We start from the raw sequence: 72,089 nt of genomic DNA, 5'->3' as shown, positions 1-72,089 counted from the left end.
GTTTTTTGCCTGCACTAAGTTAAGACACTATCTGCTTAATAATAGAGTCTATGTGGTGTCTCAAACCGACTTGATGAAATATATGCTAAACAAACCTGTTTTATCAGGAAATATTGGAAAGTGGTTATTAAGTTTGGCAGACTTTCATTTGATTTATCATCCCCAGAAGTCGGTCAAAGGTCAGGCTCTAGCAGATTTCCTAGCCGACCATCCATGTATAAACCTAGGAGATGAAAGTAAATTTGACTTACCGGTTTTTATGAATGAACATAGACCTTGGATGCTTAAATTTGATGGGTCTAGTACAGATAGGTCTGCGGGTGCTGGAATCATAATAGTATCACCTTCTGGAGCTAAGACCTCCTTGTCTTTTAATCTTGACTTTGAATGTACAAATAATCAATCTGAGTATGAGGCTTTGATTATTGGATTAGAAATCCTCCTAGATCTAGGTGCTAAAAAGGTCAAAATAATTGGAGATTCTCAATTGGTTATTAGACAAGTGTCTGGCGAATATAAATGTATGAGTTACTCTTTAACTTCTTATTATGCTATTGCTATACAGTTAATAGAGAGTTTTGAAGAGGTTGAATTAGTACATGTTCCTAGAGAGGAAAATTGGGAGGCCGATGAATTATCACAGCTAGCATCTGGCCTACGTCTGTCGGAGGAGTTAACTCACCGACTAGTAATGGTACAAAGAAAAACTCACCCTTCAATTTTTAAAAGAGGAGTACAACTAGATATTTTCAATATTGATGATAACTTAATACAGGATTGGAGGAGAGACATTAAAAAGTACCTGGAGAATCCTAGCAAGAAGATGATGTATAAAGTAAGGGTGAGAGCTGTTAACTACGTGCTCATAGAAGATGTTTTATACAGAAGAGGATTCGACAACCTATTGCTAAGATGCCTTGGAACTACAGAGGCACTAGAGGTCATGAAACAAACTCATGAAGGAGTTTGTGGAGCACATCAATCCGGAGTGAAAATGAGATGGCTGATCCGAAGACATGGTTACTTCTGGCCATCAATCCTAAAAGATTGCATGACTTTTGCAAAGGGTTGTCAATCGTGCCAAAGGTATGGAAACATACAAAGACTTCCGGCTGCTGAGTTGAAGTCTGTCATCAAACCATGGCCATTCAGAGGTTGGGCCATAGATTTGATAGGTAAAATATATCCTCCATCTTCTAAAAATCACAGTTTCATAATTGTAGCTACTGATTACTTTACCAAATGGGTAGTCGCTAAGCCATTGGTAAAGACAGAGCAAAAAGATGTTATTAAATTTATTAAAGAGGAAATTATTCATCAATTTGGAATTCCACAATCAGTAACTACTGACCAGGGCACAATGTTCACTGGTAAGGAGATGCAAGAATTTGCCACTGATTATGGAATAAAATTATTGACCTCTACACCTTATTATGCTCAGGCCAATGGCCAAGCTGAATCTTCTAATAAAATTATCATCAACATAGTTCAAAAAATGTTAGAAGAAAATCCAAAGGATTGGCATCGGATTTTATCAGAAGCACTCTGGGCATATCGCACCTCTAGGCGAAATGCTACAGGAGTAAGTCCATTTATGCTAACCTATGGTCATGATGCAGTGTTACCCATGGAGGTGGTGGTGAGGTCATTGAGAGTAGCTAAGCAGAATCATTTGACTCCAGAAGATTACAATGAAACCATGATGATGGAGTTAGAAAATCTAGAAGAAGGGAGACTTCAGGCTTTAAACAATATGATAATACAGAAGAAAAAAGTCTCCAGAAGCTACAACAAGAAAGTTAGACCTAAGACATTTCAAGAAGATGAGCTAGTATGGAAGTTGATCTTACCCCCTGGTACTAAAGATAGAGAATATGGGAAATGGTCTACTAATTGGGAAGGGCCATTCTTAGTCCACAAGGTGATGAAGGGGAATGCGTACTGGCTATCAAGTTTAGAGGGTGAGCCTCATAGAAAATTTATTAATGGAAAGTACTTGAAGAAATACACTCCCACCATCTGGGAGAAATGCAACTTAGAAATGACTTAATGGCTTTTAGCCATACATGTACTGCAGATTATGTAACTTGTTTTAGCAATATCAGTACATGAGTCGGAACATTGTGGCTTTTTAGCCGAGTGTATTATCAGATTTTTAGTAGTTTGGCTATTTTGGCTAAACCTGTACTTTTTCATTAACTTATGGATTTTGGCACAAGATGTAATGTAATGGCTTTTAGCCATTTTTGATAATTAAAATTCTAAATTTGGCTACTTTAGCTAAATTGGTGAGGCTATAATTAATCGACTATAGAAAATTAATTCTAGAAGTTGGTTCTAGAAGTCGACTCCTAAAAGTTGATTCCTAGAAGTTCTGGAAGCTGACTTCTAAAAGTGGACTCCTAAAAATTAATTCCAGAAGTTTGTTCTAGGAGTTGATGTCTAAAAGTTGATTCCTAGAAGTTCTGGAAGCTGACTTCTAAAAGTGGACTCCTAAAAATTAATTCCAGAAGTTTGTTCTAGGAGTTGATGTCTAAAAGTTGATTCCTAGAAGTTCAAAGTTGACTGGTCAGTCTCTTGATGTTAAGAGTTGACTGTCAAAGGTGGAAAGTTAAACTCCTACTATGTTTATAAGGTCTCTATTCTGCTAAGACTTCTTAAACTTTGGCTAACTAAGCTAAAGGGATAAAAAGAAAATTCAACAACATTCAACAGCAAACAAAAACGGCCCTGTAATGCAATGCATGGCTGTAAGTGACATATGTGATTTGTTCGTGAAACAAGTCCTGGTATGGACATCACATCACTACACAAGTATATGGCAAAAGCCATCTTCATACCAGGAACATAAACACATAGTGAAAATGCAATGCATGGCTGTACCTGTAAGTGAATCTTGGTGTGGAACACAACAAGCAAACAAATGGCTGGAGAGCCATCTTCACACCAAGACATTGGAAGTTTAGAAAGTACCTGAATGGCGTCTCTGTAATGCAATGCATGTACAAGTGTATAGGTGCAGGTGTACGTGTCACCAAGCAAGTACTGGCCAAAAGGCCGTGTAAGCAAAAGTGTCCTGTTATATAAAAAGAAAATTCAAAAGCCAAAAGCAAAGTCTTTTGGTTCAACAAAGTCACCAATTCTGAAGCTAAACTACATAACACAGTTCATATACAAAATAAAAGAAAATCATCAAGGAGCTGTGGTGTTGGTGGAGGTAGAGGAAGCCAACATTGGAGTAGGTGAAGAATCTGAGAAAAGGCCTTGCAACTTGCTCCACTTCGATTGGCAAACAACTTTGTCTTGACGAGCCTTAGCACAATTTTGTACCCATGAGACCATGTCATTTTTCTTCTCTTGAATGGTAGTATGAAGAGGCTGGAGTTGGGAGTTGATTCCTTGATATTCCTCAGCTAGAAGCTTGCCTTCCACCACAAGATCAAGTTGCTTACTCTTTAAAGCTAAAATAGCAGTTTCCAGTTGTTCAATCTCCTTTTCAAAGGCCTCACCACTAGCTTCTAGGTCTCGTAGTTTTTGAGCCACTTCTTGCCTTTTAGATCCCAAAGATAAATACCTGGCGTTATCTGCCTTTGAAGATTTCAACTTGGGGAGGTCATTTGACTCGATCTCAACACAAGACCTCCACAAGTTGAGCGAACCCAGAATATCTTTTTCTACTTCATCGGTGACAACGGAGTCAGGAACAAGGCGTAGAATATGGAGAGAGGAAATGAGATCTTCTTTCTGGGAATCTGTAACAATGATAATGTGCTGGCCGAGAACATGCTTGACTAAAGAAACAGCTCTCTCGACGTCAGCCGGCAAAGGAACAAAAGAAACACTAGCTTCCGGGGTGCTCATCTCGTCCAAGAAGCTTAAATCTACCAGGTCTTGGTCTTCTGCTATTATCGAAGAAAGTTTCTTAATTTGCGATAAAGGTTCCTGAAGAAGAATTTGAAGGAAGGTTAATATCCAACCAAAAGTATAATAAAAACTTATCTTAACAAAGTTAGAGATTTACCTCGGATTCAGCGGAGGTAGCCGAATCTTTTCCAGAGGCTGACTTGGAGCCTTTGGAGACAGACTCAGAAGCTGACTTGGAGCCTTTAGAAGTTGGCTCAGAGGCTGACCTAGAGCCTTTAGAAGTTGGCTCAGAGGCTGACTTGGAGCCTTTAGAAGTTGACTCGGAGGCTGACTTGGAGCATTGCTCCCCTGAATGCTCCATACCTGAGAAGATTTCAATGAAATGAGCTAGGTGATTATGATAGATAATAAAGACCAAGAAAGATGTTACCTTGTGTGTCAAGGACTCCATCATCCTCTCTATCCATGGCCGCCTCGGAATCAACATCTAGCGTTGTTTCTTCTGTATGAGCGGCTTCTGTAAAAAAAAAAAATGCATTTGTTAAATGGATGAAACATATTAAGCAAAAGAAGCAAAGTTAAAGAGATTTACCGTGAAGTAGGTCCGGAAGTTGATCATCCTCTGAATCATCTTCCAAGACCACAGTCTCAGGAGGTCCAGCATGTCGTTTTTTGGCTACTTTGAGGAGTCTCCCTGACTGCCTAGTCTTAGGCAATTCTGTCCTCTCAAAAGACGAATCCGAAGAAGTGTCACGACTCTTCCTTTTAGTTTGTGTCTTAGGCAATTCCGTCTTCTCAAAAGATGACTCTGAAGAGGTGTTGCGATTCTTTTTCTTAGCCTGTTTCTTAGGCTTGCTCACTGGAGTAGGCCTTTGAGGAGCTTGAACTAGCAGCCTTGCTTCTTTCCCTACAAAGGTGTAAAGAATTATAGGCAGAAAACAAATAGAAGACAAGTTTAAAAAGTTGAAGTTGTTACCTGCGTTTTTGGACAGAATGAGTTGAAACCGCTCGTCCCACCAAGAGGCAAAGTCATATGGAATCAAATTCTCTACCACAGGACAACGATAATAACCATATACCTTGACAAGCTGCTCTACAGTAGATCTTGTCCACTCACCATCATGTTGTTCAAGGTAAGGATGAATTTGAGAAAGGTTAAGCCCAAACTGCCTACCCCAAAGGCTACTCATGTACAACTTCGACACACAATGTTGGCTAGAAGCACGAGTAGAGAAGGCTTGAGACCCTCCCAAAAATAACATCCTAGAGGTAGTAAAGGCACAAAAGAGCTTTCTTTTGATAAGGAGGAGTGTACCTGGCTTCCCTGAGAAAATGTCCATCCACTGAGGAATATATGAGTGATGATCAAAAACGGACAAAGCCGAGGTTTCCCTAGCTGTGCGTTCGAAAAGAAAATCAAAGACAGCGGTCTCCTCAAAACAACACTTGACTGCCAAAAGATCCACAATAGGAGTGCACAAGGTACCTACCCCTACACCCATTAGCTCTGGGAAGTAGGTAAAAATCCACAACTGTAACAACCACACATGACCATCTAACCTGGCCAAGAGATGAGTGGTAACAGACTGCTCAAAAGCATAGTAGAGGGCGCCTAACAACACAGGCCCCAAAGCCACAAAAGTCCCGTTGGCTAAATTACTTGCAAGTTTCCAATATTCCTTGGTAGGAGTGCCAGAGGAGGGGCACATGATGAACTTGCATATTAGGACCCATAGAAACTCGGTATGTTCTTCTAAAGAAGGAGGTGTTGTTAAAACACTCCACTTGGAAACACACGCCGGGTAACTCGGACAAATTGGGTAGGAATAGAGGTCTTTCGTCTCTACCTCAAATAGACAAGGGGCGTCAAATCCAATAACCGGAAGGCCGGTGAGCATGAAGACATCTTTTAAAGTAACTGACATCGGGCCGAAAGGAAAAATAAAAGAATTGGCTGAACTACTCCAATAGCGAAGAAAAGATCGGCACATACCCGCATTCAGCTCAATATGTCTGTCGCTTATCTCTATCAGCTGGAGTAACCCCAATCTCCGCCAATCCCTCTGGAAGTAAGGACGTAGACGAGCCACCCAATCCGTCCATCTAGGAGACTTACGAGGCCATGACTTAATGGCGGAAGTAATATCAGAAGCCCCTGTCACTTCACAATCCCATACTAATACGTCGCTCGCATGCATAGGGAAGGGAGGAGCTTCTGGAATAGTTTTATTGCCAATGCCTTGGATGATGAGACCTTTTTTCAAAAAGGGAGTTAAAGAGGTGTCCCTGCAGAGAGAACAATAGTTTTGAATAAACAAGACTAAGATGGAAATTGGTTAAACGATCTCTAGTACAAAACTTACTGGAAGGTGACATAAGGTGGAAAAGGAGCAATGCCTGATGGATCCAGAATTTGTCTATAGAACTCCTGAAAGAAAGAAGCATTTGCTCACAACATGAAACCCAATCTCAAAAAGAAAAGGGAAGTTCATCATGATATACCTTTTCAATAGCATCCTTTCGGCCAGGAATCCCCACTAGGAGAGGAGAAATTGGGACACCCACACTCCTACTGACGGGTGCCGTAGGAGGTATCACAAAACCTGTAAGTGCAAATTTGAATTTTCATATACATTTTCAAAATTGGCTACAACAGAAGAAAAAGGAATTGGTTTTTGCAAATTCTCAAAATAAAGTAAACATAAACCAATCACTTAGCCAATTTGAGTTTTTTAAATGGTTGAAGTAAAGCCAAAAACATGGTTCAAGTAGAATATCAAAATTTAGACATAAAAAGTCGTAGGGCTTTAAATGTTCATTAAACTTGACCACCTAGAAATTTGACTTCTAAAGGCTTAGAATATTCTATCTAATGGCCTGAAGAATTTGCAAGTTCCTAGTAGTATTATTGGTATCCTAAACCATTAAAATAAAACCTGCATTAAAATTCACACTAACCCATCCAATCACAAAAGTTAATATAGTGGTTTACCTTTGCCTGGAGGAGAAGAGGTGGATGATATAGCAAAGGGGTTGGAGGCCGGCTTTTGAGCCGCGAAGTCAGAAAAAGTGGTAGCTACCAACTTAGGAGAACCTGCAAATATCAAGATACAGATGTATTCAACCATTCAAAAGACAAAATGCATCTAAAGTCCTAAAGATCAATCCTTACCAGTTGATAGGGCTACAGTTTGTTGTAAAGTTTTGGTCACTACATTGGGTTGGAAGGTTGGTGTAAATAAAGTACCATCGGCTAGATAAAGGACCAACGGCTCTTTAGAAGCCGAAGCAAGGTCTGAAATTGATGCCAAACACTATTAGGCAATTGATCTAAATGGTTCTCGGCAATAAGCTAAAATTTTGAATAATTGAATTTAGTTGTTTTAGCATTAAATTTAATGTTAAGCAATTAAATTCAAGTTGTTTAAGTTTGAAGTGCACAAGCAAAAATCACAATCTTAGGTAAACCAAAAGGGATCAAGCATCACATCACAGTATCTAAATCCTAAGAGTTTGATTTCAAAAGAAATTTACCTGAGGTATTGGTTGGCGGAAAACCAGAAGTTGTTGCCTTTGAAATGGCCAAGCCAGAAGTTGGTGTCTCAGAGCTAAAAGCAGGCGTAGTAGCTACAATTTCCGCCACCAAATTGGTTGGCAAGCCGCTAGCTGTAAAGGGTGATTTCAATTGATGAATAAAATCAAAGCTAACAACATGCTAAAATTCAAGAATTTGTTCTATGTTAGGTGAGATTTTACCTGACACGGCCAATGATGGAGAAACACGAGACAAAGATGCAGGATCCGCCACCAAGTTGGTTGGCAAACCGCCATCTACAAAAGTAGCCAAGGAAGTCAAAATCACATCATGCTAAAATCATTAGCATTAAAAGTTCAAATGTTGACATTGAATCAAGTTAAAAGTTCAAATGTTGACATTGAATCAAGTTAAAAGTTCAAATGTTGACATTAAATCAAGTCAGGCCATTGAAAGTCAAATGTTGACATTGAATTAAGTTTATACAATTGAAAATTCAAATGTTGACATTGAATCAAATTCTAACAAATTAAGGCCTAAAGGTCGACATCAAACAATTTTGACAAGAAAATTAGTGTTAACACAAACCAAAATTTCAAAGGGAGTTTATAAATTTTACCTAATGAATTCTAATTCCTTTCAAAAACACCCAAAATTACGCAATTCCCTTTTCTTTCCTATTTTTCTTTTAGTGAATTAATTAATCCTAAGCAATTAATTAATCAAATCTGAAATAATCCACTAATTGAAAACAAAAAAAAAATATACCTGCAATGGCCGGAGAGGAGCTTGCTGCCGCTGCCATGGCTGCCGTGGGAGAGCTGTCCTCCACCCTTGCTGCCGCGGAAGTCAGCCGCTGAGCAAAACCTCCAGGCGCCTGCTGCTGAAAGATGCCACCGCTGCTGCTAGGAGCCGAAAAAGGGACTGCCGCCGGTGGTGAGATGACGTGCGTGGGAGAGCAGATGGACGATGGCGGGGAGCTGTTGTCCACTCCGACAGTTGTTGTACACGGCTGAGTTGTAGCGGCAGGCGAAGGTGGTAGAGACGCAGGAGCCGCCGGATCTGAGCTGGGAGTTGCTGCCGACGGCGTCGATGGAGAGCTGCTGGTGCCTTGGAGCTGTGTAGCTGCCGGACCCTTAGCAGCCGATGGGGAGACGTCGGCAGAGGAGCTGCCGACTGCTGGCAGCGTGGTGGTCGGCGGTTCCTCCTCCTCTACTCCAATATTTGACATATTTAAGGGTCTACCAATTTTTGGATTTGGGGAAAAATTGGATTTAATTTTTGAAGTGGAGTTTTGTTCTAAACTTTTTGGAGAAGATGAATTTGAAATCTTTTGATCTTCTAAAACCTTTTCACACACTTTTGAAACATTTGAGACCATGTTTTCTAGATAATTTTCACCTTTCCATAAATTTTTATCAATTTCAGAAAATAAAACCTTAGGCCTAACCATTGTGAAAGCTAAAATTTTAAATTTTGGTTAAAAGAAATACATATAAATGGCTTTATTTCTAAAAAGCCAATTATATAGGGGGCATTGTTTGCACCAAAATTAAAAATATGGCTTAAAGGCCATAAAGCCCCTATTCTTTTCAAAAGATAAAAGAGGTATTATTAATGATTGGCTTAAATTAATTTCTAGAGGTTGACTAATGTTGTCAGAAGTTGATTTCTAAAGGTTGATTTCTAAAGGTTGATTTCTAAAGGTTGGTTTCTAAAGGTTGATTTCTAGAGGTTGACTAATGTTGTCAGATTTCTAAAGGTTGATTTCTAAAGGTTGATTTCTAGAGGTTGACTAATGTTGACAGAAGTTGATTTCTAAAGGTTGGTTTCTAAAGGTTGATTTCTAGAGGTTGACTACTTCAGAAGCTAATTCAAAAAGTCCAAGCCCAGTTGCAGAAGATTAAGCCCAAATTTGAGATGGCCATTAAATATTAATTTAAATGGCCCATAAGCCCAAGAAGTCCATTCCAGAAGAAAAGAAGTTAAAAAGCACGTGCAGCAGAAACAAAACACGATTGACAGTTTTTGAAAGTGGGGAAGAACGTGTGCAGTTGAAACATGAAGCAGTAGTTTTCAAAGGAAAAAGTTATAAATAAGAGAAGAGCAGCCAATTTGCAACCCCCGATCAAATCCAACAAAAACCAGCCCAAAGGCAAAAACACTCAACACTTAGCATTCTCAATTTTCTTCAATCAGTAAAGAACTTTACGATTGAACTTTTGCAATTTTTATTCAAACACTTGTATTTTCATTTCATTCAATTAGTAAACATATTTACAGTTGAATTTCTTTGTTTTAGCATTACTTGATTGGAGTACTTGTTATAAGGTTAACCAAACCCCAATCGCTCGTTTAAGAAGTTAAGTTACATTTTGGAATCCGCTTCCTGGCACGCCCGCATTTCACACGCTTGTTGTTACGAACGCAAAACGCCAGTAACAGCCTGTTTTTGTATTTTCTATTTATCATTTAATTGCTGATCGTTGTTGCTAATCTATTGGGTTGTTCTCATTAAGGGACTTGTAAGTTCTATAAGATTATGATGTTCTGTTGTCGGTTTGTTACCGGGGATTGTTTAGCACTTGCATTGTTGTGTTCAAACCAAACCAAACCAGTCAGGCTGATTAGTTTAATAGTTGGGTTCCTCAATTCAATGTGCGCCAAAAGTTAAACTGATTTGCTTTTAACTTTTAAAACCAAACCAAAGTGAAAATAATCTTATTTCTATAATTTCAAATAAAATGAATTCATTATTCCATTTTTTAGACACCCCTAGCTTCATGGACTGACTAATTTACCAGACTTTGAGTTTGAACACAACAATCATGAATCAGAATTGCACATTTTTTGAGCTTATGTAATAATTTATCATTTATGTCGACAATAATACAGCCCGGGCATTAGTGGAAACACCGTTGGAAAGTCAGGACAGAATATGAAAAGATTTGAGAAATATTTAAAAAATAAGAAAGCTTAGAGATGACAACAGCAATTAGGTGAAAATCAGCCAGGCTCAGCATTGTTTTCATACTTGTAGAAAAGAAAAAAAAAGCATTTATCATGAGCAGCAAAAACATAATCTAAAAGGAAACATCGGCGAAATCAAACTGGGTCTTTAATTGCCCTACATGCATATATGAAGAATTTCTCCTCAATTATATATTCTGGATCTGGACATTATTCAACAACTCACGAAGAACACTCTTTGACATTATTCAACAACTCAAGAACAACACTCTTTCCTTAACATAATCAAATACTACCCTCGGAATCTTTCCATAACATAGCCTCAAATCTAAGACTCGCAATGTTAGCATGAAATCTGATGTTCCTTTTAAGAACTAAACATCATAACACGCTGATAACCATTATTATCTGCTAACATGCCGGTGACATATTTACTTGTAGGAACAATATTTTCATCACATATAGACTCATTAGACAACAGCGCTTAATGTATATTCTTTTGACAGCAATGTGTGTAGAAATCAGATTACAAGTATTCATCACAGAATATAAATCCAAAATTATTAAGTGTATTATATATCAACTCATTTTACGGACAGTTCAGTAGTTATAATGCAATTTAATTTCTACTTAACAAGAGTAACACGCTGAACATATATATCAGCTACTAGCACCCTTCATTTTCATCTTTCACAAAGAATGACCGAACTATAACTGCCAACTAAAAAACGTTTAATAGTAAATGGTGTTGACAAAATCATTTCCACATACTAAACGAAATATCGAGTATTTTAAGAATTTCTATAAGACGACAACTTCAACTCATATAAAATGTAGAATTCGAATTCTGGCACTTACATAATCAAATAAAGCTCATGTAAAATCTCAGACATCTCTAAAGTTATGCTCAACATGTGGAAAAAGCCTAAAGTGCCGATAATAACAGAATGTTACAAGGATTTAAAGATACTGACAGAGAAAGCAATGTTCTTTTTTATGCACAGCTAGAAAATTAAAAACTATAAGACTTAGAAATATAGCAACTTTCTTGCAATACAAAGCTATCACTTGTAAACAAGTGTCACGACTTCTTATGATCTTGCTATAATTCTCAATTTTGCAGCTAATTACACAAAAGAAGAAAACAAAAAGACAACTGGGATTGGATCTTGTTTCTCAATGTATTGCATTTGTATCAGTTAAGTGGATAAAAAACAGTTACAAACAAATGACAAAAATTGAAGTCTAGGTTCGAAAATTGAAAGCCACCAAAAAAAGTGAGTTGATCAAGAAACATACAAAATGCCACGACGGTACAAGAATAGGCAACCTGAAGTAAAAGCCGTCCAGAGAAACATAACCCACCAAGCTATAAATAAAGTCATTTCTTTCATAAAAGAAGTACAAGGAAGTAGACTGCATAAGAATTGAAAATTCTTAAATGAGCTGCCTTCAATCTGAGATAAGCCAAGTAAGATGAGTACCAGGATAGGAGGTGCAAAAAACTGCAAGACTACAAGGCATAAGTAGTGATTGTGCAGGAAAACTTTGGCTCTACTAAAATCCAAATCGGGAACTTTGCTGGCATGCAATCGCTGGTACCAGGACAACAAAGCTTCATTCAAATACATTTGCAAATTTGGCCGTAAAGCAATAATTTGAATAAGACCCGATAGCAACAAGCACCAGAGCCTAAAGTTTGTAAAGTCTGAACGTATAAAACCCTCATTTCCAGGTGACTTTTCAGTATTTCGAACATCATTGGCGCTTGAATTCAAATGTGTTCTGCTACTATTATCAATGCTCTTATTAATAAGAATGTCAAATAATGGAGTAATCCAAAGCAATGTTGAGAAAAATGCCAATAAAAAGGAAACATACAGGATCATTCTAGCAAACCATCCACAGTATACCATACTCAAATTAGACCTTAACTGATCTGTTCCAAGCCAAAAAGCACGAGCATTCGTCGCGGCGGGCATATACAAAATCCCAGCAAAACAGCCCATCAAAACAGAAATAAAAAACTTCCATTTCGCATCAATTGATCCAAAATCAAAATCAAGAAAAGCACGAGCAGCACCAGAACAAATCAAGCAGCCCAAGATAAAGCCTAAGACCCCAAAAAGCACACTCAACTGTTTATCAGACCTCTTAGAAGCAGACTTCTCAAAAGCTAATCTACCTAAACACATAAACAATTTGCATAGACAAATAAATCCTAAAACCACAGGAACCAAAATCCCATCTTGTTGATTGAAACCCGAGAAGTTATTAAGCAATAACGAAGACAGAGCAACGAATGAGAAAACAAAACAATACCAGTAGTCATTGAAAAAGATTCGAGAGCGAAGATGAGGTTGGTCAAGCTTTAACCTAAAGATCTGAGCCTTATTCTCATCGAACTCAAACTTGTCCTTGGATTTGTGATTTCTCCTTTGAGTGAGGGTAGAATTGGAATCGGAGGGTCGTCTAATAGCAGCTTTGACGCCATTTTGTTGGCGGGGAAGATGATCGGGGTGGATGTAAGTGAAAAGGCCATGAAGGAAGAAGATGGGAACTTTGAGGAGTATAAGGAGAAAGGAGAGTGAGAGTGTGAGTAAGGTTTGGAAGATGAGATTTCTGTAAGGTTGGAAGAGTTGTAACGACATTGGTGAAGCTCAACTCAAGAAATTTGAGACAAAATACTTCCAACCAAGGTTTCTTTGTTTGTTTTTAAACTGGACTTCTCTTTTTGGGCTTGCTTTGCTCCCAAGAGTCTGTAACAAACAATAGGGGTTTTTATACCAAATACTGTATTTTGTGTCCTATTTACTTTTACACCGACTGATTCAAAAGTTTACTTTGTCTACGATCTTTTCTTACAATCATAACCAGGGTTTCTAATTAATTACTTTTGTACGATTTTCTTAACTTTTTTCATTTCCTGTTCATCTTCTTCTTTAGATCTATACCATCTTCAATTTTTTTTACGTCTTTCTTAACTCTCTTCATCTTCTTCCTTTTCATCTATCACCATCTTCGATTTTCTACATAATCTCTTATGGAGCAGTCAAAGCTGAAAATTTTGTGTTATTTTCTACGTCTCTACCACACGAAAGTTGCATGTGGCGCCGCCGTTGAAGCTTTCTGTGGCGCCGCCGTTTCGTATTCACCATTGTTTCAATGTTGTCACCGTTCTACTGTCGCCGGTGTTCTGCCACTGTCGCTAGCGTTCTGCCACTGTTTTGACACCATTCCGCCACTGTTCCGCCATGGTTCACTACAAAAGGAATGTGTCGATCTGTCGCCAAAATTTATTGATTTGAGAGTGATTGTTTGCAATTGATCTCGGTAATAAATTCAAATTTGCCTTGTTTATCTATGATTAAGGAGATAAGTTCTATGGCAGGACAATTTTAGAACGTGCAATAACTCCATATTTCTAGGAATGCAAACCAATTGGCTTATGCTTTAGATTTGGATTATATAGCTCAGACTATGTTGCTCTACTTGTGAGTAATACATTCTCAATCTTATTCCTCAGACTATATTTTTGCTGCTAAACAAATATGGAGCCATTGCTTAGATTTGTGCTTATGTGTTTGATTTTTTTAGAGTTTGTTTTGCAAAAAATGCTTCCTTTATGTTATAAACTGTTGGTTTGAAAATTAGCAATAAGTTTAATATAGGTAGGCACACCAAAAAATTATTTCTGTTTCTAAAAGTTGTCATCTTTTGCTACCCAATTTGTGTTGTATTTGGGGTTTTATTTTACATCTGAAATCTTCTACTTTAACACTTAACTTATATGACTTAATAGCACTTGATTATTATTTTTCTAAGCTTTCTTTACTTTAATCTGTCAAGTTTGTTTCTTTAGTTAAATTGGTCCTTATTTTATGTTAAATGTTATTCTTTTTATAGAAAAATGCTTAGATTTGGTTAACTGTTGATATGATTTGTTAGGATTTGAAACTATTATTCCTTCTGTTTATTTTCATTGTTTGATCTTTTGTTTAGCATGTGTGACGAAATTGGCTTGTTCATTGCTGCTAAGTAGAAATTGATTGTGTAGATCTCCAAATTTCAATTATAACTTTCTGGATTTTGACAACTGTGATGTGCAAAATCCGAATAACCAAGCCAAGACGATAAGTTTATGTTGTTAGACAAATTCCAGACAGTGAATCTTCTTATAGAAGCGTTGTGATATCTGATATAGCAATACAAATGAAAGACCACGAGCAAGAGGAAAAAAATCAAGCAGCAAATGAATAAGATAGAAACAAAAAAGTATGTTCATTGTGTAAGATTATACATCTCAAGCACTTGACTACCTTTTTGAAAACAGGACCCAGACTAAAATTATTACTGTTCTTCATCAGGCCTCCTACTTTTAAGCATCAGTGCATCTATTTGATGGACTACTATGTTCCTCTCATCATTATTATTATCGATCTTTTTTGGCTTTTTTATTTTTTGTCCACAACAATAAATGTAATTTATCGTGAAATTAAGTGTGATGATATTGCTTACAATCAGTCAATTTAAATATGAACTATTAATATTTTTTGAATAATAACAATATTATAGTATTGATTTTATGTTGATTTTGTGTTGACATTTTGTCAATTTTGTCGCCAATGTTCAAATCAAATAAATAAACACAAAATCAACATTACACACATGTTGATTTTATGTTAATATTGTGTTGATCTTTTATCGATTTTGTATTTATCTTCAATTGATATTTGGTTAATTTTAACATTGAGGAAGAAAATGTTATTGTTCGTAAAATAAACTAAAATAATGAATACAATTGAGACATAAAAATAATAGAGTCATCATATATTTAGTTTTTAATTTTTTCGATTTTTTTAATTTTTGACCATTGACGTTTTTCGTCAGTTTTAATATCAACATAATATCAACACAATATCAACAACATTTAATAATCTGAGTAATATTAATTTTTAAATCCTTTTACATGCTAATTTTTATTTTTTTTTATTTTTTTATCTTTATTTTTTGCTCATAATTAATCAACATTTATTATTTACCACATATTTAATTTTTTTCATATATCAACATAAAATCAACAAAAAGTCAACAAAATGCAATAGACTAATTAATTTAAATTTTTAATGTTTTTTACACTAGTTTTTATTTTTTCAACATTGCCTCAATTTAATTTTTATTTTTTTATTTTATTTCACGTATAATATGGTCTTTTTTGCTAATGCTAAATTTAACCAAATAGCAACATAATATCAACATGATATCAACACAAGATCAACACTGTAACATTATAATAATCCAACGTTATAATAGTCTTTTTCACCAATGCTAAAATTAATAAAATATCAACCGAAAATCAACACTAAATCAACTCAATAGCAACACTATAAAATCATAATACTTTGACATTATTATTGTCTTTTTCACCAAGATTACAATCAGTAAAATATCAACACAAAATATACATAAAATTAACACAAAATCAACACTATAATGATATAATTATTGAGAAACTTTTATCTTTTTCCTTTGTTTTTGTCATATGCAGTATGCCACCTGATATCTTTTGGATGATGTGGCTTTAATTGCAGTACTACTTTAATAACATGTCATTTGTCACGTTAGATTATCCAATACCCCTTTATATTTTGGTGTTAATTAGGTTAATTTGGTCTTCCTATCCTGCTAAGTGGATTCATCAAATTGAAAAAATTTAGACTAAATTGAACAAGAATTATAAGAACTGAATTTGCATACATTAATGTTCAGTGGATTATGTTATCTCAACAGTCAACATCATCACCTTAAACAACCATTGGTTTTGTCATGTTAAATTGAATTTGCAGATATTAATGTATAAATTTGTCGATGATATATGAATTGACAGAGGAAAAAGGCAGTAGAACTACTCTTAATTGACCGAAGGAAGCACTCGAGAAATGCATATTCAAGAATTCCAACGTTGACAGTGTTTGATTTTAAGATTCTCTAGGCATCCAAATCTGAAATGCCAATGGCTTCCATCTTTAGAATCTCTTTTCCAATTTCTTCAAATGTCTTCTTGCTCTTCTCATCAGGAGAACTCTACTGAAAAAATGGCAGTAAGCTATTTTTTTCAGGTTACCTTAAAAACTCATATGATGATTAAGGATTGAATACATATTATTCTTTGCACCGCCATCATCACCGCCACCACCGCCGCCGGAGGAGGAAGAAGTAGAAGAACCGACAAGACAAGAAAGAAGAAGGAGATACATAAACAGTACTAAAACAAGGAAAATTTGCAAACCCCTTAGAAGTTGCACCACCACCGCAACGTCAGTAGTCTTAATGTCGCAGCACCCCCACTAGACAGAATTCCGTCGCGCCGCCAGCTCAAACGCCACCGACAACTCCGCCAGTCCAAACGCTATTGTTCCATCACCAGATCCAGATCTAGTCATCATACATGGCGGCATGGACAATGGCAGGAGCAGTCGAAAGAGGGGATCAGAAGATGAGAAACATTTGGAAATCGTATAAATCATATAATTGGAAGCGTGTACGGTAGTTTAGGAATGAGAAAATTTTGATCGTATAAAAGTAAGCCAAGATGAAATATTGGTTGTTTCCGAAAAAAGCCCCAAACAATACCCGCATGCTGCTTGCCTGGGTACTGGGCCGCCTATCTGGGTTTTTGACACTTTTGTGTCTAGGAGGCACAAAAATTCCATTTTTGTGCCTCCTACCACCGGCCCGCTATCTCAGATAGCGGGCTGCACTAATTTTGTACCAGCCCGCCATATGAGATGGCGGGCTGGTAGCTAATTACGGGGATTAACTTAATCCCCGTAATTAGCACCAGCCCGCCATCTCATATGGCGGGCTGGTACTGATCCCCAATCATTGGGGATCAGCCCAATGATTGGGGAGAGAGTAATTTACTCTCTCCCCAATCATTTGAAGCTGATTGGGCAATAATTGCCCAATCAGTTATTTTAAAAAAAAAAAAAATTATTTAACTAAAATAGTTTGACTTAATAACGGTTTTATAATTTATGTATAGAGTAATAATCATAAAAAATTATAGTAAGAAAAAATTTCATTTAAAACGGCGCAGAAAATGCGATATGGACTTTTTAAATGAGACATATAAAAATGGAATATGTTCCTTATTAAACGGGACAGAAGGAGTATATATAACTAATTAAATTTTAAAAAAATAATTTTTTTAATTTTCATTTTGATAACATTTAATTTGTTAAGTTTATGTATCTTTCTTGAATGAGATCTAGATAAAAAAATTATAAATTAAATTTAAAATAAATTTGTATTAGATTGATAGGAAGAAAAAAAATTACTAAAATTAATAGATTTGAAATTTGATAATATACTGAATTGGATTTAGGTTTTAACTTTATTAAAATCTTTAATAATATATTATATTTTATTTAAAGTCAAAGTAATCATATCATTAAAATAAATAGTTTCAGTATAATGTTTGAACAATTAAAAAATCAGATATAGAATAAGCCATCTTAACAAGTATTTGAGCAATTAAATTTGTTGATTTGATAGCAAACATCAATCTAATATTCATCAATTAAAAATATAAAACATGCAATTTTTAACTGACAAACTAAAAATAAACGTACCTTTTTTTTATAAAATGCTTAAGAATAAAAAAAGTAATCAATATCTATAGCTCAAATGGTACGTGCGCTGGAGAATATTTTAATAAAATCTTAGGACTATTCTTCTACAAGCGTTAAAATTTATTAGTTAAATAATTTTTTTTTTTAAAAAATAACTGATTGGGCAATTATTGCCCAATCAGCTTCAAATGATTGGGGAGAGAGTAAATTACTCTCTCCCCAATCATTGGGCTGATCCCCAATGATTGGGGATCAGTACCAGCCCGCCATATGAGATGGCGGGCTGGTGCTAATTACGGGGATTAAGTTAATCCCCGTAATTAGCTACCAGCCCGCCATCTCATATGGCGGGCTGGTACAAAATTAGTGCAGCCCGCTATCTGAGATAGCGGGCCGGTGGTAGGAGGCACAAAAATGGAATTTTTGTGCCTCCTAGACACAAAAGTGTCAAAAACCCCGCCTATCTTGCTTCAACTTCAAGCTCAAAGGCGGGGACACGTAAGACAAAATTACGCAATAATTATAATTGCGGCAATATTTTTCTCAAATACCAACATTTCATTAAGTTTTCTCTTCTATCCAAGGTGTTTTACAATAAATGGATGAGCTGGCACAATTATTACTTTTTATACCCACTTTCACTCTCCTCCATTAGCAATCATCCAGAGACTGAAACATCAAACAGAGACAAATCATTTCCTTCGTCTTCTCATCCAAAATTCATGATCATGGCTTCTAATGATTTCTTTAAAACAATAGACTTCAAATTTATGGCTTCTAATCATTTACTTCGTCTTCTCATCTAAGATTCACCCAAACAGCGTCGTTGTCATCACTCCCCATCGTCCTAAAGCTCTCAACGCCATGAACTTAGGTCAATCATATCACATTTTCTTTTTTTTTAATCTATTAATAATTGTTGTAATTTCAATTTTAATGTTTGATTACTATATAGAACATTCGAATTTGGATTGCAGATATGGATGCTAAGTACAAAAGTTTTCTGGGTGTATGGGAATCAGATCCGATTAATTTTGATTGGCAGCTCTCAAAGGTACCCAGATGTTAAGTACAATAAGTGTGTTCTTATTGAAGGCAGCTCTCCTTGTGCATTTTGTGCTGGTAATCGTTTAATTTGAATTTCTGAAAACGAGACTCTTTAATTTAGTTATATTACTATTAATGAGTAATCTGGAAGGAATCTTTTCAATTGGTTCTTTCAGGCTATTGATGATCCTTCATTCTAATCCCCTTTGGCTCAACGGAGGTCGGCTCTTTGATCATTTTACATTTTAATTTTGTTCATAATAATTTGTCTTATACTATTGATTTTTGAATATTTGAGTGTTTTTTGTTGTTGTTTATATGGCCAAATTTGGTAAATTAGGTGTCTTTGAAAGTGTCAACTTCATATTTACCAAATTGCATATAATATTTTTTTGTGGAGCTTTGTCTTCATATTTGAGTGTTTACAATTTGTTTTACTATTTTTATTTTAAAAAATGTAGCAGAGCTGTATTTGAGACGTACTAGTGTAGTTATGAGATGTATCTGAATTTTTTTAAGATGTATATCTACATTTTTAATTTAAGTTCATATGTGTAAGATTAACTTCAATTGGTGATAAATTTAGTGAATGATTATATAGTTATTGGTTCAATTTATTATGTATATATTATGTGTATAAATATTGGATACATTCATAATACATCGTATACACCTCCGATATATTGTACACAAATCGTTGATACATCATAAATACATTCTAGATTCATATTCTTATTTTTTTTATTATCTCAACGAAATGAATTTCGTAAATACACCATTGATTATAATTTCTAGAATCACTCTCCAACTCGGGATGATTAATAAAAAACATTATATAATATTGGTTCATTTTATTATGTATCTACAAATTGGATACATCAACGATACATTGTATCTACGTTATTTATAATATTGTAGATTAATCGTCAATCCATTCTAAATACACTTCTAATACAACATAGATATATGTTCTTATCAACAGAAACCCATTTAACAATAGTGTTCGCAATTCCCCGATGTATTATCGATACATCTCCGATACGTCATAAATATTAGTGGTTCTGAAAAAGGAGATTAAGAAATGATTTTTGAGTGATTTATATTACTATGATGATCATCGACTTGGAATTGATGAGTGAGACTGCTTATCTCTGTATCTAGGTTTTTGAAATTTATCTTTAACTGTTTTAGAGATGTATCAGAAATGTATTTGAGATGTATGTAATATGTTTTTGAGATGTAATTGAACAATTTTTAAAATATGATTTTCAGCAAAATAAAAATTGTAAATTGACTGCTATATTTTGAATTTTTAATATATTTCATGTCGGCTACAGTTGTTTTAAGACGTATCTAAACTGTTTTTGAGACATCTAAACTGAATTTCGTAGATACACCATTAATTACAATTTTTAGAATCCATCTCCAACTCAGAATGATTAATTTTCAACAAAATACATTTCAGAATGATCGATACATGTGTGTATTAGTGATATATAGATGATACAATTCTGATACATAGCAGATACATAGATGATACATGTTTAAATTTTTTGAATTATTTTAACGAAATAAATTTTAAAATGATCGATATAATATCTGTACATCGTAATACATCACTGATACATCATAAATACACCATCGATACATTATAGATATAGAGGAGAAAAATTAATAATAAAATTTTAATATATTATCGATGTATCATCTATATCTTACAATACACTGTAAATACATGGACGATACATCATAAATACACTATAAATATAAACAATAAATTGAGCTAAAAGCAAAAGCTCGTGCAACATGGGAAAAAAAGGACGGAGCAAACTTTCAAATATTTAATAGGAAGACATGCTTTTTAAATACGTATATCGAATACATATTAGAAGCAATAAATATAATATATATACTTTTTTGTAACGTAATTTATGGGTTTTTAAAGGCGAGATTAAATTGAAAAAAAGTATAAAATTATGAATTTTTATGACATCAACTCTAAATTTAATGAAGACATGAATAGTTATTGGTTTAATTTTGTATGAATATATATGTCGGATACATCAATGATACATCGTATATCCACCATTAATATATTGTAGATAAATCGTATATGCTCTACTAATACATATATCACTACTAAAAAACAGCCATTTAGCGACGAATTTTTCCGTCGCTAAATGGCTAAATTTCGTCGCTAAACGAGTTTAGCAACGGATTAGCGACGGACAACGTCCGTCGCTAAATATCTGGTCGCCAATTTTGCAGCGACCGAATATTTTTTTTTTGCGACGGATTTAAAAAAATTTGCGACGGATTTTGCGACGGATTTAAATCCGTCGCAAATTTTTAAAAATAAAAAAAAAATTATTTTTTAATTAAAATCGTAAAATGAAATATTATTTAAACGATCAACCACCGTCACACACCCACTGGCTATACAACACACACCCGCACTGACCCGCAAATATCGCAAATTTTCCAACTTCCCAATAGGTCACCCATCCTTCACATTACTCCCATCCACTCTTCTTTAACTTTGTAGTTCCCCCGCGCGTGACTCCAACTTATCCAGCTCAGATTCTTGTTTTATATCTATGTATATTATATTTAAATATAACAAAAAGATACTCCCGCAATTTACTCCCATATTATATAAAATAATTATTTTTTCATACTAATTATTTTTAAATAAAATAAATTATTTTTTAATAATTATTTTAAATAAAAACAACAAGTTATTACTATTACACTTTACTCCCACATTCTAATATAATAATTTTGTTATAAATAATTATTTTATTAATAAATAATTATAATAAATAATTAATTATTTTTAAATAAATAATTATAATAAATAATTATTTTATTAATAAATAATTACAATGAATAATTTTTTAATAAATTGTTTTATAATTAATATTGTTTTTATTAATAAATATTTGTTTTAATAAATATATTTTTTAATTATAATTTTATTAATAAATATATTTTTTAATAAATATATTTTTTAATTATAATTTTTTTAATAAAAATAATACTTTTAGCGACGGATTTAGTAATCCGTCGCTAAAAGTTAGCATTTAGCGACGGATATGGTATTCCTTCGCTAAATGTATTACTTTTAGCGACGGATTACAAAATCCGTCGCTAAAAGTGAAAAACAAATTGGCGGGATTCATCCCGCCAATTTTCTTTAAGATTTAGCGACGGATTTTGAATCCGTCGCTAAATCCGTCGCACATTTTGATTTTAGCGACGGATTTCAAATCCGTCGCTAAAATCCGTCGCAAATCGACTGTTTTCTAGTAGTGTATATTCAATTTTATATGAATATATATGTCGAATATATATTTTTTTAATTTAAAATATATTATAAATGTACCTCAGATCCACATAAGTAATACATATAAATAATATGTGTGTGTGTATATATATATTTGTTTTTGTTTTTAGAAATATGAGAAAATGTAGCTGTGATACATTCCAGATACATAACAGATACATATATGATACATGTTGATATTAAATTGACATGCTGCCACGTGCTGACATGGGACAGCCGCGCGTGTCAAACGCGTTTCTGACGCGCGTCAGACGCATTTCTGATGTGCGTCAGGCGCGTTTTTGACCAAAAATCACACGTTTTTGACCCTTTCTTTTGGCTTTGAGTGTGACACATGTCTTCTATTTAGTGGTTTGGTTAGAATATGTAAACTTTTACCTTTTTTTGGTATCACTGTAAATTATTAGGTTGGTGTGTATTTTTGTTATTTCCTATTTTAATATGAATATTTTTGTGGTTTTCTCGACACGTAATGCTGTAGAAATTATATTACCATGTTCTTTTCATAAACTTTTGTTTTAAATTATTAATATCACAAATTATATAATTTTAAATAAAAAAAATATTTTATACTCTTTTGCAAGTATTACAAATCTCTTACTCCCTCCATTCCAAATTGATAGGCAATTTAGGACAAACACAAGTATTAAGAAATTTAGTAAATCTATATAAAATGAACAATTCTATAAATACATACCACACTTGTTCTTATTTAATGCAGTGTTGACTTTATTTTTTAATGAATTTTGCTCTATTTTTAATGTAATATATTATAATTAATGAGAATATATATGTAATTCAAGCATTAAAGCAATAAATTACTGTCTATAATTTGGGACAAAGAAATTTAAAATAGTGCCTATCAATTTGAGACGGAGGGAGTATTTTTTAATTTTAAAAAGTTAGATGAATATTATTAATCAAACTCTGTTTTTAGAGTAACAAAATATATATTTATCCCATTTATAAATAATTTAATTTAGTATATAGCTTAGTTATATACTAATTTTCAACGACAAATAAAGTTATAAATAAGTAGATAATTTTAAGAGATAATGTACCGAATAAAGGCAGGCGCCAATCAAACTAGCATACGGCTCTATTCAGTATAAAAATAACAAAAAAAATTATGAGCTATTATAAATGATGCACGGATCTAAGTAGTTACAAATCTGAAATTTTGAATAAAAAGTATATATAAATTTGAATTAGTGATTATTTGGGACAAATAGGAAAATGGGGAACATTAATGTATTATACGATATCAAGAAATTGGGAAGGAGAATGCTTCTAAGAAGATTATGCTATAAAGATATGCGTAGGAGTGGAAATGAATATTTGGCAGGTCCATTTGTTAACTGTTTGGCAATAATTTAACGTAACCATTGACCTTCTAATTTTTATTTTTGTTGTCGGAGATGAAAATCGACTCTTTAAAGTTTCATGTTAGTTATTAGTTACTGAAGCGTGGTTCGAACCCACATTCTCTCGATGCACTTAAAAACGTCTTAACCATTCAGGATAGGCCCACATTGGCACCTTCTAATTAATCTATTAAAGAATATCACTACTGCCCACTTCATGAATAGTAAACATTTGCGGAATGCGTAGTTGAGGTGAGGTGGTCAATCTGAATACTCAACCTGATCAACAGCTATTACCATATATACTTTGTGATTATGATATAAATATGGTTTGCATTATTCTAAGAAAAGATTAACCAACCAACTCTATCATTCATGGGTTTAAATATCCGCCCATAAATAGATATAACGGTAAAACCGATTTGATGACGCACTTGAGTTGTTTTCCAGGTTGCGATTGGGGTACAGAGTGTCTCGGACGCCATGGTGTGTAAAGTTTTTCCTTCGACCTTGAGCGATGCCGCGCAGAAATGGTACTAGAACCTCAAGGAGGGCTCCATCAACAGCTTTCGGGAGCTCGCCGTTGCTTTTAAAACCCACTTCGCACCAAGCATAGAACGGACGAAGAGATCCAGTGACCTAAAGAAATGTTTTTAAAAACAAGGGGAGAGCTTGAAAGCTTACGTAGCTCGGTTTAATGCAGAAGCTATAATGATAGAAGATTGGAACGATGACATTGCCATCGACGCTATGAAAGACAATACCGGTATGCAAGTTTTTCGGGACAGCTTGATTACCGATTCGGTTGATACATACACAGAGTTGATGAACATGGCCTAGAACTATATCAACCTTGATGCGGAAAGGCAGAGGAAGGCATACGAAACGGTCAGTCCGGCGGCTAGCAAACCACAGAGCACTCTAGGTTTAAGTCGTAGTCAAGATCGATACATACCTCTGAACGAAACCTCAGGATACAGAGGAAGTAGGCCGATTAACAACCAAACCAGCTCGCCCAGTACTGGCCTAGGGACAAAGCCGAGTTTCAGCATCGGAGGAGGGACATAAGGCTATGTAGACTGAGCTGGTGTGGCTAGACAGTATGTACCACTTAATACCCCGCGGGAGCAGATTCTGACATGGATTAAGCATAACAACGAGGAAATACGTTATCCTCCCAGACTGGTCAAAGATGGGGATCGCTCTAAATTTTGTGAATTTTATGATGGCTATTGCCACGAGACAGAGGAATGTGGACGTCTGCGGAGCGAGATAAACAAGTTAATTTGTCAGGGGCGATTACAACACTTTGTAGTCGCCAAAGAAAGTCAAGACCGAGGAGGTACACGAGTTGACTCGGTCAGATCTGAGTCAGGCGGTAGCAGAGAAACCGCACCTCCATCAAAGAAGACACAAGTCACAGGGGTGATTAACACTATCTCAGGAGGGCCTCTGGATCTGAATATAGTCGAAAACGACGAAAGAAGAAACAAAAGATGGTCATGACAGTATCGACAGGCTCCTCCTAGCTGAGTATTGTCTTTGGGCCAGAGGACGCAAAAGGTGTTGAGTTCCCTCATGAGGATGCTATTATCATATCGGCAATAGTCGGTCAAAAGTGGGTGAAGCGATTGCTTGTCGATGATGGCAGCTCGGTTAATCTACTGACTTTGCTAGTATTCTTGGGACTCGAGGGATCCAGGACTGACCTCAAACCAATTAGCATCCCTCTCTTGGGATTGGGAGGAGCATCAGTCTGCTCAGAAGGCATGGTAGAGCTGGACTTGGAACTAGGAGTCGAAATACCATAGGAGGACGGAACAGAAGGAGTCTTGGCGGAACCAACGCGGAAGGTACGGTCACTTTTTATGATAGTTGACATGCCTTTAGCTTACAATGGTATCCTTGGTAGACCTTTGCTGTATAGTACAGGTGCTGTCACTAGTATTCGTTATTTGATGATGAAAATCCCAGTAGAAAACGAAGTCATAACTATTAGGGGAAAACAAACTCTGTCTCGACAATGTTACATGGAAACTATAGGTAACACATTGGAAACGATGAACATTGATACACCAGAGCTGCTACTCAGGGAGAAAAAGGCTTAGAAACCCCGGGAAGACCTAGAAACAATCAAGCTAGCCGAGGGCTCTGCGTGTGAAATTAGGAACCAACTGGCCAAACGAGCGCCGAGAAGCTATCATTGCCAGGATAAAACAATATGTGGAAAAGTTTACCAAAAACCCTGAAGATATCGGAGGGGTCGATACGAGGATAGTCTCGCACAAGTTGAATGTTGATCCAAAGTGCAAGCCTGTCAAATAAAAGAAAAGAACTTTCTCGCTAGAGAAACAAATCGCTATCCGAGATTAATTGGAAAAACTTTTGAAAGCCGGGTTCATCAGGAAAGTGGATTACCCAGAGTTGCTAGCCAACATGGTTTTGATCAAGAAGTCCAATGGTAGATGGAGGCTTTGTATATATTTCACCGATCTAAACAACGCCTGCCCAAAAGACAGTTTTTCTCTGCCAAACATCGACCAGTTAGTGGACGCTACATGTGGTTTTGTGGTCTATGCTTTCTTAGACGCTTCTCAGGGATATCACCAGATCCCGATGAACAAGGATGATGAGAAAAAAAAGCATTCACAACAGACTTGGGAATGTATTGCTACAAGAAGATGCCTTTCGATCTGAAAAATGCCGGATCAACATATCTGAGACTCATGAATCATGTTTTCAAAGATCAACTGGGCAAGAATGTCGAGGTCTACGTAGATGACATAGTGGTGAAGTCAAGGGGAATCGAGGATCATACAGGTGAATTGGCAGAAACCTTTGAAAAACTGAAGAAGTTCAATCTAAAGTTGAACCCGGAGAAGTGTGTATTTGCAGTAAGATCTGGAAAGTTTCTCGGGTACCTCATTTCAGAAAAAGGAATTGAGGCAAATCCGGAAAAGATCGAGGCAGTAATGAACATGAAAGACCCCACCTCGGTGAAGGAAGTGCAAAGGCTGAACAGTAGAGTCACAGCACTGGGATGATTTATGAGTTGCTCGGCCAAGCGATGTCTGCCATATTTCAAAATATTGAAAAATACAAAAAATTTCAAGTGGACAGACGAGTGTAATGCTGCTTTCGAGGAGTTGAAGGTTTACCTTAGCACTCCCCCTGTGCTAGATAGACCAGAGCCAGGAGAAATCTTGTATTATACCTCTCGGTGAATGATGAGACAACAGCGGCGGCTCTGGTCAAAGAAGATAAGGGTCTACAAACCCCGGTCTACTATCTCAGCAGAGTTCTGAAGGGCCCGGAGACTAGATATCTGAAGATTGGAAAGTTTGCATTGGCATTAAAAGTGGCGGTGGAGAAGCTAAGAAGGTACTTTGAAGCCCACATCATAATAGTACGGACGAACCAACCTCTGAGGAAGGCTTTGCAGAGGCCAGAAATGTCAGGACGATTGGTTAGCTGGTCGTTCTAGTTGGGAGGTTACGACATTCGGTACGAGCTGAGACCTGCCTTAAAAGCACAAGTGTTGGCTGATTTCATAGCTGAAACCACAACCATCAATCAACCGGAGGAAGCGGACGAGCAACTTCTAAGTTGGGTCCTAGAAGTCGGTGGAGCATCAAACCTAGAAGGATTTGGAGCAGGGGTGGTGCTAAAAGGGCCTCAGGGAGTCACACTTCAAAGCTTGGTCAAATTTGATTTCCCTGCATCTAACAACGCAGCGGAATACGAGGCTTTATTGACTAGCTTGAGAATGGTAAACGTGGTCAAAGCCGATCACGTGACGATAAGAAGTGATTCTCAGTTAGTAGTTTGCCAAATCATGGGTACTTTTGAAGCTCGGGATCCGGAAATGAGAAGATATGTCGACAGAGTCAAGTTCTTCCTAAACAAGATTCAGGAGCTAGGTGGGAAGTGAGTGATAGAGTAAGTTCCTCGGCTAGAAAATCAAGAAGTTGGTATCCTGGCCAAAGCCGCAACAATGGAAGAGAGGATACATGGGGTCCATTTTTCGGTTCAAAAGCAGTCTAACATAACCATGAAACCATTTTTCTCACTCAGCCTCTGGAGAATTAGATGCAGGGCATAGCTCACTAGTTGATGGATGGAACATTTCCAGAAGACAGGGATAAAGCGTACAAAATCTTGCGCCAGGCTCCTTATTATGCTTTCTTTGAGGGGGTTATGTATAGGAAGTCATTCACTCACCCATGGTTGAGATGTTTAACATCAGAGGAAGGGGAATATGTTCTGAAAGAAATTCACGAGGGTATTTGTGGAGCTCACATAACTTCCCGCATGTTAGCCAAGAAAGCAGTTCTGCAAGGGTATTACTGGCCACTGATGGTCAGGCAAGCTGAAGAGATCGTGAAGAAATGGAAAATTGCCAGAGGCATCAGAATATCCGACATGCTCCAACTATAGAGCAGTGTCCCATCACCAGTCCATGACCTTTGGCAACCTAGGAGATTGACATTTTAGGACCGTTCACAGCAACCACCGGGCAGAAGAAGTTTTTGATAGTGGCAGTAGATCACTTTACGAAGTGGATTGAATTAGAGGCAGTAAGCACTATTACTGAAGCTCGAATTCGTGATTTCTTCTGGCGGCAAATCGTTTGTAGATTCGGGATACCCAAAGCTTTGATAACCGACAACGGGAAGTAGTTCAATTGTCAGGCATTTAAAGAATTTTACAGTGATCTGCATATCGACCTGCAGTTCACGTCAGTTGTTCATCCGCGGAGCAACGGGACGACCGAGGTAACTAATCAGACAATACTGAAAGGGCTTAAAGCTCGGCTGGGGCAGTATGATAAGCGATGGCGAGAGAAGCTTCCTAAGGTTATCTGGGCTTATCAAACCATTCCAAGGACAGGAACAGGAGACACCCCCGTTCTCTCTGACCTACGGATGCGAGGCAATGATACCGGTTGAGATTGGGATGCCAACCATGGGAGTCTGGTTTTTTGACGAGGCTAAGAATGAAGAGGAACATAAACTATGCTTAGATCTGTTAGAAGAGCGACGAGAACATGCAGCACTGAGAATCGAAGCATACAAACAAAGAATGGCTAAGTACCACAACAAGAGAGTGAAACCGCTAAATTTCCAAGTCGGTGATCTGGTCCTGAGACGGGCATACATCACCAAAGGGAACGCCGGGGTTGGAAAACTCTAGCTAACTGGGAAGGCCCATACCGAGTTGTCGAGGTCGGCAGGGCATGAGCTTACAAGATAGCACACATATCCGGCAGAGTGCTCCCGAGAACTTGGAACTCCCAGGTTCTTCGGAAATACTATCAGTAGTTTACTTGTTATTTCGAGGTACCTCATGGGTTTTTTCACTTATGTTTAGGTTAGGCTTTTGTAAAAGTTAAACATAAGTTTTTCCCTTCATGAATAAAAAAGATTAAAAAGAATTCCTGTGTTTTTCTCTTTAAAACTCGAGCAATCTATTCGGTAATTTATCCATGGGCTATGTGCCATCCACTGGCTATGTGCCATCCACGGGCTATGTGCCACCAGCGGGCAATGTGCCATTCGGCGGGCTATGTGTCATCCACGGGCTATGTGCCACCTGCGGGCGATGTGCCATCCACGGACTCTGTGCCACTTCCGGGCTATGTGCCATCAACGGGCTGTGTGCCACCATCGGGCTATGTGCCATCCATGGGCTATGGCCATCCCGGACTATAAGAAACTAAGGGCTAGAAACATAGTGCAACTCGTTTTAATCCTATCCCGGGAAAACAAAGAACCAATATCAACAACTCTAGTTCAAAACTAAGTCAAGTAATCTATGAGTAAAAACAGGAAATTGTCATACTTAGTCAGTTTTTTTACAAAATTATGAAGCATGGTGAAGACATTCAAAGAAACACCAAGAATTCACAAATAATCAAGGAAAACTTGTATATAAAACCAAGTGCCAGAATTCAAAGTTTACAAAAATTAAGAAAAGGCAAAATTATCCAAATGTTACAAAGCCAAAAATGGCTATCAAAATTTAACTCTGGTCGTCAGTGAGATAATCTTCAATGTCAGCGGGCACATCATAATCCTCGGGTAACTCTTTAGCTCGCCGGCCTTACTCGTTGATGTCCAAGCTGAAATCGGACACGTCCACATCAGCTCCAAAGCGAGCTTTAACGTACTCGCCGACCTGGACCTCGCTGATATACAGAATCCGGCAGAAGTCCTCATATATGCCCTCTTCCCGACCTGTGACCTCCTTGGCCTTGGCCTCTGCGTCCTCGGCTCATTTAGAAACCTCGGCCAGCTTTTTCTTCTGGTTGGCTACCGCTTCTCGGAGACCTTTAGCTGCCTGATCGTTTCGAGTCGTTAGATCGGCTAACTGCTTCGAAAAATCTTCCTTAGTGTAATACCCCGCATTTTTAGAAAAGCATTTAATTGGATTAATTATATTATTTTAGCCAATTGGTGCTAAAATAAGGTAATTTCCGTAAATGAGGCGGAAAATAGCGTTTTGATGAGGAATAAATTTTAATAAAGTTGGACTATATTATTAGATTAAATTAATTAGAATTAAATTTTATCCCGTATTTGGATATCGAGATAAGCATATGGTGATTTAATGGGAAAATTGGAGAAATTCCAATTAAGTAAAATAAATGATTTTAAAATGAATACTTAAATGATATCCGTAAATTTTATTATTTTGATTTATTTTAAGAGAATCCATAAATATTTGGAATATTATTTTAAAAATGCGGGATTAAGCGCGACATAGAAATTATACGGTTAGATAATAAAATTAAAAGGAAGAAGGTAACAATTAATATTTTGAATTAAGAGGAGGACTCCGTATAATTTATAGTCGTTTGAAAAATTTAAATTTTAGCCCAACATACTAACAACATGGTTAATCAATGAGATTAATTATTATTATGAATTTTAATTAAAGAATAATTGGTAAATGAATTTATTGGAGATTTTGGTTGAGTTTGAAATAAGAATTAGATTTAAATGAGCCCAATGATATTACAAAGCCCGAATTCATTTTCTTTAGCTTAAGAAATAAAATATTCCAGGAAACTCATTTTTCACTTAGGCTATACATAAAGCTTTCTAAATATTTCTTCCACCTTCATCATTCATCCACTCCAAAAGTCTCTATCTTCTCAAGTCATGGAGAAAGCTTGGGTTTTTCAAAGTTTAAGCTCAAATTGATTATCCTCTATCTATTGAAGTCTTCAACTAGCATCAATGTGGAGCTTTAAATTAAGATTATTAATCTTAAATTATAGGTTGATTTTGAATTAGAGAGCTAGGGTTTATAGTTTTTCAATTGGGTTTAGCTTGCATGAGTTTAAATTGATATTAGATGACTATTTACTGAAATTCAAGGATAATTAACATGAAAATTGGGGCTGGAAATTATGGGTTATAAGAAACAAAGTAAATTGAAATTCTGAGATATGAGTTTTGTTAAGTTTATTTGAGATTAAGGTGTTAGATTTTAATGGGTTTCAATTTCTTTTTTTTAAAGAAATAGTTACAAGTTAAAGTTGGAAATTTTTAGAATTTTAGAAAAGTGTAAATGGGGAAAGTTTGAAACCGGGTTTGGCGTGTGAGTGGTGGCCGGCGAGAGACCGGTCAGGCCGTGGTGGCTTGACCCGTTTGCTCTGTTGAGCAGACCCAAGTCTGCTCAACAAGAGCAGACGTGGTCCGCTCTAGAAGAGCAGACCTGTGTCTGCTCAATGGGCAGACCAGCTGGTCGCTCCGGATCCGCGTGCCACCGGAATTTTTCGCTAAATAGAGTCTTTTCGGAATTTGAAGTAATCAATTTAGGTGTGAAAATAAAGCTGAAAATGGATTTAGAAAGTTTAATAGACGAGTTTTGAAATAAAAGTAAAAAATTGAATTATGGCATAGATTAAATTTATGTTTAAAGTACTTGAATAAAAAGTTTAAGTCGGGTTTAAGTGGATTTAAAATGATTAAAAAGCGAGTAAAGGAATTCAATACGAGAAGACTTGTTTGGATTAGAATTATTAAAAAAATTAAAAGAGTCAGTTAGTTAAAATTTAAATGGGTTGAGGTATAATTGGATTCAAGTTTAAGTAGCTAGAACCTACGATTTAAAGAATATGTAAAATTAGATTAAAGTTGTTTGTGGGATACGTTTTAAGAAGGCAAGAATAAATAAAAGGACTTAGTATTAATTCAAGTTCGAATACTTGAAATTGTATTCGAAAAGGATATAAGCAAATTAGTTTGAATAGAATGTTAATTTAGCATTTGTTCATATTATAGATCCTACGCGTGGTCGGATTGGAGAAATAGAAGAATTGGAGTTAATCAACGGGATATTTTATATTTTGCTTTTGGAAAATTTGGATTAAGCGATCGAGGTGAGTTCGCGGTTTACTTTTGTGTATTATTATTTTTATATATAAAAAGTAGATACATGTGCTTGATTGAATATTTTAGTTTAAACTAATATGGTCATTTATAGAACTATTATCTATATTGTTAGAAATTCATTAAAAATATTTCAAATAACAAACTTATGTTTTTATTAAGAAGCCATTTTATCTTATAAATGACTAAAATTTGATATATATGATAAAAGGTCGCACAGGGTGAATTTGAGACATTTTGAAAATGGTTAATATTATATTTTTGTGTTAATGTGATTTATAATTGGCGATGATTGGATTGTGAAATCGCCCATGAAATAGTATGGGTTAATTAAAAGAGCATGTGTTATTATTCAAACAATGCTTTATTTTAAAGTATGTATATTAACATAAATAATTTAAGAAGTTAGTTAAAGTAATTATTATTTTCTAGCTTCGCTATGCGTACATTTATTATACGAATTTATAAATCGTTTGCTTTGCGGAATTATTATTTAAACCCAATAAGTGATCCGGGGGAAACGAGCTATCTATTGAGCGTCAATTGGCTGTGTGATCATCAGTGTCAACTTGAATCTAGGCGTCTGTGTCGCGTGATTACGAATATGATGATGATAAATTGTGAATATCGGTTGATTAATGGGAAAAGGAGGATAAAAGAAATGTGATAGACACGAGGTAACTCGGTGGAACTATCTCGGGACCTGTGTCTAGTGGGTAACTCGGTCGAACTATCTCGGGACCCACAACTTGGGATTAAGCAGTGGCATGAGTAACTCGGTTGAACTATCTCGAGACTATGCCACGTGGTAGCGGGTAAGTCGGTCGAACTATCTCGGGACCCGGCCATTTGGACAATATGATCGAAAAACAGTTATTGTCGATTATGTCCATTAAGTCCATAGCACTTGGGTTTAGGGTTTCGAACGGATCCGATACTGGAAGTTATTAAATTATATTTTATGTTTATTCATGTTTAATTAATAGTTGTTATCGAAGTATGTTTTAATTATAAGTTGTTAATTGAATATTAAGTAAAGTATGTTTTATAGTTAATGCGACCTTTTCAATAATAATACCGTTAGTAAATTGTGAATTCACTAAGCTATGTCTGACCCGTTGACTATTAAAATTTTCAGGTATCTCCTGCGAATTAAAGAAAAGAGGAGGTCAAAAAAATAAGGCGTTAATTAATATTAATTAAAGGTCCAACTGATCACCACGTCTATATTGTAAATATTTCTGCTCCTTGTTTCGGAAGGCTCATCACTTTTTGCATGTACAGCTTCTGACTCTCTAGCGCTGCAGTAGTTCAGACTTACACTTTTGTCGAGTTCCTATTAGCGGTTTAAGTATGTTTTGGGCTAGTAACCGCTTTTGTTTATAACTTTTCATTAGGCCTCGTTTTCTGATTAATAAACAAACATCAGAGATAGTTTTAGTTTAACTACTTAATATGTGTATTTTGTAAATGCTTGGAATGGTACTTGGCAATATATGTGTAGTTGTATAAAGTTTATCGTGCAGGGTGGTTTGAGATTTAACAGGTGTTGGATAGTTAAAATTACAGCCGTTATATTGCAAAATTTTCGAAAATAAAATACTTAAGTTATATAATGATTGTTAAACGCGAAATTTTTGTAGGTAAAATTTAGGCTTGCTACGGATTTCGGAACCAAAATTCCTATTCCCTAGCACCGGTCGCGGATCGAAAAATCGGGTCGTGATAAAGGTGGTATCAAAGCAGTTGGTCCCAGATACCACTGCTTTAGGAGAGTCTACCTAAGAAACTACTGCAGCATAGGATTTGTATCATGTCTTGATTTATAATCGTTATTTTTTTGAACTTTTAATATGTTTTAGGTAGGATTTATAAATGTAGACTAAGTGCTAGGGGTAACGAATTAAATTATGCATAATGCGTTTGAATAACGATTTAGAGTATGTATAATATCTTATCTTGAAAATTGTATATATTGTAGTATGCCTGGATTTAGGAGAGCACGAGTTTATGCAGTATCTGATGAGGAGGACATGCCTCCTGTTCAACAAGTTAGGCTAGGCAATGGTGGGCTACCCGAAGTCCATCAAAATGAGTTCTTAGCTGATGGTGAAGGATCGCCAGAGATCCCACAGAATGGGATAATGAATAATGGTAATGGAAGGGTTGAAGCTCAAGTTAGATCAGTAACACCCGAAGAGTTACTTGAAGAGGAGAAAGAAGAGCCTAGTGAGGAAAGTGAGCAAGAAGAGGATCCATCGGAAGATGCTTCTGAAGATTCTGACATTGAAGTGTTTAGGAGAGGGCAGCTCTGGACTGAGACCCAAAGATACCGCGATCATAGGGAAGTAGTGGCTTTGAGGGAGACTCAGGCAGAGGCAAGCCTAAATAGCCTCAGAGCGATGTTGAACATCTTTTCTAGTGGTGTTCTCTCTATAGAAACCTACACTAATGAGTTTCTTCGTATGATGCAAGCGGTCCCGGAAACTGGTAGGGATAATGAGGAAGTGAACCGCCACTATGTTAGAGGCTTGGGACCGGACTTTGCTGAGTTGTGTGATTTCACACATGAGCATGTGGGATCATTAGCTAGTAGGGCCGCGGGGATAATGAGCGACCGTGAATGGAATGACAACCATGTCCATCCCTTTTATTTCCCTCGTGAGAGGCCAGTGTCTCCGGTTCATAGAAATGAATATTCTGGATCGGTAGCTAGGGGAGTTAATGTTCCAAGGCAAGCTAGAGGACCTAGGCCGAGGGTAGCGTGTCGAGGACGTAAAGCACCTGGTCAAGCCGCACCAGGTATTATTTAAATATGTGCACAATTTATGTTTATAATAAATGTTGATAGATAGGGCAAGTAGGTTGGTGCGTTGATAAAAAGCGTGAATTGAAAGGAGTTTTAATTAAGTAGAACCCTTAAGTATGTTGATGTAAAGAAGGAAATTCAATTATTAGAACGAAACTTAGCATAAAAATTACTAAAGCACATGAAAATCGAAGTATAATTTATTAATTGAAGTATGATTAAGATTATAGTATAAATAATAGATAGTAAAATAAATTGTACAAGAATGACATAGTGGAATTTATTTTAAGATTAAATTGAGAATAATGAGATGAATTTATAACTCTATGTTATGGAATAATAAGTGAACGATAATAAAATTTTAATAAGCCATAATTTGATAAATTGAATAATATAATGCTTAGACAAGGGAGTTAAACATAACTCATTTAGTTGGTTTAAGTTAACAAAAATAGGAACGTCACAGAGTTTTGGTCTGAAGTACTTACAAGCTTGCTATTATAAAAATATTTTACGATTTTTAATAGTGTAATTGTGCGCAGACCCTGCATGAGGCATGTTAGTCAAATCACCATAAGATCATATTGACATCAGTATATATATATATATATAAAACGATCTTTTAAACGATGGATCATGCATCATATATTCGCATATTTCAAAAGAAAATGATTTGAAATTGCAACTCTTTAGTGATGACAGGTGTCATCTCTTTATGGCGCAATTGTACTAAAGATTTTTTTAAATTGATAAAGTGGTTTACGATAGTTTTGAAAGAAAAGTTGAAAATGTCGGCAAAGAAAAGTGTTTAAACTGTTTCAAAACATGTAAGCTAATTCGGACAAAAGACTTTGTGAAGATAATATCTGTGAATAGTTAATTTAAAGGAATAAATAATTTAGAATAAAAGGAACTTTAGTAAACGAGGTAGAAAGAAATATAATAAATGACCAAATCGTCATAGTAACATATTTAAAAATTAGACAAGTATATGTTAGAAGATGATATTTTCTTAAACATAAAGTAAGTAAATATAGAACTATAAAATGATAGTATTGTCAATTAAGCCACTAAGGAATAAGCGAGTAAATAAAATGTGTAGTACGATGATTAATATCATACAGTATTTGAATAAAGTATAAGGAAATATTTAGGAATTGGGGTAAAGCGAATTATAAATTGTTAAACACAATGAAATGGTTATAAAATACAAGCACGGTCAGATGTATGGTTACAAAATTTAATAATTGAATATAAATAAATACCGTACAATTAAATAAATATAGGAAAAACTAATTTTTAAGTCTATTTTATCTATAGACAAAATTATTGAGAGTAGGATGAGAGATAAGACCGATAAAGTTCGAAACTATATGAATCAATCGGTTAAGTCATGAAAGTCATAGTAGACGAAGGAAGATTCAAAAAAAGGTTGAGTACTAAAAAAGGACAATATATAGACAACGTCCGACACTTTGAATGTGTCAAAATTTAACTCAAGTCAAAACGGGAAAATGAAAATGAGGTTATTAAGTGTGTATTTAAAAAAAAAAACGATTTCAATTGATTTATTTAATGGTTTAAATTTACCATTAAATCCTTATTTTTTTTGGAGTATATCAATTTAGATAAGAGTGGTAAAATCAAAATTCCAGTAATTTAAGTACCATGAAATTATTTATAGGAAAGGTAGAAGTTTGTTCGTGTTTAGAACGAAATTTCATCTAGAGAATTAGCTAAATTTAAGGGAGTTATTAAATTTAGAACGTGAATGGAGAATCAAAATAAGTAATTAATACAGCTTCTTTGGAAGCGATTTTGAGCGTGTTTGCGGAAAATTTTTACAAAAAATTTTAACGACACGCCAAGAGGGTATGTCGGAAAGGATAACGACAAACCCAGATCGAGCCTAGAAAATAAAGACCTGCCTTAGGCAAACGGGCAAATATATACACTTAAGTAAACCTATAAATTAAAGGTTAAATATATTTTAAAGCTAATTTAAGGAGGCTACTTCTGGATCAATTTCCGATACCAAAGTGTTATTTCGGACCTAGGAGTAAAATGAAAATTGTAGGCGACGTTGCATAGTATAAGTTTCAAGTGACAAATTAAAAAAAAATTGGACAGAATTATACATTGGTTTTATGGCCTGAAGTGGGCTAAAAACCTAAACTTATAAAATTAAGAAAAAGCGATTTTAGTTAGTTTGGAAAACTAACTACGTTGTACCTGGATAACATAAAATAAAAATAAGTACAAATTTCAGAAAATCATAAAGTAAGATATTCTAAGACATTGTGCCCTAAAAAAGTGACGGAAGTAATCAGCACTACTAAAAAAATGCTATATTAAAATAATTGGACGATAAGCATTATAAAAAAATTCGAGGACGAATTTTTATTAAGAGGGAAAGAATGTAACATGCAGCATTTTTGGAAAAGCATTTAATTGGATTAATTATATTATTTTAGTCAAATGGTGCTAAAATAAGGGAATTTTTGTAATGAGGCGGAAAATAATCATAATTATTACAATATAAATATTTTTAATTTTACGAATTGAACTAAATTTTAAATAAGCCCAATTATATTACAAAGCTAACGGAAAATAATCATAATTATTACAATATAAATATTTTTTTATTATCATATTAAATTTATAATTAAAAATTTTAAAAATATAAATCATTGGGCTGATTGGGGAGAGAGTGTCTCCCCAATCAGCCCTATCTAAAGGGCCTGCAATGGTTAATTACAGGCTGCAGTTGGCCATTGCGGGCCGATGGATCTCCAGACATAAAAATATAAGGGCTTTTTTCATAAACAACCAACATTTGGTAAATTATTACTTTTATACAGACAAGAGTTTTCAATATGAAAACTACTATACACGCTGAAAAATATTACTTTTATACGGATCTATATATATATAAGATATTACAAGTCAAACCCTCATGTAAAATGAATAATTTTCTCTCTCATCACAATTAATTTTTCTCTCCTCTTTCTCAACTCATCTCTCTCAGCTCGTGTTTGCTCCATCGTTTTCAGCCGCTACGTCCTCTGTTCCTCTGCTCCTCTATCATCGTTCTCATCATCGTCTCCGCCAACGCCATCGTCTCCGCCTCCTATAATCGTCGTCGTCATCAATTTTGATTTCAAATCTCCAATTTATTCATTGTTCTTCTTTTTCTTTTTATTTTTTATTTTCAGATCTATAAATTTTATACTGTTTTTTCACCATTAAACATGTATGAAGATTATATTTAGAGAATATAATGTTAATTATATGTTATGTAAAATAAATTTGTGGTTTAATGAAATAATTTTTTGTTATTTCTGCATTTTTTGTGTTTGGTTGTATTTCTGTATTTTTTTATTCTGCAACACAATTTGTTGATGATGGTTAATTGCTGAATAATTATAAGGTTACAGTGTAGGTTACAGTGTTGTTGATTTTATGTTGATTTTGTGTTGATAATCAGTTGGTATTTGTTTGATTTTAATATTAAAAAATTTTATTCTAGAAAAATATTGGTAAATTAGATAATTTTGACCGTGAAATAAATTAAAAAAAATAAAATTTAACTGAAATTAGATAATGATATGTTAGCATTATCATGTGACATGTTGTTGATTTCTTGTCGATTTTTATTAATTGTCACCGTCTTTTAAAAATATATGTTCTATTTTATTTTTTACGTTGATTCGTTGTTGATTTATTATGGACACCATGTTGATAAGTATTTCAACCTTTTTTTTCATACTAATTTTTATGTTGACATGTTGTTGATTTGTTGTTGATTTATTGTTAACATTATGTTGATAAGTATTTCAACTCTTTTTCATATTCAATTTTATATTGACACGTTGTTGACATAATGTTGATAACATGTTGATTTTTCAATCATTGAAAGAAAAATAAAGTTTAGTCTTAATTTGTTGTGTTGATGAGCTGTTGAAATGCTTTTGATAATATGTTGATTGTTTATGACTTAAATCAATCAATGTTCTCATTTTACAAATATCTTGACAAAATTAGCATTAATTGTTGATATCGTGTTGACATTGTTGGGTTTTATGGGTTCATAACGCATCGGAATTTCAAAAATTTATCTAAAAACCCAAACCAAGATCCATGTAATTCGAATTAACAGAATAATTACTTATAACTTGTATGTCGAATTCAACAGCAATGTAGGAAGGAAGGAGGTGGTTCACTTTGGTGATACCTGGCCTCGGATCAGAAACGCCTCCAAAAGAATGCGTCCTCTACGAGTATCCACACGAACAGACCTTAGCCAAAACTAGTGCTTGTGTGCTAGCACTATTGCTTCACAAGCAATTTCGAATTTTAGTGATTTAGTGAATAATGAATTTCGTGATCCTCAAACCAACTGCTTAATGAGTATTTATAGTGATAAATAACACTAGGGTTTGAGACAAATTCGAATTTCAATCTCATTGCAATTCTACAAGTTTATGTTTATTAAAAACTCTTTTTTGATAATTATCCATATATATTAATTACTATATTTATTATTTTCCAAAAATAATAAATTAAGGAAAACACATATCCTTAAATTTTGAATTAATATATATATTTATTAATATATATATATTACGAATTATATATATATATATAATTAATCACTTAATCACATTGGGCTTGTACAACCCATAACTGTTTTGGGCCTGTTCTTAGTGTGCGACCCTGTAGGTTCATATAACGTTGGCAGTAGGCTCGAAATCCCTATTTCAGCCCACAAGTCATAAGTGGCCTCTAACAAGACATTATGACTACCCAAGTTATATGAATATCGATAATCCGATTTAACCATTTACAATAATATTTTAATCCCTTTGTCTCTCGATATCCAGATTGAATATAAGGCATAGTTATGTCATCCTTATAACATTCAATCATTAGTTTCTTGACTCTAAATAGACTGAAAATGATAACTTCTTATCAATTAGCATGGCCATGCATTTTCTTCAGTCTATCTTCTTCAAGGGGCCCATAGATATCTTACTCAAATAAATGAGGGACAAATTCCTTCTCAGTCACTCACATTTCTCACATAGTTACTTTGGTATTATCCTGTTAAAGATAATGTAAGACTGTATCAAAATATGAAATAGCTATGTAGAAATCCATGATGATTTCAAGGTCAAAGGATTATACTAATAGAACTGTAATGAGAATTACTTATGACAGTGATCTATGTAGTATTCTCACAGTGGGTCATCCGGTGCCTTATTTCTCAAATAGCACCTATGATTTGACTTAATATCTCATATACATGATTAGTAAAACATAATCATCAGTCAACATCATACTAGTCTAAATGTTCTATTAAGACTAGGGATAGATGGTATATAATTCTTTTATTAAACCTAAGGGTTCTACTATCAAGTCACATACTCGATGACCTTAGAAAGAATTAACCATTCACGTATTTTAATCATTAATATAAAATGATAAAAAACTGCCAATCAATAAATAATAAAATGATAAAGTCAAAACATGGTCAAACATGATTGACCTAGTGCATATCACTAACAGACATTATGTTAATAACTTGTTAATATTATAGTAGTAATTTTACTAAAGAACAACAAAGATACAAAATGTTTAAAATAAATGAATCAGATAAAGAAATTATCAGAGTAAGCAATCAAAATAATATGAAAAAACAACAACAATAATTCCAATGAAAAAATAAAATTATTCTTACAAATAAAAATAAAAATATATTAAATATACACCAACACAATAGTTCACAAAATATTAAAAGTTTATTTCACAAACAATATTATCTTATTTGTCAATATTGAAATAAAAACAATCAGTTGATATCAACATAATATCAACATAAAATTAACAGCACTTAACATTACAATAATTCAGCAATCAATCATCATCAACAAATCGTTCTGCAGAAAAAAAAACGCAGAAATACAAAAAAATGCAAAAATAATAGAATTTTATTATATAAAATCACAAAATTATTCTATATAACATGAAATAAGTATTAGAATCTTTAAAGATACTCTTTATACATGTTTAATGGTGAATAATTAGTAAAAGATAAACAAATTACAGATCTGAAAATGAAAAAAAAGAATAAAAAATTTCAGAACTAAAATTAAAAAGATTAAAGAAAAATAGCGCGGCGAGAGAAAGGCGGAACGATAGAGGCGAAACGGCGAAGGCGGAGGCGGTGGAAACAAAAGAGCAGAAATCATGAAAATTTTCTTTCACAACTCAAGAAATCGTGGAGAAAAAAAATGATTGAGAGAAATAAGAAAAATCGTATAATAGAAAAAAATTTAAATTAAAAGTTATTAAAGTAAAAAAATAAAATAGGTAAAGTAAAGATTTGGGTTGGGCCGTATAAAAGAAAAGAGTGGCTGATTTTTTGTATTTCATATAAAAAGCCCAAAATATAATTTTTGTAATCTAGGGCACAAAAACATAAATAGTAAATTGAGGGGGACACTTCTTTGTCAAAAATCCCCCATTACACAACAGCGCTTAACGTATAAGCCGTCGACAACAATATGCATAGAAGTGAAATTACATGTGTTCATCACCAAATATAAATCATATCAACACATTTTGAGGACATTTCAGTAGTTATTTTGCAATTTATTTTGTACATTAACTAGAGTAACAGGCTGAACATATATATCAACTACTAGCACCTTTCATTTTCATCTGCCACAAAGAAAGAACAGAACTATAACTACCAGCTAAAAAAACGTTTAATAGTAAATGGTGTTGACAAAATCATTTCCACATATTAAAAGAAATATCGAGCATTGACAATTTCAACTCATTTAAGATGTAGAATTGGAATTCTGGCACTTATATAATCTAATAAAGCCCATGTAAAATCTCAGACATCTCTCTAAAGTAATGCTAAGCATGTGGGAAAAGCTTAAAATGCTGATAATGACAGAATGCTACACAGATTTACATGGAAAATATTGTCCCTACAGAGAAAGCAAAGTTCTTTTATACACACAGCTAGAATGTTTGTATAGTACAGCTTACTTAAGAGAAGGGTGAAACTAAAATTATAAGACTTAAAGAGATATATCATATAGCAACTTTCTTGCAATACAAAGCAATCAATTGAAAACAAATGAGGGCGACTCATTACGATTCTTGCTTTAATTCTCAATTTGCAGCTAACTTCACAAAAGAAGAAGACAAGAAAACAACTGCCAATGTATCTTGTGTCTCTCAATGTATTGCATTTGTATCAATTAAGTGGATAAAGAATCAGTTGCAAACACACGACAACGATTGAAGTCTCGGTTTCAGAATTGAAAGCCACCAAAAAGCGAGTGGATCAAGAAACATACAAAATGCCATGACGGTACAATAATAGGCAACCTGAAGTAAAAACAGTCCAGAGAAACATAATTCACCAAGCCATAAATAAAGTCATTTCTTTCATAAAAGAAGTACAAGGAAGTAAACTGCATAAGAATTGAAAATTCTTAAATGAGCTTCCTTCAATCTGAGATAATCCAAAGAGAGAGAAGTACCAGGATAGGAGGCGCAAAAAACTGCAAGACTACAAGGCATAAGTAGTGACTGTGCAGGAAAACTTTGGCTCTACTAAAATCCAAATCGGGAACTTTGCTGGCATGCAATCGCTGGTACCAGGGCAACAAAGCTTCATTCAAATACATTTGCAAATTTGTCCGTAAAGCAATTATTTGAATAAGACCTGATAGCAACAAGCACCAGAGCCTAAATTTTGTCAAGTCTGATCGTATAAAACCCACATGTCCATCATTGGCGCTTGAATTCAAATGTGTTCCGCCACTATTATCAATGTTCTTATCAATAAGAATGTCAAATAATGGAGTAATCCAAAGCAATGTTGAGAAAAATGGCAATAAAAAGGAAGCATATAGGATCATTCTAGCAAACCATCCACAGTATACCATACTCAAATTAGATCTTAACTGATCTGTTCCAAGCCAAAAAGCACGAGCATTCGTTGCGGCGGGCATATACAATATGCCAGCAAAACAGCCCATCAAAACAGAAATAAAAAACCTCCATTTCGCATAAATTGATCCGAAATCAAAATCAAGAAAAGCGCGAGCAGCACCAGAACAAATCAAGCAGCCCAAGATAAACCCTAAGACCCCAAAAAAGCACATTCAACAGTTTATCAGACCTCTTAGAAGCAGACTTCTCAAAAGCTAATTTTTTTGTAAAACAATCCTCGAGTGGCCATCACTGTTTGCACTTAATTAACCACTTATCTCTCACCTTTTATACATGTAGCCCAACCATATACCACAACATTTACTAAGTAAAACTATTTGCACATAATTAAGCAACAAGCAAAAGTTAGAGATGCAACGAAAGCCCAGCAAAGATATAAAATCAGAATGGGATAAACAATAAATCTATGTATGCAAGCCAATCAAATGAACATGGTGAAAAACTTCAACATTTCACACTAACCAGAAAGAGTGCAACAACAAACAAGGGAAAGTCAAATAAGAAACACAACCACACTTACCCGACCAAGGGGCAATAATTTTTTGAAAAACTGGGAAAGCACAATAACAAACATGCAACCAAATAATAAACATCCTAATATTTTTGGTAAATCCATTCGACCTCAGCTTCGAGATACTCATGTGACATGTTAGGCTTGGAAACTGTTTTCTCGTACATGATCCTAGTCTTGGCCGGTGCCTTTTCTTCTGGAACGAAGAAAGTGTTGGCAGAGAGAGCAACAGAGTTTTCATGGTTATCAACCAGATTCTCAGCTGCAATGACCAGAGAGGCATGTGATGGAACAGCGACAAGTAACCTCTTCAGCACAATGATCCCATCCTTAGCCACTTCCGTATTCTCGCGGGAGTCGATAAGGGGGATTTGATGGGTGAAACAGCAAGGGCGAGCATAGATAGAACCAGAGACGGTGGTGATGTTCCTGCCATTCTTGACTTTAATCTGAATCTTGGCCACTAGTCCAGGGCGCATAACAGCACACCATGCAAAAATTTGCAACTCAGAGTCATTCCGGCGAGGAGCAAAATCGCAGCTACCCGGGTCGACTCGTATCTCGAGAAGACGGTTATTAAGATAGGGCAAAGATGTCCAATCACATTTAACATTGAAATGACCTCTACTAACTCTCTTACCATCACCAAATACTCGAGCATCCTCATAAAAGTAATCATCTTCGTGTAGTGTACCTTGCAATACAGATTGATCATTCAGAGTGAGAGCAAAGGCAATCCTGTAGTATCTATCACAGCTGAAGAGGCGAGTGGTGTTGGGATCATACAGGGTAAGCGTGCTTCTATCTTCATCTTCGCCGGACAATTCAGCGTCTATGTCCCAACGGAGATCAGGTTCCCCCCAGACTTGGATTACACCTTTCAGTCTACCTTTCAAAGACAATCCAGTGGCAGGTACTTTTTTGTTGCGCTTCAGGATTATTGAATACAAATCCATCACTCTTGGCCCATAATCTACCGTCTTCTCATGACCAACTTTACATACCTCTTTTTCCTCGCACTTTCTTTCTTCCCTCGCCTTAAAAACATTCAGATTCTGTAAACCATCAACACACCTCGGGATCCCAAATTTAGGAGAATTTGAATCACAATCTTCTGCTGGGCTCAGCAATAGCCAATCGGGATCATATTCATAAGTGATACCACCAAATTCCATTTCAATCGTCTGTCCGCTTTCCATGTTTGCTTCTGATTTTTTTTCGTTTTCAACCCTAATTTCTGAAAAGGAGGATTCTTATAAATCACCGTTACTAAGAGTTTTTTATGTTAGGTATTTGATTAATAACACAAAACAAACTAGTTGAGTGACCAAATGTAATTCTCTGCCTTTATTTGAATTTGATATGGCTATTTATATGCCTTACAGATATAACAGAAAAATGCTATAACAAATGAGCCACTAAACCTTTTAACTGGAATACAACTAAAAATTAGCCTAATAATTAGCAACTTATTCTTCCACAGAGATACTGCTCTTTGACTGTTTCCAACATTCCCTCCCTTGAACTTATTCCCTTGAAGCAATCAGTTCATGTCCTGAACACTGCACACTCCAAGTTCCTTGCGTAGTTTCTGGAAAGCTTCTAACTTGAGAGGTTTGGTCATCAGATCAGCAAGTTGATCTTGAGTTCCACAAAACAGTAACTGAATAACTCCTTCTTTGGTGAGGTCACGAAGAAAATGATAGCGCACTCTCATATGCTTAGTTCTTCCATGAAACACTGAATTTTTAGACAACTTAATTGCAGAAGTGTTGTCGCACTTAATAATTGTACCATCCGCTTGCTCTTGATTAATTTCTTTGAGTACTTTTCTTAACCATATAGCTTGGCAAGCACACCCTGCAGCTGCAACAAACTCTGCTTCCGTACTAGATAAAGTAACTATGGGTTGCTTCCGCGAGGACCAAGCTATCGCACCACCACTTAGCATAAAAACATAACCTGAGGTGCTCTTACTGTCATCAAAATCTCCTGCGTAATCGCTGTCAGTGAAGCCTATCAAATCACTTGCATTTCCTTTCTTGTAAAAAAACTCCAAAATCTGATGTCCCTTGAAGATACCTTAATATCCTTTTTGCAACTGCAAAGTGCATATGTGTTGGGTTGGACATATAGCGGCTGATGAGACTGACTGCAAACATTAAGTCAGGCCGTGTTGCTGTGAGATACATCAAACTCCCCACCATTTGTTTGAATAAAGTCGCATCTACTCTTTCTCCATCTTCATCTTTGTGCAATTTCTGACCTGGGACAACTGGATTAAGAACAGCGTTGCTTTCCGCCATGCCAAAACGTGATAGTACTTCAGCTGCATATTTTTTTTGACAAATAAAAATTCCTTCTGATCTTTGAAGAATTTCTATTCCCAGAAAAAATTTCAGCTCTCCTAAATCTGTCATTTCAAACTCATTTTTCATTGAGCATTTGAACTCCCTAAGCATCTCATTGTTGTTGCTAGTAAAAAGTAAATCATCTACATAAATACTTACAATGAGGATACTTTCTCCTTTGCTTTTCACGAACAAAGTCTGCTCACTTGGACTGCACTCAAAACCTTCCTTGAAGAAATAAGACTCTATTCGGCTAAACCAAGCTCTCGGTGCTTGTTTTAGACCGTATAAGGCCTTATGCAGCTTACATACCATGTGCTCACTTCCTTGCTTCTCATACCCTTTAGGTTGCTCAATATAGACATCCTCTTCCAACTCTCCATGTAGAAAAGCAGATTTTACATCTAATTGATGAAGTTTCCACCCCTTTTGAGCAGCTAAAGCTATTATCAATCTTACGGTGTCCATTCTTGCCACTGGAGCATATACCTCTGAGTAGTCAATCCCATATCGTTGAGAGTAACCTTTTACCACCAATCTTGCTTTGTGTTTGCTTATATCTCCATGCTCATCTAATTTAGTTTTGTATATCCATTTGACGCCTATTTTCTTAGATCCGGCAGGTAAGTGAACTAGGCTCCAAGTCTGATTTTTGTTGATAGAATCCATTTCGTTATTCATAGCTTCCCTCCATATGGATTTTTGAACGGCTTCCTCAAAGGTTTCAGGATCCTCAGTTACCATTTGCACCATGTTAACTTCCTCGTCTTCAGATAATCCCTCACCGGAAACATAATCAGCTGCCCATATAGGAGGTTGTCGGATTCTACCCTCCCTTGATGCCAAACCTTCCTCTATGTCTGGTGAGTTAACCTCATTTACACCATCCTCTTCAACTTGTACAACCTCTTGCTCATGCACATCTTCTCCTTCATTTTTATCATCCCATTCAAGCTCTGTTGACTCAATATTTTCTCCATTAGTCTCCCAATTCCATCCAATGTCTTCTTCAAATGCCACGTCTCGGCTGATATGAATTTTTTCAGCGACAGGATCATACATTTTGTGAGCTTTAGATTGCTCACTGTAACCAAGTAGGACACATTTTACACTTTTGTCGTCCAACTTAATCCTCCTAGCATCAGGAATATGAACATAACCCACACAACCGAAAACTCGAAAATGATCTACAGATGGTTTTCCACCACTCCATGCCTCTTCTGGAGTCATATCCTTCACGGCTAATGTTGGTGAGCGATTTAAGACATGAATCGTCCACCTTGCTGCTTCTGGCCAAAAAGACTTAGGGACCTTCTTTTCAGAAAGCATTGCCCTAACCATGTTCATCACCGTGCGATTCTTACGCTCAGCCACTCCATTTTGTTGTGGAGTGTATGCGGTGGTAAGCTGTCTCCTTATTCCATGCTCTCTACAAAATTCATTGAACTCAGCTGAATTAAATTCACCCCCCCTATCTGTTCTAAGGCATTTAATAGGTGAACCAATTTCCTTTTCAACTAATATCTTAAAACGCTTGAAGTGATGAAAGACCTCAGATTTTAATGAAAGGAAATAACCCCAAGCTTTTCGTGAAAAATCATCAATAAAACATAACAAGTACCTCTTTTCTCCGCTTGACATTGGTGTTATAGGACCACAAAGATCCGCATGAAGTAGTTGCAGCCTCTCTGAAGCTCTCCATCGGCTTGCTTTGGGAATTGGTGTCCGATGTTGTTTCCCTTTCATACATGCTTCACATAGTTCACTTGGAGCTGCAATTTCAGGTAAGTCCAGCACCATCTTCTTGGAATGCAACGTACACAATCCTTTGTAGCTGAGATGACCGAAACGATGATGCCATAGTCGGGATTGATCAATACTGCTGACTTGAAGACACTCTTCACTTTTCTCTGCTTTTGAAATGTCACCCAATAAAACAAACATTCTGTTCGCACTCATCACAGATTCAGCCATCTTTCCCTTAAGAGGGTGAAATAAGCTGCAAACACCATCTTGAAAGAGCACAGCAACACCTTTCTCCTGAAATTGACCGACACTAAGAAGGTTGTTCTTAAGCTCTGGCACATAATACACATCACCTATGGCATAGTTGATTCCATTTAGCATAACCTTTACTACTCCTTTTCCGCTTACTAACATTCTAGTATTATTTCCAAGTTTAACGGAGTGAGAGAAACTAGTATCCAAACTTGAAAACATACCAGAGTCTCCACACATATGATTTGAGCATCCGGAGTCAACAAACCACACATTGCTTCTCCTAACTTCACACAACTCCACATGTGCCATCAGTAGCATCTCATCTTCTTCATCTAGCTCGGCATAGTTAGCTTTCTTATTCCATGTAGGACACTCATATTGAAAGTGTCCTAGATTGTGGCATCTATAACATTCAATGGTTGCTTTGTTGAAAAATGCTCCATCACGTCTTTGTCCCCTTCCTCTGAAACCTCCAGCTCTTCCTCTTCCTCTTCCTCTAGCGCCAAAACGACCTTCTACTTTTAGGACTTGATCCTCCCCATCAGTGACAATTCTTCGAAACTTTTGCTCATGAACCACAAGTGTACTTTGTAATTCATCAACAGTCATGGTGTCTGTATCTTTTGCCTCCTCTATTGACACAACCACATAGGTGAACCTTTCCGTTAAAGTAGTTGCAGCCTCTCTGAAGCTCTCCATCGGCTTGCTTTGGGAATTGGTGTCCGATGTTGTTTCCCTTTCATACATGCTTCACATAGTTCACTTGGAGCTGCAATTTCAGGTAAGTCCAGCACCATCTTCTTGGAATGCAACGTACACAATCCTTTGTAGCTGAGATGACCGAAACGATGATGCCATAGTCGGGATTGATCAATACTGCTGACTTGAAGACACTCTTCACTTTTCTCTGCTTTTGAAATGTCACCCAATAAAACAAACATTCTGTTCGCACTCATCACAGATTCAGCCATCTTTCCCTTAAGAGGGTGAAATAAGCTGCAAACACCATCTTGAAAGAGCACAGCAACACCTTTCTCCTGAAATTGACCGACACTAAGAAGGTTGTTCTTAAGCTCTGGCACATAATACACATCACCTATGGCATAGTTGATTCCATTTAGCATAACCTTTACTACTCCTTTTCCGCTTACTAACATTCTAGTATTATTTCCAAGTTTAACGGAGTGAGAGAAACTAGTATCCAAACTTGAAAACATACCAGAGTCTCCACACATATGATTTGAGCATCCGGAGTCAACAAACCACACATTGCTTCTCCTAACTTCACACAACTCCACATGTGCCATCAGTAGCATCTCATCTTCTTCATCTAGCTCGGCATAGTTAGCTTCCTTATTCCATGTAGGACACTCATATTGAAAGTGTCCTAGATTGTGGCATCTATAACATTCAATGGTTGCTTTGTTGAAAAATGCTCCATCACGTCTTTGTCCCCTTCCTCTGAAACCTCCAGCTCTTCCTCTTCCTCTTCCTCTAGCGCCAAAACGACCTTCTACTTTTAGGACTTGATCCTCCCCATCAGTGACAATTCTTCGAAACTTTTGCTCATGAACCACAAGTGTACTTTGTAATTCATCAACAGTCATGGTGTCTGTATCTTTTGCCTCCTCTATTGACACAACCACATAGGTGAACCTTTCCGTTAAAGTTCGCAATATCTTCTCCACTATTTTAGAGTCTGTCATGATCTCTCCATTGCTCCTCATCTCGTTAGCAACAGTCATTACTCGTGCGAAGTAAGCTGTGATTGTTTCATCATTCTTCATGACCAGAATTTCAAACTCTCTTCTCAAGGAATTGAGTAGAGATTTCTTCACTTTGACACTCCCTCCAAACTTTAATTTCATTGAATCCCATACCAATTTTGCAGTTCGGCGATCCAAGATCTGTTGGAATACAGATCGATCAATGGCTTGAAACAAGTAATGCTTCACCTGATGATCCTTCGTCTTCGCATCTTCAAGTCGAGTGCGTTGCACCTCCGTCAGCAAGGTCACCTCTGTTGGTGCTTCAATTCCATGCTCCACACAGCTCCATAGACCCTTTGCCCTAAGAAAATTTTCCATCAATTCAGCCCAGTGATCATAGTGGCCATCAAAGTGTGGAATTTTGGTTAGGGTTTTGTCTTCACTCATCTTATCGTATTTAGTCACTCAAGAAAAAAAACTGTTGTTTTTAATTTCTAAGCCCAGGTGTAGGCTCTGATACCAGATGTTAGGTATTTGATTAATAACACAAAACAAACTAGTTGAGTGACCAAATGTAATTCTCTGCCTTTATTTGAATTTGATATGGCTATTTATATGCCTTACAGATATAACAGAAAAATGCTATAACAAATGAGCCACTAAACCTTTTAACTGGAATACAACTAAAAATTAGCCTAATAATTAGCAACTTATTCTTCCACAGAGATACTGCTCTTTGACTGTTTCCAACATTTTAGACAAATACCCTCAAATAGGCAAAATAATCTCACCGGCACCACTTGACAATATTTAGTTAAAATTTACGATTTGACTTTTTAAAAATTGCAAACATACTTTTTAATCAGATCATCAGCCAAAATCTACTCAAATTCAAATCTACAAAACTGATTCTTGCAATCTAATTCTATCAGATGTAATTTTCCATCGTCAAACTCAACTTTCTATTTTGATGAACAGATCTCACAACTTATATAGTGAAAGAGTAGCAACAGCAGCTCCCCGTCTGTTTCTCATCCCGACCTCTTCGTTGTTCCATCTCACCAAATCGCTGGTCATCGATGTCTTCTCCACTTTTGCTTACAATGATTTCAAAAAATTGCAGAAGTTTGTTGAAGAAGGCGGCGCTTTTCTCTATATCAGACGACGACTGTTGGAAAGTCGAATTTGTTGTGTAGATATGTGAGAAACGAGTTCAATTTATACTAAAAAGCAACAATATGTGTAGAGATCTTAACTCAAATTGAAAATTGAGTGAGTGATTGAGAGAGAAGAGGAGAAAAAGACAACCAAAATAAAATGCCAAAGCAGACGCACATACATATACAAAAGCAGACCCAACTCAATAACAAAATGGTCACGTGCCTGGATCGTCATGAGCTTTGCTGGGTTGAGTCTTGAAATTAATTTGTAAAATAATTTAATATTGGCATTCTGTTAAAGTTTGTGTACCTTATGCCCCACTTTGCTAACATGCGCGCCATAAATGTCCCACTATTACTCTTGACTCAAAATTAGTTTTAATTTTTTTTAATAATTTACTAAAAGCTTACTATATATTTACTAATAGTCAATTATCGGTTCATTAGAGATATAAAAAATACATTTTAGTTTAAAATCGATTTATTAATAGTTAGTTATCGGTTTACTAATGATTTACTACTGTCTCTATTTTTTTAATTGTCCATATGTTAAATGAATTTGTCTATAATTAGTTGTCAATTTAGATTTTCAAAATCACTTTAACTATTATTTTTCAAATTTATCCCTTCCTAATAAATGACTTCACAACTCAATTAGCAAAGTATTTATTAACTAGTATGGTTATATAAGTATTTATTTTTATAATTTGATACAAATTGTCCACTTTTTTAATATGTGCATTTTTGACTAAATGGACAACTAAAAAAAAAGGAGAGAGTAATAGTCAACTATATGTTAACTATCGGTTTACTTAAAAAAAACAATTTGCTATTGTTTGTTTTTAAAAATTATAAAATATTAAACTTATAGTTTATATCGGTTTACTAAATATAAATTTATCAACGGTTGACCATCATTTTACTTAAAAACCAATTTAATATTGTTTATTTTTAAAAATTATAAAATATTAAACTTATAGTTTATATCGGTTTACTAAATATAAGTTTACCAACGGTTGACCATCAGTTTACTTAAAAACCAATTTACTATTGTTTATTTTTTAAAATTATAACATATTAAACTTATGGTTTATATCGGTTTACTAAATATACGTTTACCAACGGTTGACCATCAGTTTACTTAAAAAAAATTTACTATTGTTTATTTTTTTAAATTATAAAATTAAATTTATGGTTTATATCGGTTTACTAAATATATGTTTACCAACGGTTGACTATCAATTTACTTAAAAAATAATTTACTATTATTTATTTTTAAAAAATTATAAACTATTAAATTTATGGTTTATATCGGTTTACTAAATACTCCCTCCGTCCCATAAAGATAGAAAAAGTACCACCTTTTTTTGTCCCATAAAAATAGAAAAAGTAGAGTTAGTTAAGTCAAAAATTATCAAAATACCCCTACATGCTTATCATAAAACATTAAATGCATATTTTGAAAAGATAAACAAATGAATTGTAAATGTTATAATTAGTAGAGTGGCTTTGGAAAATGTACATAACTAATAAAGTACAAAGGGTAATTTAGACAAATTATCACAAATTACCTATAAATAACTACTTTCTTAATTCTTGTAAAATGGGTACTTTTTCTATCTTTACGGGACGGAGGGAGTATAAGTTTACCAACGGTTAACTATCAGTTTACTTAAAAAACAATTTACTATTGTTAATTTTTTAAAAATTATAAAATATTAAATTTATTATTTATATCGGTTTACTAATTATAAGTTTACCAACAATTGACTATCAGTTTACTTAAAAAATAATTTACTATTGTTTATTTTTTAATTTGTTTTAAAATATTAAACTTATGGTTTATATTAGTTTATTAAATATAAGTTTACAAACAGTTGACTATCAGTTCACTAAATATAAGTTTACTATCGGTTTAATTTTATTCACTAAAAAATAAGTATACTACCGGTTCATTTTCAATTTACTAATGGTATACCGATAGGTTACTTATACTTTCACAATAAATTTGATAATAGATATACTATAATATACTATTTGGTTACCCATTGGTAACCAAATAAATAATCCACCAAAAATAAAAACACATTTTATACCCAAATTTGACCAATAAAACTTATTTTACCAAAAAATCAAATATTCTAGTAGTTTACCTAAAAATTTACCAATTATTAAAAATCAAGAAACTTTAAAAATTAAAATAAATTCATAAATGGTAATCAGATGCTTATTAAATAGTTACTTAATGGATACCAACAGATAATACAAAAATAATAATAATCATTAAACAATTACTATAATTACTAGTATATTATATAAAAATAAATCAAATTATATATTAAAAGTTTACTATTAGATTACCAAATATTTACCTATAATTTGTAATAAAGTAAAACATATAATAAAGTATAGTTTGCTACTAATTAACTAACAATGTACTAAATAGATACTGAATTTATAAAACTAAACAAAAATAACAACCACTATTCATAGGTTTAGAAAACAATCATATACAACAAAACAATTCAAACAAACAACTAAAATTGAAAATGCATATACTAGACAATCACAACTTTTAATTTTTTTCTTCATTTTTGCCTTTCTCGCTTCCGCATTCGTCTTCTTTAACTTCAACCTTTTCGTCACTCTCAATATTATCAGCCATCTTCATGTTCGCATATTGATACAAAAGAAATACAATACGCTCCCGTTATTGATCAGCAAAAATAATACTTTCACCAAGCTTGTCATCAAGTGGATTCAGTCCCTCACAAGTTTTCATTTAGTAACCCTTTAATGAACTGTTAGAAACTATTTAGTAAAAAATAATAGATATAATTAAAATAAAGAGATGTTTTTCCATAACTGTATTTGAAATGATTCAAAAAATCAAGTTGCACCTGTAAGTAAGATTTTGAAGAAAAACGAGCACAAATGGACACATTCATTATTAATGTAAAAATACAGATATTATAGGAAAACTTGGTTTATGATGATAATGCGAAGAATTTGAAATGTCAAAATGGTGCACAAAAAGTTGAACAAGAGGCCTCCATTCACAACAAGTCAAACAGAAAAAATCAAAATAAATAACATCGTTTTACTGTGTCCGAGTATCCACTGAGCATAGAATATTTCATTCACTGAATTACATACACAAACGTAAATGTCAATACTTCTTCCAAAATCACCGAAAAAAATTAAAAAAGAAACTATTTTTAGATTTAATTTGAAGATAAAAACAATCCCATGCAAGCAAATTAAACTCCAGTACTAAATTATCTTATCAAATCATTAACTGGGAAATCATCATTGTAAAAAGAACCCAACTCATAAAAAATCAAGAACTCACAGAAAGAATTAAAATTTAACTTTAGAAATGAAAAGAATACCTGAACATGGAAGTTGTAATGGATAAACAAAAAAACTCCATAATTCTACTTAAATGGCTATTATTCGCATTTCAAATAATCTCAACCACAAAAGCTCTTCACATTGATTGCATAAATCCAAAACTTGAGTTAATAAATTGCAAAAATGGTGAAATAAATACCTGTTTGCATAAATGTTTGTGGCTGGGTTTAAGTGACCACCTGAGATGTTAAACTGTTATGGCTACTCCCATAAAGAGTCCAAAAAATCATAAGCCATTGCTATACTAACCATCATCAATTGTAATCAGAATCCAAAGAAATTCACAAATTATAATGGGCGAAGACGGCGGAAAAAAGAGAACAATAGTGGTGGAATCCTTATGATGGCTAACAGAACCCTCAATTTTACCTGAAAAACACAAAGCCATTGAAGGAGTAGGTCCTTCTTTAATTCTCGAACTCAAAGCTCAGCTCTACAAATCTCAAGAACAATCCAAATCCTCCAAACACTCCCCCGATGCCCATTTCTGACGCCACCTACCACCGCGCCAAGAAAAAGATCACCCCCGCCGATACCTTCTCCGCCAAAAAATTTTGAATCTCGCCGATACATTTTTCAAATGAGCTTTAGAATCTCTTAATAAAAAGATTAGTAAGAAACAAACAAAAAAGATGAAATATGAAAACTAAAAATTTTGTGTCGTATTTTGGCAAGAAAGGAAGTTGGACGGTGTTGTTGAGAATATTTAGGGCCTTTGTGGTGCTGGGCCTAATTTCCACTTTTTTTATAAAATTAGTCGTGAGCCCGCATATTTAAACTTTATATATAATTTAAAGTACGATTAAATTTTAAAAGGTAATATAAATAATTCACAAATAAAATAAAATTCATAACCTATGAAATAATAAAACAAATTATATTAAAATTTATTCTAAGAAATAAATTGTTTTAAAATAATGATTATCTACGATATATTTTTTGTATTTTATTTTCTTAATAATTTCTTGTAGCGGCATTTATCTTTATTTCTCTAATGCGTTTTTTATGTTTTTGTTTGCACTAAAATTAAAATTATGGTCAAATGCCATAAAAGCTCACATTCTTTTCAAACGATTTGACTTTTGACAAAAGATTAATTTCAGAAGTTGATTTGAGATTGATCAAGATTTGACCTTTAACAGAAGATTAGTTTTAGAAGTTAATTTTAGAGTTTTGACCATTAATTTCAGAGGTTGATCAAGATTTGATCTTTGACAGAAGATTAATTTCAGAAGTTAATTTCAGAGGTTTGACCACTAATTTCAGAGGTTGACCAAGATTTGATTAATTTCAGAGGTTTGACCATTAATTTCAGAGGTTGATCAAGATTCGACCTTTGACAGAAGATTAGTTTCAGAAGTTAATTTCAGAGGTTTGACCATTAATTGAGGTTGACTAAGATTTGACTTGACATAAGATAAATTTCAGAAGATGATTTCAGAGGTTGACAATCATGGAGGTTCAAAGGAAGCGAAGCTAAAGCTCGAAACTTTAAATTAGAAAAGGATAAAAGCCTATAATATTAATGTCAGAAGTTAAAAGCCTAGAAGCCCATAATATTGATGTCAGAAGAAGTTAGAAGACCATAAGCCAACCTACGTGATCTTTTTAGAAGCAGTTGAAGAAGCAGCTTCTGGAATTTCTGAAGGTGAAAAGCATCGTGGTGGAGATAGTGGGCAGTTGAAAAGTAAAACTCAAGCAGTAGTTTTCAAAGGCTATAAATAAGAAGGAAGCATAACAATTTTACCCCGAAAAAACATCCAAAAAACCAGCTCAAAGGCAAAAACTCACAAACACTTTGTATTCTCAATTTTCAATCAGTAAAGAACTTTACGATTGAATTTCTTTGTTTTCATTCAAGTTCTCAGCATTACTTTTTTGGAGTACTTGTAATAAGGTTAACCAAACCCCAATCGCTTTTTAAGAAGTTAAGTTCACAATTTGGAATCTACTTCCTGGCACGCCCGCATTTACACTTGTTATTACAAACGCAAAACACCAGTAACAATTTTTCGCACGCCCAGTGGGACACTGAGAGTCATGGCTAGAACTCTAAGTGAGAAAGGTAAAGACGTTATTGTATCCCAGGCTACAGTGGATGATCATACTGCTACAAATGTAGGACATGGAGACTATGTGGCTCACATGGTCAGAAGCATTGAAAAATAAAATTTTCCTCTGGGAGAGGCGAGTGAAGATGTGCCTCCTTGCTTTGGAGAGCAACAACCACCAACTCGGTAAAATTCTGAGCCGAGATTGGTAGGGGCTTTAAACGTATTGTCAAAATTCATGGTAGACATGAAGCAGACTCAGGCTAGCTTTAACCAAGCACAGGTCGATTTAAACAGGAAACAGCAGTTCGAAATTGAACGCTTTTTGGCAGAATTGATAGTTGCTGTCAAAATATCATCTCATGATGGTGGTGTACCAGAGGCTATTAATACGGCCAAACAAGATCCTAATGGACACGGGGGGCGCCCATCTGGAGGAATCTAGGAGATTGGGAGCACTAGTCATGTGTCAATCTCAAACCCGCCCTCTGAAAAAAGGTATGTTCCTCCTCACAAAAGAGATGAACTCGTTCATTTTAATTCTTTTAAAACTAATAATCAAAATGGCCGGAATTCCAGGCCGTTTAATGCAGGTGTTAATTATCAGGCTTCAGATGACCCAGAGGTTAATCAAAATTTTCCTCAACCTCTGGGCACTAGGGGCAATTACATGCCCCAAGAGAGAGATCATCAGGTATTGCCACCCCAACCTCTAGGAAGGCCACTAGATATGGAGGCTGTAGGAGAAGCAATTCAGGAGTTGTACGGGCCAGGTCTAAGGCAGATTGACCGACCGCAATTTCACAAGTCTTATCCAGATATTATTGACAGGGAAAATCCTTACCCTAGAGGCTATAAAATTCCTAACTTCCCTTTATTCTTTGGAGAGGATGGCCACTCCACTGTTGAACATGTGGCAAAATTCACAATTCAATGTGGGGTCCTGGCCAACCTAGATAATATTGCAAATTTCAAACTGAGATTATTTCCAAATTCTTTAACAGGTACTGCCTTTACTTGGTATGCCACTTAGCCCAGGAATTCAGTGCTCACATGGCAGGAGATGGAGAGGCTCTTCGATATTCAATTTTACTGTGCAGAGCCAGTGGTTTGCATAACACAATTTGTCAAGGGTTTTTCAAAGGTTTGGAGAGGATGTCGACATGTATATACACCGCTTCAAAAGAATGAGGAGCAGGTGTAAGATTGTCCTCCCATAAACCGAGTATGTGAAAATGGCTTAGAGGGGCTTGGACATTGAGCTCCGAAAAAAATTACAGGGGATGGAGTTTAGAAACTTTTATGAGTTAGCGGCCAAAGTCTCTGAGTATGAAGAACTCCTGAGAGAAGAAAGCCACAAGAAAAAAGTGGCAATGGGCACTTACTATCAAGAGGTGGGAGCATATGAAACTGCGGCAGCCGACCTCACGGCCACCGGTTCATGCACCTGCCCTATGTTGATCAAGAAGGCACCTGATGGCTGGAAGAAACAACAGAATTCCAATGCCCAACCTTTGTATACTTTTGAGGTGTAAAAAACAGAAGAAATTTTTGATTTTCTGTTAAAAAAGAAGTTCATTACTCTGCCTCCTGATCATAAAATGCCTTCAAAAGAGGAGTTGAAAGGCAGAGAATATTGCAAGTTCCATAACTTTTGGAACCACTTAACCAATTCATGTTGAGGGTTCAAAAATATTATTATAAGATATTCCAAGTCAAACCCTCATAAATGAATAATTTTCTCTCTCATCACAATTAATTTTTCTCTCCTCTCTCTCAACTCATCTCTCTCAGCTCATATTTGCTCCATCGTTTCCAGCCGCTACGTTCTTTATTCCTCCGCTCCTCTATCATAGTTCTCATCATCGTCTCCCTCATCATCTCCGCCAACACCATCATCTCCTATGATCGTCGTCGTTATCAATTTTGATTTCAGATCTCCAATTTATTCATTGTTCTTTTTTTTCTTTTTCTTTTTTATTTTCAGATCTACAAATTTTATACTGTTTTTTCACCATTAAACATGTATGAAGATATATTTAGAGGATTATATTTAGAGAATATAATGTTAATTATATGTTATGTAAAATAAATTTGTGGTTTAATGAAATAATTTTTTGTTATTTCTGCATTTTTTGTGTTTGGTTGTATTTCTGTGTTTTTTATTCTGCAACACAATTTGTTGATGATGGTTGATTGCTGAATAATTGTAATGTTACAGTGTTGTTGATTTTATGTTGATTTTGTGTTGATAATCGGTTGGTATTTGTTTGATTTTAACATTAAAAAATTTTATTCTAGAAAAATATTGGTAAATTAGATAATTTTGACCGTGAAATAAATTAAAAAAATAAAATTTAACTGAAATTAGATAATAATATGTTAGCATTATCATGTTGATTTCTTGTTAATATTTTATTAATTGTCACCATCTTTTAAAAATATATGTTCTATTTTATTTTTTATGTAGATTCGTTGTTAATTTATTGTTGAAATTATGTTAATAAGTATTTCAACTTTTTTTCATACTAAATTTTATGTTGACATGTTGTTGATTTGTTGTTGATTTATTGTTAACATTATGTTGATAAGTATTTCAACTCTTTTTCATATTCAATTTTATGTTGACACGTTGTTGACATAATGTTGATAACATGTTGATTTTTCAATCATTGAAAGAAAAATAAAATTTAGTCTTAATTTGTTGTGTTGATGAGCTATTGAGATGCTTTTGATAATAAGTTGATTGTTTATGACTTAAATCAATCAATGTTCTCATTTTACAAATATTTTGACAAAATTAGCATTAATTGTTGATATCGTGTTGACATTATATTGATAACTTGTTAATATGATAGTAGTAATTCTACTAAAGAACAACAAAGGTACAAAATGTTTAAAATAATTGAATCAGATAAAGAAATTATCAGAGTAAGCAATCAAAATAATATGAAAAAACAATAACAATAATTCCAATGAAAAAATAAAATTATTCTTACATATAAAAATAAAAATACATTAAATATACACCAACACAATAGTTCACAAAATATTAAAAGTTTATTTCGCAAACAATATTATCTTATTTGTCAATATTGAAATAAAAACAATCAGTTGATATCAACATAATATCAACATAAAATCAACAGCACTGTAACATTACAATAATTCAGCAATCAATCATTATCAACAAATCGTTCTGCAGAAAAAATAAAATAAAAAAGTACGAATTTCAAAAAATCATAAAATAAGATATTCTAAGACATTGTGCCCTAAAAAAGTGACAGAAGTAATAAGCACTACTAAAAAAAGGCGATATTAAAATGATTGGACGATAAGCATTATAAGAAAATTCGAGAACGAATTTTTTTTAAGAGGGAAAGAATGTAACATGCCGCATTTTTGAAAAAGCATTTAATTGGATTAATTATATTATTTTAGCCAATTGGTGCTAAAATAAGGGAATTTCCGTAAATGAGGCGGAAAATAATCATAATTATTACAATATAAATATTTTTAATTTTACGAATTGAACTAAATTTTAAATAAGCCCAATTATATTACAAAGCTAACGGAAAATAATCATAATTATTACAATATAAATATTTTTTATTATCATATTAAATTTATAATTAAAAATTTTAAAAATATAAAATGATTGGGGAGAGACACTCTTTCCCCAATCATTGGGCTGATTGGGAAGAGAGTGTCTCCCCAATCAGCCCTATCTAAAGGGCCTGCAATGGTTAATTACAGGCTGCAGTTGGCCATTGCGGGCCGATGGATCTCCAGACATAAAAATATAAGGTTTTTTTTTTCATAAACAACCAACATTTGGAAAATTATTACTTTTATACAGAAAAGAGTTTTCAATATGAAAACTACTATACACGCTGAAAAATATTATTTTTATATGGATATATATATATAAGATATTTCAAGTCAAACCCTCATAAATGAATATTTTTCTCTCTCATCGCAATTAATTTTTCTCTCCTCTCTCTCAGCTCGTGTTTGCTCCATCGTTTTCAGCCGTTACGTCCTCTGTTCCTCCGCTTCTCTATCATCGTTCTCATCATCGTCTCTGTCATCGTCTCCGCCAACACTATCATCTCCTATGATCGTTGTCGTCATCAATTTTGATTTCAGATCTCCAATTTATTCATTGTTCTTCTTTTTCTTTTTCTTTTTTATTTTCAGATCTACAAATTTTATACTGTTTTTTCACCATTAAACATGTATGAAGATTATATTTAGAGAATATAATGTTAATTATATGTTATGTAAAATAAATTTGTGATTTAATGAAATAATTTTTTGTTATTTCTGTATTTTTTGTTATATATAAAAATAAAATTATTTTTATATATAAAAATAAAAATATATTAAATATACACCAACACAATAGTTCACAAAATATTAAAAGTTTATTTCACAAACAATATTATCTTATTTGTCAATATTGAAATAAAAACAATCAGTTGATATCAACATAAAATCAATAGCACTGTAACATTAAAATAATTCAGCAATTAATCATCATCAACAAATCGTTCTAAAAAAACGCAGAAATACAAAAAAATGCAGTAAAAGATAAACAAATTACATGAGGTATTAGATTTTTAAATATACTCTTTATACATGTTTAATGGTGAATAAACAGTAAAAGATAAACAAATTACAGATCTGAAAATGAAAAAAAGAATAAAAAATTTCAGATCTAAAATTAAAAAGATAAAAGAAAGATGGCGCGACGAGAGAAAGGCGGAACGATGGAGGCGAAACGGCGAAGGCAGAACAACGAGGGCGGAGGCGGCGGAGGCGAAACGGCGGAAGCAAATGAGCAGAAATCGTGAAAATTTTCTTTCACGACTCAAAAAAAATCGTGGAGAAGAAGAATGATTGAGAGAAATAAGAAAAATCGTATAAAGAAAAAGAATTTAAAGTAGAAGTTATTAAAGTAAGAAAATGAGGTAGATAAAGTAAAAATTTGGGCTGGGCCGTATAAAAGAAAAGAGTGGCTGATTTTCCGTATTTCATACAAAAAGCCCAAAATATAATTTTTGTAATCTAGGGCACAAAAACATAAATAGTAAATGAGGACTTAGACAATACACCACAAAGGAGCAAAATATTCTCAACTGTACAATTTATTTAGTCTGTGTTGAAAAATAACTTTTCAATTTGCAAACATACTTTTTCCATTTCCTTTTTTTTATATGTCTGCTACAATTCCGATCCCTCCATTTTTCTATTTCAATTCCACAGTAAATCACATGAACGTTGTGTTTAAGTTTTAGTAATTCGATTCCGCCGCTGCCGTTGCTAGTGCATCATCTTCCACCACCGCTGTTACAATCTTCGCTGCTGAGCCGGTTAAGTTGATCGCCGATGAAGTCGCTTTTGTATAAATTCCTGTGTATAAATTGTTGGGTATAAATTGTTGGGGATCTCCAAGCTGGAGCTATAGCTGGGTAAAAAATGTTCCGGCTGTTAATGTGGGCAACTGTGATGGGATTGCTAATTCAGATGCTATCGACGCGTGTTGGTGTGGCCACCGGCAAATACTTGGCGGAGCTGTGTAGAGACGAGTATCTGAATTGGGCTAGGTTAATTCTGTGGTTCATGGCTGAAGTGGCACTTATTGGAAATGATATTCAAGAAGTTATTGGCAGTGCTATTGCTATTCATATCTTTACAATTACAATTACAAGTCAATGACAACTTACCGTTCTCATAAAAATTGAGAGAGCAGCTAAAATCACTTAAAGGTTGACCATCTTTCATTATATCAATTAAATTTGATTAATGTTCCTCATTTCGCCTTAATCATTATTAATGCTATTTTGGGTGTAAAGGAAGCCACTTTTTCTTCAATATTGTATAGGTAATGTTTTATGCTTTTATCATTTGTTTCAATTATGGTTAATTTCCAAGAATTAGTGTTAAAAAGTTGCCTAATTGCTGGTGTTGTTTGTTTCCATTTAGAAATGATTAAATTCACGAAACAGTGCCCAATTGAGTTACTTGTTGATTTTTCTGATTAGGTTCTTCATTTTTCTGATCATGTAAAGTAAAGCTATTGAGTCAAATTGAGTTAATTGTTGATTGTTATCTTCTTATGGTTTTGTCAACTTATTTTATTCAACATTGTATGATAGGGTAAAATAGTTGCTCCAAAGGTAACATAGTTGTTAGTAAACCGTTAGCAAACTAACTTATTTTTTAGACATTGAGTTTCCGTTAGTAATCTTCATTGTTTTTGCTAAGGTGCCAAATGAGACTTCGTTAGGCATTGAGTCTTGATATATATGTACAATAATTATAAATAAGGATTACAAATTATAATCGTATCTTTTTGCAGATCCTAACTGCATTGTTCTTTTGTTGGTTCATTGATTGGTTTACTTGAGCTGATTATGTTTGTTTTGCAGGAAAAGATGAGAAAGTATTACATAAGAGCTAGACTTGTTTTAACCTTATGGCAGTACGCAAATATTTATTAATAGAAACAGTAGAATTGTCCCACCAAGTATTGGTTTAGATCCCTTTATTTGTTTGCTCACTTGGTTCAAAATTAAATGTATTGGCAGATGGTAAATGAGGCCAAAAGTTCGGGGTCTGCACTAACATGTGCTATGTATGTATTCAACAAATTCAAGAGTATATTAATGTTGCTTAACCATTAATAGTCTCATCTTTTGTCAACTTATTAGAAGTATGATATTGATTTCTGTTTTTTTTTTATAGCTCTCTATCATTACTGTCACATTCAGTTTTTTTGTTTTACCATAAAAATGCGCCTACTTCTATTACAAATGTTAGTGAACTAATAATAAACAAATGTTTAGTAAACCGTTAGTAAACCGATAATAAATTAATAGTAAAGTTATTTTTATTGTAAAATAAAAATAATAAAGTTGAAACTAATTTAATACATTTTTTTATACAATTATTGGTAAACTAATAGTAAATTAAGTAATAATTCATTTTAACATTTTATGATTTAAAAATAAAAAATAAAAATAGTAATTTATATATTAAGTAAACCGATAGTAGCTTTTTAGTAGACTGTTAGTAAACTAATAGTAAATATATGGTAAATTTATTTTGTACTTAATTAAATTTTAAAATGGTTTATTTTGTCAAACTAATAATAAATCTATGCTAGTTTTATTTATATTTCTAACCATCAAAGTAGATGAATAGAGAGGGAAAATGTATAAATATGAGAGTTTAAATTTAGGGATCAAGAGTTGCAATAGTAAAATTAATATGAAATCATGTGTCACATCGATGATTTGAATATATTATTGCTCAATTTACCCGGTAGTAAACCGATAGTAACCTAATAGAAAAATTATTTTTTAGTACACTAAAAGAAAATTCATGGTAAACACATAGTTAACAAAATTGAAAATATTGAATGTTCACATGGTAAACACATGGTTAAAAAACTCTCTCTCTAAAATATTTGCTCTCCCTTCTCTCTAAAAAAAAGTTCTTCATTTGTTCATTCTTTTAAGGGTGGAAGAAGATGATTTCTCCGGCATTAGCCGGAAAATCATTTTCTTTCCGCCCATAATACTATTTACTATAGATCTATTATGTCCTTCTTTAGTTGAATAAAGTCTTTGGTTATGAAGTTTTTTGAGTCCTGATTTGTATTTTTCATATTTGAATAAGTCCAAAGGTTTTTGGTGTTTGTAGGTGCTAGATCTATCAAGGTTTTTGATGGGTTTTCGAATTTGAGATCCGATTCTTTAAGATCTAAAATATATGTGGGGTGTCTTTTAGATCTATACAAGTTTTTGAAGATCTTAAAAAATGGGGGTTTTTAGATCTTTCAAAGTTCTTGTAGATGTATATTCGGAGAGTTTGAAAACCCATTTAAACTATTGTAGATCTAAAATTAGGAAGGTTTGTTGGGTTATCTTTGATAAGAATTCATTGAAGATGAAGATCGGAATGCTAAGTTCAACCGGATAGAGCGGTTTTAAAAGCAAATCGGAAGAAGAACTATCCAAGTACTCCATCTACGAGAAACATAGTTTCATCGTTGTTAAGTTTATGCGGGAACATAGTCACGGATTTTTTCTCACTTTTGATTATTTATTGCTTATCCGGAATTGTTACTTAGCTTCTAATTGTTCAATTTTGAAAGATCATAATGTGGGTTGTGATATGACTTTCATATTTTGTACTTGAATCTTCTTAATGAATTTCTATCTTTGGGAAAAAAAACACATGGTTAAAAGGTTTATAAAATTTATGTGCCCTGATAAAATATTGGGAGCTGAATGTCCTTCGACCAACTTTCCCTTCCTGTAGTATCATTATGTTGATCCTTCTTTAAGGAAGAAATATTTTTAGGACTTGATTAGAATTATTATCATGTAAATTTTTTAGTTCATCGAGTTCATGATTACTGTCGTTTATCATGGGTTAGGAGAGTGGATTGTTGTGATATGCACTAGTTCAATCATGTTTGACCATGTTTTGACTTTATCATTTTGTTATTTATTGATTGACAGTTTTTATCATTTTATATTAATGATTAAAATACTTGAATGGTTAATTCTTTCTAAGGTCATCAAGTATGTGACTTGATAGTAGAACCTTTAGGTTTAATAAAAAAAATTATATACCATCTATCCTTAGTCTTAATAGAATAGAGACTAGTATGATGTTGACTGATGATTATGTTTTACTAATCATGTATATGAGATATTAAGTCAAATCATAGGTGCTATTTGAGAAATAAGGCACTGGATGACCCACTGTGAGAATACTACATAGATCACTGTCATAAGTAATTCTCATTACAGTTGTATTAGTATAATCCTTTGACCTTGAAATCATCATGGATTTCTACATAGCTATTTCATGTTTTGATACAGTCTTACATTATCTTTAACAGGATAATGGAATAGATTGTCATTGGATGTGAAAGTAACTATGTGAGAAATGTGAGTGACTGAGAAGGAATTTGTCCCTCATTTATTTGAGTAAGATATCTATGGGCCCCTTGAAGAAGATAGACTGAAGGAAATGCATGGCCATGCTAATTGATAAGGAGTTATCATTTTCAGTCTACTTAGAGTCAAGAAACTAATGATTGAATATTATAAGGATGACAGGACTATGCATTATATTCAATCTGGATATCGAGTGACAAAGGGATTAAAATATTATTGTAAATGGTTAAATCGGGTTATCGATATTCGTATAACTTAGGTAGTCATAATGTCTTGCTAGAGGTCACTTATGACTTGTGGGCTGAAATAGGGATTTCGAGCCTACTGCCAACGTTATATGAACCTACAGGGTCGCACACTAAAAACAGGCCCAAAACAGTTATGGGTTGTATAAGCCCAATGTGATTAAGTGATTAATTATACACACACACACATATACATATATATATATATATATATATATATATATATATATATATATATATTACAAATTATATATATATATATATATATATATATATATATATATATATAATTTGTAATATATATATATATATATATATATATATATATATATATATATATTAATAAATATATATTAATTCGAAATTTAAGGATAAGTGTTTTCCTTAATTTATTATTTTTGGAAGATAATAAATATAGTAATTAATATATATGGATAATTATCAAAAAGGAGTTTTTGATAAACATAAACTTGTAGAATTGCAATGAGATTGAAATTCGAATTTGTCTCAAACCCTAGTGTTGTTTATCACTATAAATACACATTAAGCAATTGGTTTGAGAATCACGAAATTCATTATTCATTAAATCACTAAAAATCGAAATTGCTTGTGAAGCAATAGTGCTAGCACACAAGCACTAGTTTTGGCTAAGGTCTGTTCGTGTGGATACTCGTAGAGGACGCGTTCTTTTGGAGGCGTTTCTGATCCGAGGCCAGGTATCACCAAAGTGAACTACCTCCTTCATTCCTACATTGCTGTTGAATTCGACATACAAGTAAGTGCTTATTCTGTTAATTCGAATTACATGGATCTTGGTTTGGGTTTTTTAGATAAATTTTTGAAATTCCGCTTCGTTATGAACCAATAAAACCCAACATGGATAAGGTTTTCAAAAGGAATGAAACATAATCAGGTGCCTAATTTAATCATCAACAATACTATTGTGTTGCAATTAATCCAAATTAAAGGTATTTAGTAATCGACGAATCTCAAATGGGCGAGTGCTTATAGAGGCCTATTCGATAATCTCTTTTTATTAATTAAGAGAAACAAAATGAATGATGTTATAACAAAGACATTCGAATCGGAAGAAAAATGGAGTCTCCACTTGAAAGAGAAAAATCAAACCCGTTATGTTTTGTAATTTTATTTTGTAATTTATGATTGTAATGATTTTGTTATTGGTTTACCAATGGTTTACTAATCGTATAACAATAAATTTAATTTTAATAATATTGTTAGTAAACATTGAGTTAACCGTTGGTAAATTTATAATTATTTTTTGATAATGCTCTTAATTTTTTATGTATTTTTTTCACTTGTGTATTTGTAATGGTTTTGTTGTTGGTTATCCAATTATTATCTAATGGTTTGCTATACGTTTTTTAATGGTGTTTTTTCTGTTTATCAGATTTAATGGTTTGCTATAGGTTTTCGAATGGTGTTTTTATGTTTACCAAATTCTATATTTTTTTCCTCATATGTCTGTCATTTTAATTGTACTTTGTGCTCGTTTTTCTTCAAAATCTTACTTACATGTGTAACTTGATATTTTGAATCATTCCAATTGCAGTCATGGAAAAGCATCTCTTTATTTTAATTATATTTATTATTTTTTACTAAATAGTTTCTAACAGTTCACTAAAGGGTTACTATTTTATATATTTTTGTTGATCAACAGCGGGAGTTTATTGCAGTTTTTTTTTGTACCGATATGGGAACATGAAGATGGCTGAAAATATTGATAGTGACGAAGAGGTTGAAGTTAAGAAGACGAATGTGAAATCGACAAATGCAAAAATGAAAAAAAAAGATTTAAAACTTGTGATTGTCTAGTATATGGATTTTTAATTTTAGTTGTTTGTTTGGATTATTTTGTTGTATAGTAATGTTTTCTAAACCTATGAATATTGGCTGTTATCTTTGTTTAGTTTTATGAATTCAGTATCTATTTAGTACATTGTTAGTTAACTCATAGTAAATTATATTTTAGTATATATTTTACTTTATTACAAATTATAGATAAATATTTGATAATCTAATTGTAAATTTCCGATATTTGATAAATTTTCATATAGAATATGATTGAATTGAAAGCCATGAGTGTTTTTAATTATGAATTTACAGGTGATGCATAAATTATGACAAAAAACAATAATTAATTAGCAAAATAATTTGCCCAAACCCAACATATTTGTTATAATGTTATGTCATGTCCACTTCACCTAAACCAAATCGCCAACATTTTCATACCTCTAGCTTTCGTGTCTTACTGCCCGCCTATTTGTTTTAATGCTCCATTAATAACTACCTATAAAATATTAAAAATTATAGTATTGAAGTAGCAGTGAAGTATGAAGTTAAATTTTGTTGATGTGAAGTAGTTATTCAACTCGTTTTAAATTCATGACTTAAACTGGATTTTTAGAACATGTGATTTACATATTGTGATTAAAAGTAACATAATGAATTTCATTGTTAATCATCTGCATTATAATTTAATGAAATTTACTATGTTACTCACTTCAAACATCTCTAATATTTCCTCCAAACTTGTTAGAATGTAAACCCAAAACCTTCAACTGCTGCAAATCCCTAAATGTACAGGTAACCCAACTAGAAATTTACCTTCAATCTGTTTCTTGATAAATTTAAGTACTTTAAAGTTTAAACAAGGTTGAACTTTGACATTAAGATAACATACAATTGCTTGCTAAATTCAACATTAAGAATGAAAAACAATATGAATCATATAGAAAGATCAGAATTTTAGAAATTACAACTAAAAAACCCAAAAACAAAAAAAGAACAATTACTGCAAAAGGTAACCCAACTGGAAACCTTCAAGCAATTTTGAACAGAGCTTCTCCACCGGCGGCAACGACCATTAATGCAGTCTTTGCTAAAGTAATTCACCATTTTCACGGATTTTATCACAATCAATAAAGCGACAATCAACAAATTCTGATCGATAGTCAGTGATTGAAGAAATCAACAAATCAATAGATCAACAAAAGAGCTGAAAACAGAAAATTGACAAATCCCGATCAATTTTTTTCTCAATCAATCTTTTGTAGCAGTAATGGAAGAAAAATCGATAGATTGGATCAAAACGTTGAATAGCAAGTCTTGTGATTAATCAGAGTGAAAGGAACAATGAAGAAGATGCAAGGAGGCACCATATGTGGAAACCATAAAATTTCAAAGCAATATCAGTAACTGCAATAAGTTCTTCTTCATCCATAACAAATCGTACTTTTCAAAACACAAAGTTTATTTTTGCAACAAAACATTAGTCAAACTGTAAATTTTAATTAATTTTAGTCAATAGGTGCTCTTGAGAATATTTAGGTGTTTTGGAGGTATTTGTCTAAAAAACTCATAGTAAATTGAGGGGGACACTTCTTTGTCAAAAATCCCCCATTACACAACAGCGCTTAACGTATAAGCCGTCAACAACAATATGCATAGAAGTGAAATTACATGTGTTCATCACCAAATATAAATCATATCAACACATTTTGAGGACATTTCAGTAGTTATTTTGCAATTTATTTTGTACATTAACTAGAGTAACAGGCTGAACATATATATCAACTACTAGCACCTTTCATTTTCATCTGCCACAAAGAAAGAACAGAACTATAACTACCAGCTAAAAAAACGTTTAATAGTAAATGGTGTTGACAAAATCATTTCCACATATTAAAAGAAATATCGAGCATTGACAATTTCAACTCATTTAAGATGTAGAATTGGAATTCTGGCACTTATATAATCTAATAAAGCCCATGTAAAATCTCAGACATCTCTCTAAAGTAATGCTAAGCATGTGGGAAAAGCTTAAAATGCTGATAATGACAGAATGCTACACAGATTTACATGGAAAATATTGTCCCTACAGAGAAAGCAAAGTTCTTTTATACACACAGCTAGAATGTTTGTATAGTACAGCTTACTTAAGAGAAGGGTGAAACTAAAATTATAAGACTTAAAGAGATATATCATATAGCAACTTTCTTGCAATACAAAGCAATCAATTGAAAACAAATGAGGGCGACTCATTACGATTCTTGCTTTAATTCTCAATTTGCAGCTAACTTCACAAAAGAAGAAGACAAGAAAACAACTGCCAATGTATCTTGTGTCTCTCAATGTATTGCATTTGTATCAATTAAGTGGATAAAGAATCAGTTGCAAACACACGACAACGATTGAAGTCTCGGTTTCAGAATTGAAAGCCACCAAAAAGCGAGTGGATCAAGAAACATACAAAATGCCATGACGGTACAATAATAGGCAACCTGAAGTAAAAACAGTCCAGAGAAACATAATTCACCAAGCCATAAATAAAGTCATTTCTTTCATAAAAGAAGTACAAGGAAGTAAACTGCATAAGAATTGAAAATTCTTAAATGAGCTTCCTTCAATCTGAGATAATCCAAAGAGAGCGAAGTACCAGGATAAGAGGCGCAAAAAATTGCAAGACTACAAGGCATAAGTAGTGACTGTGCAGGAAAACTTTGGCTCTACTAAAATCCAAATCGGGAACTTTGCTGGCATGCAATCGCTGGTACCAGGGCAACAAAGCTTCATTCAAATACATTTGCAAATTTGTCCGTAAAGCAATTATTTGAATAAGACCTGATAGCAACAAGCACCAGAGCCTAAATTTTGTCAAGTCTGATCGTATAAAACCCACATGTCCATCATTGGCGCTTGAATTCAAATGTGTTCCGCCACTATTATCAATGTTCTTATCAATAAGAATGTCAAATAATGGAGTAATCCAAAGCAATGTTGAGAAAAATGGCAATAAAAAGGAAGCATATAGGATCATTCTAGCAAACCATCCACAGTATACCATACTCAAATTAGATCTTAACTGATATGTTCCAAGCCAAAAAGCACGAGCATTCGTTGCGGCGGGCATATACAATATGCCAGCAAAACAGCCCATCAAAACAGAAATAAAAAACCTCCATTTCGCATAAATTGATCCGAAATCAAAATCAAGAAAAGCGCGAGCAGCACCAGAACAAATCAAGCAGCCCAAGATAAACCCTAAGACCCCAAAAAAGCACATTCAACAGTTTATCAGAACTCTTAGAAGCAGACTTCTCAAAAGCTAATTTTTTTGTAAAACAATCCTCGAGTGGCCATCACTGTTTGCACTTAATTAACCACTTATCTCTCACCTTTTATACATGTAGCCCAACCATATACCACAACATTTACTAAGTAAAACTATTTGCACATAATTAAGCAACAAGCAAAAGTTAGAGATGCAACGAAAGCCCAGCAAAGATATAAAATCAGAATGGGATAAACAATAAATCTATGTATGCAAGCCAATCAAATGAACATGGTGAAAAACTTCAACATTTCACACTAACCAGAAAGAGTGCAACAACAAACAAGGGAAAGTCAAATAAGAAACACAACCACACTTACCCCACCAAGGGGCAATAATGTTTTAAAAAACTGGGAAAGCACAATAACAAACATGCAACCAAATAATAAACATCCTACAATTCAAAGGGAAATTTATGGTAAATCCATTCGACCTTAGCTTCGAGATACTCATGTGACATGTTAGGCTCGGAAACTGTTTTCTCGTACATGATCCTAGCCTTGGCCGGTGCCTTTTCTTCTGGAACGAAGCAAGTGTTGGCAGAGAGAGCAACAGAGTTTTCATGGTTATCAACCAGATTCTCAGCTGCAATGACCAGAGAGGCATGTGATGGAACAGCGACAAGTAACCTCTTCAGTACAATGATCCCATCCTTACCCACTTCCGTATCCTCGCGGGAGTCGATAAGGGGGATTTGATGGGTGAAACAGCAAGGGCGAGCATAGATAGAACCAGAGACGGTGGTGATGTTCCTGCCATTCTTGACTTTAATCTGAATCTTGGCCACTAGTCCAGGGCTCATAACAGCACACCATGCAAAAATTTGCAACTCAGAGTCATTCAGGCGAGGAACAAAATCGCAGCTACCCGGGTCGACTCGTATCTCGAGAAGACGGTTATTAAGATAGGGCAAAGTTGTCCAATCAGATTTAACATTGAAATGACCTCTACTAACTCTCTTACCATCACCAAATACTCGAGCATCCTCATAAAAGTAATCATCTTCGTGTAGTGTACCTCGCAATACAGATTGATCATTCAGAGTGAGAGCAAAGGCAATCCTGTAGTATCTATCACAGCTGAAGAGGCGAGTGGTGTTGGGATCATACAGGGTAAGCGTGCTTCTATCTTCATCTTCGCCGGACAATTCAGCGTCTATGTCCCAACGGAGATCAGGTTCCCCCCAGACTTGGATTACACCTTTCAGTCTACCTTTCAAAGACAATCCAGTGGCAGGTACTTTTTTGTTGCGCTTCAGGATTATTGAATACAAATCCATCACTCTTGGCCCATAATCTACCGTCTTCTCATGACCAACTTTACATACCTCTTTTTCCTCGCACTTTCTTTCTTCCCTCGTCTTGAACACATCCAAATTCTGTAAACCATCAACACACCTCGGGATCCCAAATTTAGGAGAATTTGAATCACAATCTTCTGCTGGGCCCAGAAATAGCCAATCGGAATCATATTCATAAGTGATACCACCAAATTCCATTTCAATCGTCTGTCCGCTTTCCATGTTTGCTT

At 34.2% G+C, this 72,089-nt stretch overlaps 6 protein-coding genes, 1 long non-coding RNA gene and 1 pseudogene across 7 annotated transcripts in view; 3 read left to right on the top strand and 5 right to left on the bottom strand.

Annotated features, from left to right (window-relative positions):
• Positions 1-2,050, top strand: part of LOC126673022 (uncharacterized) — a 3,477-nt gene extending 1,427 nt beyond the window's left edge. Inside the window, exon 1 of the mRNA XM_050366974.1 lies at positions 1-2,050. This exon is cut by the window's left edge and continues 1,427 nt beyond it. Within this exon, the coding sequence (XP_050222931.1) occupies positions 1-2,050 (2,050 nt within the window).
• Positions 2,051-2,628: 578 nt separating this feature from the next.
• On the bottom strand, positions 2,629-8,630 carry LOC126673021 (uncharacterized). The gene is made up of 12 exons (XM_050366973.1): positions 8,168-8,630; positions 7,621-7,695; positions 7,399-7,530; positions 6,857-6,958; positions 6,367-6,467; positions 6,228-6,292; positions 4,841-6,150; positions 4,457-4,771; positions 4,295-4,381; positions 4,022-4,227; positions 3,233-3,942; positions 2,629-3,076 (listed from the first exon to the last, which is right to left on the bottom strand). Exons 1-12 carry the CDS (start codon positions 8,628-8,630, stop codon positions 2,629-2,631), a joined length of 4,014 nt encoding a protein of 1,337 aa, XP_050222930.1.
• A 2,365-nt stretch (positions 8,631-10,995) lies between these two features.
• On the bottom strand, positions 10,996-13,020 carry LOC126673020 (uncharacterized). Its single transcript, XM_050366972.1, has 4 exons — positions 11,854-13,020; positions 11,669-11,738; positions 11,228-11,294; positions 10,996-11,044 (listed from the first exon to the last, which is right to left on the bottom strand). The coding sequence occupies exons 1-4, from the start codon at positions 13,018-13,020 to the stop codon at positions 10,996-10,998; spliced, it is 1,353 nt and encodes a 450-aa protein (XP_050222929.1).
• Positions 13,021-18,516: 5,496 nt separating this feature from the next.
• LOC126673683 (uncharacterized) lies at positions 18,517-19,342 on the top strand. Its single transcript, XR_007639356.2, has 3 exons — positions 18,517-18,877; positions 18,981-19,125; positions 19,227-19,342. It is a non-coding gene; the product is annotated as an uncharacterized LOC126673683 (long non-coding RNA).
• Positions 19,343-41,963: 22,621 nt separating this feature from the next.
• LOC126673682 (uncharacterized) lies at positions 41,964-43,579 on the bottom strand (annotated as a pseudogene).
• On the bottom strand, positions 41,964-44,815 carry LOC130015365 (uncharacterized). Its single transcript, XM_056105333.1, has 2 exons — positions 42,531-44,815; positions 41,964-42,375 (listed from the first exon to the last, which is right to left on the bottom strand). Exon 1 carries the CDS (start codon positions 44,713-44,715, stop codon positions 43,600-43,602), a length of 1,116 nt encoding a protein of 371 aa, XP_055961308.1. The 5' UTR covers positions 44,716-44,815; the 3' UTR covers positions 41,964-42,375; positions 42,531-43,599.
• A 16,868-nt stretch (positions 44,816-61,683) lies between these two features.
• On the top strand, positions 61,684-67,261 carry LOC126673684 (uncharacterized). The gene is made up of 8 exons (XM_056105111.1): positions 61,684-61,915; positions 62,637-62,650; positions 62,796-62,842; positions 62,953-63,022; positions 63,913-63,929; positions 64,044-64,122; positions 66,856-66,965; positions 67,123-67,261. Exons 1-8 carry the CDS (start codon positions 61,684-61,686, stop codon positions 67,259-67,261), a joined length of 708 nt encoding a protein of 235 aa, XP_055961086.1.
• Positions 67,262-69,258: 1,997 nt separating this feature from the next.
• On the bottom strand, positions 69,259-70,596 carry LOC126673680 (uncharacterized). Its single transcript, XM_050367913.2, has 2 exons — positions 69,885-70,596; positions 69,259-69,729 (listed from the first exon to the last, which is right to left on the bottom strand). The coding sequence occupies exons 1-2, from the start codon at positions 70,509-70,511 to the stop codon at positions 69,616-69,618; spliced, it is 741 nt and encodes a 246-aa protein (XP_050223870.2). The 5' UTR covers positions 70,512-70,596; the 3' UTR covers positions 69,259-69,615.
• Between the last annotated feature and the right edge of the window lie 1,493 nt (positions 70,597-72,089).

Source organism: Mercurialis annua, linkage group LG3 (assembly GCF_937616625.2).
Source record: "Mercurialis annua linkage group LG3, ddMerAnnu1.2, whole genome shotgun sequence".
NCBI lineage: Eukaryota > Viridiplantae > Streptophyta > Magnoliopsida > Malpighiales > Euphorbiaceae > Mercurialis > Mercurialis annua.
The sequence above is the reverse complement of the archived record's forward strand: the minus strand, read 5'-3'. Positions and strand labels throughout refer to the sequence as shown.

Excerpts from the sequence above, each read along its gene's own strand:
- LOC126673021 (XM_050366973.1), bottom strand. The coding sequence starts at position 8,630 with ATGTCAAATATTGGAGTAGAGGAGGAGGAACCGCCGACCACCACGCTG. Across the intron at positions 7,531-7,620 it reads TCCATCATTGGCCGTGTCAG|CTAGCGGCTTGCCAACCAAT; the intron begins GTAAAATCTCAC and ends CACCCTTTACAG. Across the intron at positions 6,959-7,398 it reads TCCGCCAACCAATACCTCAG|GTTCTCCTAAGTTGGTAGCT; the intron begins GTAAATTTCTTT and ends TGATATTTGCAG.
- LOC126673680 (XM_050367913.2), bottom strand. The coding sequence starts at position 70,511 with ATGTGCTTTTTTGGGGTCTTAGGGTTTATCTTGGGCTGCTTGATTTGT. Across the intron at positions 69,730-69,884 it reads TTTTTGCGCCTCTTATCCTG|GTTGCCTATTATTGTACCGT; the intron begins GTACTTCGCTCT and ends TTTTTACTTCAG.
- LOC130015365 (XM_056105333.1), bottom strand. The coding sequence starts at position 44,715 with ATGGAAAGCGGACAGACGATTGAAATGGAATTTGGTGGTATCACTTAT.
- LOC126673020 (XM_050366972.1), bottom strand. The coding sequence starts at position 13,020 with ATGTCGTTACAACTCTTCCAACCTTACAGAAATCTCATCTTCCAAACC. Across the intron at positions 11,739-11,853 it reads TTTTTGCACCTCCTATCCTG|CTTGGTGGGTTATGTTTCTC; the intron begins GTACTCATCTTA and ends CTTTATTTATAG. Across the intron at positions 11,295-11,668 it reads TTGTACCGTCGTGGCATTTT|GCTTTTTCCACATGTTGAGC; the intron begins GTATGTTTCTTG and ends TCGGCACTTTAG.
- LOC126673684 (XM_056105111.1), top strand. The coding sequence starts at position 61,684 with ATGTTCCGGCTGTTAATGTGGGCAACTGTGATGGGATTGCTAATTCAG. Across the intron at positions 62,843-62,952 it reads TCTGCACTAACATGTGCTAT|CTCTCTATCATTACTGTCAC; the intron begins GTATGTATTCAA and ends TTTTTTTTATAG. Across the intron at positions 66,966-67,122 it reads TCAAAATCTTACTTACATGT|TTTTTTTTTGTACCGATATG; the intron begins GTAACTTGATAT and ends AGTTTATTGCAG.